Source organism: Corvus kubaryi, unplaced genomic scaffold (assembly GCF_017639235.1).
Source record: "Corvus kubaryi isolate FWS band 111438036 unplaced genomic scaffold, C.kubaryi_AGA036_p1.0 37308, whole genome shotgun sequence".
Taxonomy (NCBI): Eukaryota; Metazoa; Chordata; class Aves; order Passeriformes; family Corvidae; genus Corvus; species Corvus kubaryi.
Window position 1 is genome coordinate 3,244,179 of NW_024581096.1, and position 72,089 is coordinate 3,316,267.

A 72,089-nucleotide genomic window follows, 5' to 3' on the forward strand; every position below is an offset into this window, starting at 1 on the left:
CCATTTCCTCAGCAGGAGGAGGTGACATTTGTTTCTCCAGTCTGCACCTTGGACAGTCCCAAGAGCAGGTTTTATCAAACTGGTACACTATATATGGTTGAGGAACAAAGCATGTGGTACTACCTCTCATGTCATTCTGCCTTTCTGATTAATCACTAGCCACCAAAGGAAATGACAGAAGCAGTTTAAGCCACTAGAGACACCAGGGCAGATTATCATCTACTGCAAAGTGGCAATAGTTGTGCTGATTTTGAAAACTTGGCCTTAGGAAGAGTGCACTGCAGTGTTTGACACCAGCATTCACTGCCTGGGAGCAGAAACCTGCAGTGCTTTAAGCAGATCACAGCGATCACACCTAGCACAGCACAGACTCATACTGACTTGTAGTGTATTTTATGCAGTGTCTTGGGGTGACTTTATGATGTGTATCCCATATTGCTGCCCTATGCCCAGGAATTAATTTTGTGCCTTTCTGTGCCTTTAAACTGAGCCTAAGAGGGGGAAGGAAAAAACTGAGCAAAACTTCTTCAAAGAAGTTTGCAGCTTGTTGAAGGCCACACAGAGATAGAGACTTTTTTTTCAGCTGCGGCAGGAGAACGAGAGCACCCAGCTTGCTTTTCTTTCCAGCCAGTTGTTGGCCAGTTTTTCAGCTTCTTTTTCTCCAGAGGGAGACGGAGAATTGAACTTTTTTTCTGGAACTTCGGGGGTTTTTTTCCCTTTTCTGCTGGACTGCTTCAATATCAGAGCACATCGGGAGGACTTTCCACCGGGCACAGAGGGCCTGGCCTTGGGCCAAGTCCCAGCTCCAAGGAGACCAAAGGGAGGCTCTAATGCTTTCCCAGGCTTTTTCTCCACAGTGAGAGATCTCATTATTTAGCATTATTATCCTTTCCCCATGTATTTGTTAAATATTTTTATCGCTTTCACTTTCCTTCGAGGAAAAAGTTTCTTTTTCCCTGAACCTGGTGGGGGAGGGGTGGTTTGTCGCCTGCCTTCTCTCAGAGGATATATTTCTAAATTTGGCCAAACCGGCACAAGCAGTTAATCTTTTCCAAACCCACCATCCTTCTTTTTCTTCCCTGGAGCTGAGACAAGCAGTGCCATCAGGAACTACTTGAAGTTTAAAAGAGAAACATCACTACCTTAATTTTTCACATCACACTAAAGTATGCCTTTACACTGTTCTGATTTTAGCACCCTTGAAAGCCTAGGAGTTGTACAGCAAGATCGGTGATCAAAAAGACAGGAACAGAACTGCAGGTTCCAGTTGAATCCCAAAAGTGCAGTGGCACTGCTTGTCACTGATGACCAAATAAATATTTTTTAGGCAATCAGCTTTTTACTTTCTTATTTCCATGCCGACACAGAGGTCTAGGTAGCAGCAGTCTCTAACATGGATGGAAAACAGCAGCAAATGTAGAAGGAGATAATGCTAGTTAGTTGGGATTAGTTTTTCTCAAATAGGCATTCTAAACATCTTGATTTTTTTAATGTTCATTTTAGATACCTTTTAAATTGATTTTCTGTTGATTTCCAAGCAGAAGAAATTTCAGCACCCCATCTGCCCTTCTTTTTGCCTCAGCTTAACAGTTTTGGGGATCTTGAATCTGGCTCGGTTTTAGTATGTCTTCCACTGATACAAATGCTAGGACTTAGTTGACTCACAAGGAGAAGAGTTTTCTGAAATACACAGATCTGGTTGGTCAGCCTAGTGCTCTGCATACTCAGTAGCTATCAGCTGAGTGCAATCCTCAGGTAAAAAGTTGTCTGCACTAACCATCCAGAAAAAATTTTCCTGAATACATAGTTAATGTAATCCTGGGGTCAGTTTTCTACGAGTTATCTAAGATCACATCCTTTAACTTAAAAAAAAAAATCTACACATTGTCCTTCTGTAAATTCAATCCTGTACTGTTCAAAAATGCAATAAAACAATGTAATTGTTAACATTGATAAAATGGATAGCAAATATGATATATGAATCTGTAAAAAAAAAGCGTATGTCCTTCCTTCTTATTAGTGCTATGAAAAATTAGTAATTCATCTGACAACTTTGTAGCTTATCTGAAGATGCAAAGGCATATTTTTAAGATTTAATTAAAATTATAGTCTTGAAAAGAAAGGATTTCCCTTTTTAATATTGGTCTATGAGAAAACCATTTCAGGAAAAAAAAGATCAGACAAATGAGTTCTATTAGTCACGGTATAACTCTTATTTAAGAACATTTTAAAAAACTATTCTAGGAAAATTCTATCAATAAATGAAAACACTGTGATTTGGGAGGTAGCAATTTCCAGCACAGATAGAGAAGGAACAGAGAAAAGAAAGACAAAAAAAAGATGTGGATGTGATAGAGGAGAATGTTAGCTGGAATCAACATTATAATGGAGCTTTTATCTGTTGTAGGCTGTCCAGACTTCTGGGAACTTGGTATCTATCACCATGATTTTCCCTTTTATTCTTTTGTCTTTTCTGAGTTATCGTCCAATACAATCCACCAGATCTGTCAGAGAAAATTAGCAAAGACTGACTGTCTTGCACAATCTTTTATTAAAATCCCTGGAAGCTGAGTTCAGAGTCACTAGTTTAAATTCTATATCTTTCTTCTATTTCTTTCCTTAAGGGCTGTGTTTAGTTTCTCTATCCTCTCTGTAAATCCCCACAAACAAGAAACATTACCAGAAATACGTCCTTTTTAAGCCATAGAGCTTTGCTTTGCCTATCTCCATGATTTTAGCTTACAAATTACTTTTCAAGAGCAATTGCTTATGCCTTTATTTCATACTCTTCTGTAACACTGGACTCTAGATGGTGTCAAGTGGCACAATTTCTTCTGGTATCAGCACCAATTTACATCAGCTGAGGGCTTGGACCTTTCCATTTCTCAATTCTTGTGTTTATTCATCCCCCCTAACCCACAGGGATAACTCTTTTATTTTAAATACCATTCTGTTTTTACAGTCTATCCCTTTAATCATTCTCACTGGATTCATGAAATACAAATTATATTCATATTTTTTAAGTGAAAATATAGACAAAATTTGAGTTTAAATTGCAAACCTATTAAAAAGCATACGTAGATCTTGGATATTGCAGTGTTTTTACAGTGGAATTAGAATAAGCATCAGCCAGCATGTGTGTCTGGTTTTGGGGTTGTTTTTACATTGAAGAATTAAAGTTAGTTAAAAACTGTGTCTTTCACCTGTAAACAATCACCTTAACTTGGTAGCTCAGTTCTACTCCTGCAAGAATTACTCTGGAGATCCAAACTCTGACAAAGTCCAGTGACTCGTGCTTGGGCTGGAGGAATACAACTTGTTGAAAGAACCAATCTATGTAGCATCTTTGCAGAACTTATTAGTATCCCTCTCTGCAATATACACAGCTAGCTCTGACACCACACAGTCACAAAAGATTTTCTGGGAGAGGTTGTTTGGAACACAGAGAAAAACCAGAGGTGAACTTTATTCTTAAACTTGTTTGAAGTAAGACATCTGTAGAACCTTCTGTATTGTACCTGAAATTCTTACAGTTAGAGCAATCAAACCTACTTTTTCAATACTGTTATGCACAGGTAGATATAGAAATGATGTCTCTCTGCAGTAGTTTCCCCATCAGTGTCCTGGCTGCAGTCTGTGACACATGATTGCCCAAGCTCTTATATTGTATGTGACACAAGTCCTTTATGGGCTGGGGGGTGCAGCTGCTGTTCACTGCTGACCTCGTACAGTGAGAAGAGAGCAGTAAAGACAGAAAAATATCAAGTGTCAGTCTGTCATTCAAAAAAGCTGATTCAATCCAAAACAATAAAAGGGAGATTGAGATTATATAAATAATGGAAAAACTTCAAACAAAACTCGATGACTCCCAAGGTGGAAAGGGAGATCGTGGAATCTCTGTCCTCCGGGATTTTCACCATCTGAGTGGGCTAAGCTATGAAGAACCTGACCATTAATGTTACCCCTGCTAAGAGCAGGAAGCAGACCTGAATGACCTCAGAAATCCTTTTCTACCTAAATTGTAACAGGAAAATTGAGAATGATGATTTTAATGGGATTTTTAGTAAGTTTAAGGTTCGCCCTATGAGCAAATACAATCAGCAACATCCTTCATTAACCAGTTTGTCTGGTATTAAAAGCCTGCCCATAGTCAAGCTCTTCTCAGTATGATATCCTCTCTCTATTTCTTAAGCATTTTCAACAGAAAAACTAACAAAAGCAGTGTCCTGTACTCCTGCCCAAAACTTATGGCAGCAGATAACACATCTCATTACTTTCCTTTTACAAATTTTTGCAAGTCAGATTTTGCTGCATCAGTTATGGATCTGAGACTTCCTGTAGTGGTCATAATGGCTAATTTTTGTGTTTGTTTAATTTTAAATATCATTGCTGTTGCTGTTATTATGTCATTAGTGACATGAGATGAAATCTGGAACTCTTAGGAAAACCAGAATTTTTTCCACACACTTGTAACAATCATTTTGTATCTCTCTGAAAATAATAGTGTATTTAACAAAAGTATATAATTAAGAATAATAGTACATGAAAGAAATTGAAATCCATCAATTTATTTTTCTACTCTGAACATACATCCAAAAAAACTCCAAAGACAGAATCATTTTGAGGTAAAAAGGAGAAACATGCAAGAATGACACATATACTTTAGGTGGTTGTAGTACAGCCATAGAAGATGTCTACAAGCAAAAATCAGCAAGAATTGTAAGATCTTTAAGCAATACAGAAGGTAATAAATTATTAATTGCTAAGGGGAACACAGGCAAAAGAAACATAGCTGAACTTCCTGAGTTACGTAGTACAGGAATTATTATATTATGGTGGTGTTTATAGCACACACATAGCACTTCTGGAGGGAATGTTTTGTGTTTTACCCTTGATGACATTCATACGCTGTACAAATGTTTCATTCCTGACACTTTGGGCCATGATGTCTCCTACACCCAGAGCACTAATAAGCATCCAGAGACATTCCAATGTAGAGGAAAAAAGAAAAAAAAACCACAACAGTGGCTGATTAGAAAATTTGCAAAGTGACAGGGATGAAAACAAGAATTTATGCCAGAGGAAAAGACTTCCCAGAGGAGCAACTACTGCTCTGCAAGTCAGCAGCTAGAAAGAAGCAGGAGACTTTGGTCTTGCTGTCTATATAGTACTATGCAGAAGCACAAGGAAAGGCAATTGGCTGGAGGAAGGCAGAAAACATCTTTTTCTGTGTGTACCACTGGCATGTCATAATGTGCTTGTCATTACCCCCTCATAAACAACCACCACTACATCACAAAGTTACTACTGTGTTTCAGTAGGGATTACTATTTTGGGGATGTGGGGGGTGGTGGTGTTTGGTTTGTTTTTATTTCTAATGGTGAAATGTGTGAATATTGCCCAGCATTTCACTGAAAACAATTTGATTTACCCTATTAAAGACTGTTAAAGCAGAGGTAATGCAGAAGTGGAGTCACTCTCTGATCAATGAATTCTGAATTCCAAACCAAAACATATACAGATGCCTTAGTAAGTTACTTCTGTCCCTCCACTTTTTTTTTAATGAATGTTTCTTTCAATTTGCCTTGCATATTTATGACCATTGTTCGGGTTAAATATCCAATTTTCTTTTACAAAGATCTAAAACAAATCTAAAAACTTGACATAAGTTTTAGAACTTTTAGAAGTCACAGGAGGAAACTATTCTGTCTTCTTATAGGTAGTTTATAAGAAAAAGGCAAACGTGGAATAAGAACAAAGTCAGAACCAACAGAGGTTTGCTACGCTATTCCAATCAGTTGACTTTAAATTATTCAGAATTTAAAAATAAAAATGCAAAGGGAAGATATAAGGCTTATTAATCATATTAAGGAAGCTCATATTAATCACATTAAGGATTGTTCTCATAACTGTCATCTGTTTCCTCCTGCATGACTTTGAGAAATAAGTACTTAATGTCCATTTCCCCAGATGACGACTACACTGCATGTTTCCAAAGAGGCTGGAATGATCTGAGCATAGAGCAAGGATCCAAGTGCTCCAGGTGTCTCCTCTTTGCTTCTGGTTGCTGCCTACTTGATCTTGCAATACCTGGGTGAAAAAAGCCCCACTCAGGGAATTTTCTGCATTCAAGATGAAGTCCCCCAGTGACTCCTAGCACATAACTTCACTCCATTCCTTCCCACACTGATAAAATTCATATTTAAATGCTATTTATTTGAAGTAGAAGCCATTGTATGCCACAGCAAATAATTAATTGGGGCTTAGCTGTAACGTGGATCAGCCTTCAGGAATGTGCAGGTTGGGGGACTATCAGAAACCACTGCTACTTCTTTCTGCCCTACCATTTAAAACTGAAGAGGGGCAAATTCTCAAAAACAAATGGTTGCTAACAGTCAGGTGCTATAAATGCAGATTTACATCTCGGCTCAGAGAAACAGCCAACACACTCCAATAAGGAAGGGGAGGTCCAACACTTGTAGTACAGTGGAGATCAAAACATAGACACTCCACAGGGAAATGGGGATTGCACAGCCTCAGGGAACCTGCTTTTTTACTGCATGTGGCTAAAAACACATGGTTCATACAATTCAAGTCTTAGACTTAAAATTCATATAAATAATACATATATTTGACCTCCCTCAATTCTTTCTTTAATAAGGAAATTATTCATCATTAAAACAGCTTTACATAATGGAGGTTGGAACACGAATCTTCAAAGTTTGAAGCCCTCCACCATCTCCATGTCATGGATTATCACATCACAAGGTAGGACCCTTTCTCTCTGTGCTGGTTTTGGATGAAGTAGAGTTAATTTCCTTTGCAGCAGCTGGTAGGAGGCTGAGTTTTGGTTTTGTGCTGAACACGGAGTTCACAATACAGAGGCCTTTTCTGCTTTTCATACTGCTGCACTGGCAGGGAAGATGTGAGTGCTTGGGAGGCTGGGAGGAGACACAGCCAGGACAGGTGACCGCAACTGACCAAAGGAATATTGCAGACCACGTGACATCATGCTCAGTGTATAAAGTGGGGGGAAGAAGGAAAAAGGGAGGGGACATTTGGAGTGATGGTGTTGGTCTTCCCAAGTCACTGTTGTGTGTGATGAGATCCTGCTGTCCTGGAGATGGCTGAACACCTGCCTGCCCATGGGAAGCAGTGAATTCATTCCTTCTTTCATTTCACTCGTGTGCAGGGCTTTTACTTTCCCTATTAAACTGTGTTTATCTCAACCCATGAGTTTTTTTACCCTTCTGATCCCCAACTGCTGTTGGGGCAGTGAGCAAGCAGCTGCCTGGGGCTTGGTTGATGGCTTGGTTAAACCATGGCACTCTTCTGTGCAGAAATACTTTGCTTCAGACTCAGTGCATGCTCAGGGTGCTCTCTGCCCTTTGCAGGTCTGTTGCCTAAAATTGGAACAAAAGCTTTCCAAACAATATTGAAATTGATAGTATAAAGAGCAGTCTTTTAATGAAAGCTTTCAGGTGCACATGTTACGAGTACGCCCAGCATTGAAATTTCACAGTTTTTAGAAGTTTAACTAATTCGCATATCTAGCAAGTACATCCAATAGGGGAGAGTTTTCCTTGGTAACCCACCCTTGGATCTGCCTCATTAGAGTCCCTCCAAGGGTTCCTAGCCCTGTATCTCATGTCTATGAAGTATCTTGTTATTTCAGCCCTGGTGCTGGTGCAAAACAGGATGTCCTTGTTAGAAATTCTTTTCCTTGAAAGTAAGACCAAACAGAATTTTAAGAATACAGCATAATATGTGAGAAAAGTACTGTTCTAAAGTGTGAGAAGGTGCTAGAAACTATCCACCTAAGCTAAAAATCTTCAGGCATCAGATCAGTAATGATGTTTCCTTCCTATCATCCTAATACTCAAATAGTGTGACAGATTTGCTGTCATGGTCACCACAAAATATCATTGTATTCCGTATCTATCTGTGCCCCAAAATTGTTATTGTCTCTTTAAGACCCAGTGCAGTTGGAACTGGAATTGTGGGGCAGGCCGGAGGTGCTGGTGCCTTTAAAATGTTGGGGCACCCAAGCCTCCTCCTCTTTCACCTGGCAGCATTTGCTGAAGGCTCTGTTTTGGGAAGGTTTCTGGGCTTGCAACAGTAGCAATATTTCACCATTAATTAGAAGCGGTTTTCCAAGTAAAGCTGCAAACTCCATTGGCACTTAAGATTGAGCCAGTCCCTGAGCCCAGCTCACCCCACGCTTGTGCTGACAGACTAGCTGTTCGCTCCAATATCAGCACCAACACCAGCGGAATCCCGCGGGTGGCAGGAGGAAGTGTCAGGCAGCGGTACGTGCTGTGCCAGCAAGTCTTTGTCTGCCCCTAGAACTGCTCCATAAGCTCCTGCTTTCCCAGGAAGGTTCTTTTAATCCTCCATCTCTTTTTTTTGACCCACTTCATCTCCCAGACCATGTGGTCAGCTGGGGAGTGCCATCATGGGGTAGAGATCTGATTCATTTTCCCTTTGTCTTTCGAGGCATGCAGTCGCCCATGGCGGGATCCATTTGGGAAACCGTCTGTGCCATTTTCCCTTTCCTTCCACACGGTCGGGGTGGCCACCTCCGAAGGGAGTGGTACCCTGCCACCTTGTGTATCTCTTTGTACCCCTGGCATTGGTCAGATTTTGCAATTTTGTATCTTGTGATTATTTACCAGGGTTTTTTCCCCTGTTGCTGTTTCTCTTGTTAGTAAACTCTTATTTTTTCACTTATATCTACTCACATCTGTCTCTTATTGGTGGAAAGTGATTGGCTGAGGGGAGGTAACTCATTTTAAAGTGTCCACCTTTTTAAATTGTCTTAAAACAAGACAGCCCATGGGATGTGCCCGGTCTCATGACAGGATGTCACTGTACCTCAGAAGCAATAGCTTTTTCATAGACCCAAATTATAAGAAGAGATATGAAAATAATTATTTTGGTGAGTATATTTCTCATAAGTGGCAATCTTGGGGAGAAACACAAAGCTGAAAATACTTGCAAGTACAAATTGTGCTGGGGCAGAGTTGGGGAAGACATGTTTCCGTGCATAATAAGGAAAAAGTAAATTGTTCTTCCAATCTAGAAAGCTGGGAGAAAAATGACATTTGTATCCTTTGAGGTTTCTGAGTGCTTACATTATTATATTCTCATTTTTTCAGAGGCAGGAAGTAATAAAACTTGAATGTGCCACATCAGGAAAAAAGTATTGCAAATTTTCAGAATAATAAGAATGTGTTTGTGCCACATTTTTCAGGATTTTAGAAAATCATTCTTAATGAACGGGAAGTCATGGCAGTATCTTGGTCACTTGATTTGGGATGTTTGCAGTTTCTGTGTCCCCCAGGGATTTTGCCATGGTGCTTACCTGAAGAGGTAGAAAATAAAACAGTGCCTCCTCTTTTCTGTAGGTCTTTTGGTTTACTGGCTGCTAGTATATTAGGAATTAACTAATTATCAATTATTAGCAATTAACAAAAAAAAATCTGGTGAATGATTCTCAAGCTGTTTAAAAACAAACCCTGTATAATGCATAGAATCATAGGATCACAGACTATAGAATTGTAAAATGGTTTGGCTTGGAAGAGACCTTAATGACCATATAATTTTCCTGCCATGGGCAGGGACACCTTTCACTAGACCAGGTTTCTCAAAGCCTCATCCAGCCTGGCCTTGAACTCTACCAGGGACAGAGCATCCTCACCTTTCCTGGGCTACCTGTTCCGGTGCCTCCCCACTCTCACAGTAAGGAATTTTTTCTTAATGTCTAATCTAAACCTATTCTCAGTTTGTTTCCTGTATTAATGCGTAAAGTTTGTCTGTTCTTTCAGAGTGAAGGATACTTATGGATACTGCATGGATCAGTAATGTAGCTCTCTGTAAAGGCAGAGATCTGACAGAATACTAAAAATACAAAAAGTGGAACAAGAAAACACAGTTTCTCTTTTTGAAGCAGCCTCTTTCAGACCACATCACATATTTCTGACATACATGAAGGTAAATAAGCAAGGAAAAGGAGACAGGATAAAATCTTGACCACACCTTGCACTGAAGTCACCAACATTTTAAAACAAATTTACTTTGTCTTTTTGCATCTCTTTTCTGTCTTATTGCAGCTTGTCTTCATTCCTGCACCTCACTTCTTAATCACAGCTTTCAGCACACATTAAGGGTCCACAATGCTGCAGAGAGATTACTCTGTCCTTCTAGAGAGCAGGATGGTGTTATTATGATCTTCAGATTTCCTCACACTAGTTTCCATCTGGATTGAAATTATTGGTTTGAACCCCAGTTTTTCAGTCTTTTATGAACCTGCTTCATTCAGTGTTGGAACTTAAAACATTTAGTCCCTTTTCTGTTCATTTTATCCCTTCTGTTTTGATTTTCTCCTTTGATTCTTGAATTTTGACATGTTAATGATTCTTCCATAATTTTACCTATTCAGATATTTACACAATAAGATAATCCATGTTCTTAATTCCTGCCTGGCTCCTCCACATACCTTTTGTGTCTGAGCCAACTGAGCCAGAAGGAAAAAAGGAAGAAGTCAGTTCTCAGTTCCTAGTTCCTGGGTCAGCTGAGATGGCCTCAGGAATAATTTGGAACAGATCAAAATTGAAACAAGATAATAAGAGAGACATGTGAGCACATAAATCAAGGCTCTAATGGGTCACTGAAGTCACAACTTGATCTCTGGCACACAGCCTGTGAGTGTGATTTGAAATAGCTACAGGAAGAGGTGAAATTTTCAAATTAGCAGCACTAATGATGTGCAAATCTTGCTAATATTATAGCACCTAAGCTGAGAGATGAAGAAAAGAAAGTTATATATAACCAGTTCTTCAGCACTCAAACAGTTTTGATCTATCTGCATCCTCTGTGGCCAGTAGAAACATGAGTTTCAGCCAACCATGACTACATAACTATCTTTCTGATTAAAAAAAGCATCTGAGCACATGCTTCTGTCCTGAGCAAATGAACAGGAAAGAGATGGACCTGTGTGCCGAAAGCTCCGTCCTGTGAGTTTGCAAGTGTATCTATAGTTTTGAGAGTAGTGGGTGTATGGATGTTTTCCTGAATTAAGATTCAAAACCTGATGAAACATGAATTTGGGCACCACACAGTCTTCATATATTATCAGTGCAAAGGAACAGCAGCATTAGAAAAAGAATGTGTTCCAGTATGACTAATAATATATGCAACTATAGCTAGCAAATAAAAAAAAAGAAAAAAAAAATCCGTGAGTCAGATAACTGCTTCAGTTTGGAAAGAAACTTTTCTGAAAAGCAAGATGTTACATGACTATTTATGTTTAATGTTCTACAATATCTTCTAGTGCACCTGGTGCTGTTTATAGTAAGAAAAGCTTATTGGAAAACTCCTGTGTGTATTTCAATATAGCTTTTCTTATTTTGTCAATGTTTGGACATATGCCAATGTATATATCTGCTGCTTGAAATTAAACAAACATGCAGAAGACTGGCAAAACCATCATAATTCAGAATGAAGAAGGTAGTTCAGTTTGAAGGACTTTCAGATTAACATAAACTATGTAGAAACTTTGGCTGAGAATACTTATGACTGAAAACTTTGCAGACAGAGACAAGCAACAGGCACCAAAGAAAAAGTGCTTCTAGAAACCTATTGAAGGAATTACATGTAATGATTTTCATTTCACAAAAAGAAATTAACCTTACTCATAACCGGTATACCACTATGATTGCAGGTCTAATTCAGGTGCAACTTCATTTAAGTTTTTACATTAGCATCAAATCACTTATCAGCAGGAAATCTGAAAATCTGTGAAAAAAAGGAGTAAAATAAGCATGAAAAATACACCGTGAAAGACAGATGCAATTACATATCTCTCTATGTACATATATGCACATGGATCTTTTTGTGTTTGTGTATGCACAAACAACCAATGCTAAACACAGCGTGACAAATGTATGCATTTACTGATATTTTGCTAACAAAAGCAAACCAGAGTCATGGCAGGACCTCTAACACATTACCTCTGCAATCCCTGGTCCTCCCCTGAGGAGCCTCTGGGTCCCTCACCCCGCCAAAGGGGTCTGTGCCCTGGTGCAGCTGACGGCAGAGGCTGCATGCCTGCGGAGGGCTCAGTCCAGGGCCACGGGCCAGAGCCTGTCATGGCTGTGTGGGTGGGGAACATAGAGAGATCCTCCTGGAGCACAACTGCCCACTGCACAGGGAACCGCAGAGAAACTGCCTGAATGGGGAGGACTTCCCTTGCATGCTTTGATGCCATTTCTTTGGCTGTGGGATTCGTCTTCTGAGAGTGGCTGCTTGTTTTTTAGGTAAAATCTCCATGCATAAGCTCTCAGACTTCATTTCATTTGAACAACTGTTCCAAAATTCTGACTTTCTGCTGTCCAATTTGTAGTTGTGAAACTAAAATCACACTTTTTAAGCTTATACCAGCAGAAAAAACCCACATAAGAAGAAAATGCCAACTTTGAAGGGTGTGTGGATGTGCCTTTTCTGCAGTTAACTATGCTTTGTCTTTGAGAACCCCTAAGTATTTCTACTGTTCCAAGTCTCTCCAGCTAGCTAGGATCTACAGTAGTAGTTGGAATCTGTGCAAGTTTTCTTACCTTTCATGAAGCAATAACTGACAAAAAATGCATTATTCATGACTCTTTACAGAGATGCAGCTTCCTCTCTCCACAATGTTTTATATCATATTTCAGCTAAACTGAAAGAATGTTATCATAGTACAACTCTATTTAATATGTTGTATTTTTATTTACTTGTCAAAACTGAAGTTTGAAGAGAGATATTTTTCAAAGAGACATAAAAGCTGAGGATGATAGAAGCAGACTCATGGGCATGGAAACAATTACACCTGCAGCATGGAAAACATGAGCTAGATCTGTTGTCTTTTGTGGCAGAAGTCTGCCCTTGAAGTCAATTGGAAGCTCAATAACCGTATTACTTTAATCCCAAATTAACTTACTCTGCCTCTCATAGTAGTTATTAGCTTGTATGCTGTGTAAGTTCTCATGGTATGCATGGCTGCAGTGTTTCTGATGAAATCACAATAAGCATTCTCGTTCATAAAATACATTTTACTCATCTACAGGTGGTCCCTGAATGAGTAGAGGTATGTGGTTTATGTGTTACCCTCCTGAGATTAAACAGTGCCTCATTCTGTGCCTTGCTCTGGGGAACAGACCACTAAAGGTGAAGAAATGTTGATGTACTGGATTCCTCCTCTTTATTAGTGAATAATCAATTCAGCCAAGCAAAGGTTTTAAGTTTTCTGACCATATTTTCTTGTTCACAGTTTTTCCCTCATACATTCCATAGTTAGGAGTAGCAGCATCCTTCAATGGTTGCTCTAAAGTTTTGCAAAAACCAAAATGCCCAAAGTCTTCCCTAGACTAGATGGCAGTTTTCTCATTTTCCTATTACAGCACAAAACAATTTCCAGCTATTTACTACAAGTCTGGAAACAGAGCTAATAAACCACTCACAGCTGCAGGGTTTCTAGTGAACTTTGATGCACTAGGATCCCTTTATTAACTCAGATTGCTGTCAAACAGCAATGCTTTAAACTTTCCAGTGATGGACAGCAACATCAGGCAAATAAAATGGATTATGATTGCTAAAAATCCCAAAATGGGTAGATATTTGTGTTCATAATCCCATTGGTATGTCTCTCAGACACAGACAGTTTTGCACAACCTTCCAGTGGATTTTCCAGCCTGAGGCTGAACCCAATGCCCTCACCACATAGAGGTGGTGTGAGATATGGGATACACCAGTGTGTGTGCAGGAGGTTTTATTGTGGGTCCCAAGTGGAAGATCAGACAGCAGCAAGATTGGAAGGCTGCTGATGTTAGCAGTTCTCCCTTGAGGATACTCCTAGCTCTGCAACAGGCAGTAGCTCTTCCTCTTGATGGGATGAGGGTAGCCAAGGACTTTTCCACTGTCAGCAGGCCAGGAAAGGAATAAACTGTACTAACGGTATGACAGAAATCACTTTTCCTATCAAACTAAATGTGAATGTGTTAAGGCTATGTCAATTTTTTATCCTTCATTTTCAGTGTTTTGCCACATTATCAATGGCAGCTTATGGCAGGAGAAACAAGACAGTGAGCTCCCTAAATATCATCTGCTAACTAAGCAACAATGTAAAACCAGTTTTAGAGAAAAATGTAGATTTTGTATTTGCTGCATGACATCAGAGGTTGTTAAAATAGTCCTGGTGGATGGTGGATTACTTCATACTAAACTAGCCTCTAACTGATTTTTGAGTGTGGAGTCTGCAAAACTGACACAAAGAAATCAAAATACTGCTGCAAAATTTTTATTACAACCTCACCCTCGTTAACCTAACACATGTCTAGAATCTTTAGGTCTTCCAAATAAATTTGTTTTGAAGGTAATTTAAAGCAGTATGTGTTTTTGCACAAGAATTTTAGGGAAGCAATGGTGCAAGCATAGTTTTGAACCAGTTCCAGTCTGGAGATCATACTGTCTCCAGATCATACTGGGTTTGCTCTCAAGCTGTTAGTTACGCTTCCCTGCTTCTCTTTCCCCTTCCATGAAGTTATGCAGCCATGCAGTTATTCTGACAATTGGCAAAGATTTCCTTTGAAGGAAACCTGCCAGAACATGCTAGCCAGCACTAGGACACTCCCACTTACTTCTGTAGCAAAAAGGAAGCAGATTAAAGCAAGAAGGGGAGAATACAGGAGAGAAGAGTACTTAAAATTATTATTTATATGTTTAAAAATTGCAATGAGTGAGTTGGCATTAAGTGCTGCAAAGTTAAAGATCTACTTATTTTTATATGGCTAGTCTAATTTATGACACCAACGTGTTCAGGAGCACTTAGTGTTTGTCAAGCATAGTTCTCACCTTTCTTTGCAGCAGATCACTCCACCTATGCTGTCTCTGGTTTTGCTGTGCTGGGGTATCTCACAGCTCTGGTGTCCCCACTAGTGAGACATGGGTTCTTCATAGAATCACAGAATTATAGAATTATGGAATCATAGAATGTTAAGGAATTGGAATGGACCTTAAAGATCATTTAATCCCACCTGCTCCTACCATGGGCAGGGACACCTCCCACTACACCAGGTTGCTCAAAGCCCCATACAATCTGGCTTTGAACACTCCCAGGGTTGGGGCATCCACCACCTCCCTAGGCAACCTGTGTCAGTGTCTCACCACTCTCACAGTAAAGAATTTCCTCCTAACACCTAATCTAAATTTCCCCTCTTGCACTTTGTGCCCATTACTCCTTTTTCTAGCACTGCAGTTCCTGGTGAAGAGCCCTTCTCTGGCTTCCCTGTAGGCCCCTTCAGAAACTGGTTGCTATGAGCTCCCCACACAACCTTTTCTTCTCCAGGCTGAACAGACCCAACTTTCTGTGTCTGTCTTCAAAGGGAAGATCTGTCAGCCCTTTCATCAGCTTCATGGCCTCTTCTGGACTTGCTCCAGCAATTCCTTGTCCTTCTTATGTTGGAGGCAATAGAGCTGGATGCAGCACTCCAGGTGGGTTCTCCCCAGAGCAGAAGGGCAGAATCACCTCCTTTGCCCTGCTGCCCACACTGCTTTTAATGCAGCCCAGGATTTCCTTGGCTTTCTGGGCTGGTTAATGTTGAGTGTTTTACCTACCAGCACCCCAAGTCTTTCACCGCAGGGCTGCTCTCAATCTCTTCTCTGCCCATGCTGTTGGTGTGTCTGGGATTGCCATGACCCAGGTGTAGGACCTTGCACTTGGCTTTGTTGACCTCCATGAGGTTTGCACTGGCCCATCTCTCAAGCCTGTCCAGGTCCCTCTGGATGCCATCCCTTCCCTGCAGCGTGTCACTGCCCCACACAGCCTGGTGCTGTCAGTGAACTTGCTGAGGGTGCCCTTGATCCCTCTGTCCACATCCCTGACAAAGATGTTGACTATTTGAAAATGTGGTGTCTTTCTCTAGATCTGCATAATGCTATTTCTTTTCCATTTGAACCAGGTCAGAGAGAAACAGCAGATATGCATCTACTGCATCCAGAGCTGGGATGTAGCTGGGATAAACAGGAGTCCAGGGTATATTTTCAGGCGACCCTGCAAAAACACCACCTTGTGACATTAGACTCATCAGCCCACTACTGAGCTTTAAGAGTTCAGCTGTCCTGCCTGTACACAGCACCCCAGGGGTGTTCCTCCTATTTATATCCTAGCAGTATTTCTACTGTACAGCCTTGTCCAAAAACTGAGCAGCTTGCATTCAGCTAGTCCCCTGCCACTCTTCAGGTCTTATCTTGACCTCTCTGGCTATCTTAAAGACTGTGTTTCACTTTGACAGCTTGGATAATCTCCCTACTGATTTAAAAACCTCTGTAGCCTGCATCACTATAGCAACAGAAGGACCTACAGCACCTGATCCTTATTGCAGTTTCAGAGAGTTGTGGATGAAGAAAACTCATCCCATTTGCATGAAGATATCAGTTATTTACTGAACACTAACAACTTGGTAAGGGAACACAAAACCTAAATTTTTAACTACACTGAAACTTTTTCCCACTAGCAGCATACTCTGCTCCACAGACCTAATGGCATCAAAAAAGCTCCTTGTGGTGTTTAAGTTTTGCAGGATAGGTTCTACATTCATGTGCATGGGGTCTTTGGATACTGCTTCTCAAAGAAGCCTCAGGCTGAGACATGGGCTGGCCCTCAAGCACCGTGGCCCTTCCTTCATGTAAATGGTGGGCAGATACTTTTGGCTGATATGGCCAGGAGTCTCTAAATAAGACAATAAAGAAATCCACATGATTTTGAAAACTTTGGAAGCACCCTTTATTGACTTCATCTTATTTTTTCTCCATTGTTTTTTTCTAATCCCAAAATTTATTCTGTGGTATCCTTATATTTAATTGAAGGGCTTGGTTTCCCACATTGATAAGGCTCTTTCTTGCAAATAATCATGCTGGCAATCTATAGCATAATTCAAGACAGATAGAATATCTGTAGTAACTTTGTACTCTGTTCAACCCGAGTTTATAGCCCGCTCCTGTAAGTGTATTGTGATTTTGATGTAACACATCTCACAGGACAGAAAATATTGAGAAACAGGAAGAGCTTTCCTGCCAGTGAGGTTTGTTGATACATACCTCTTACAAAATATTTTGGTTTGAGATAAAAAAAAGCATTTGGAGTAGATATCTGATAAAATCAAGCTAATAAAGGATGTTTGCCCATCTGCTCATTTTTTTAATGCATACAACTTTATCGGACATTCACAATACCTCTACTACTTCCAGCTTCTGCAGCTAACTACACATCTGATCTTTCCTTCCTTCTCACTTAAAGAGAAAAATAATAATTGTCCATACACTGCAAGTCAGACAATATACTTTGGTACATGTTCTCTCAACACAGTGTTATATCAGGAAATTACCAAGTACATGCTCACTTTCAACATTTCTTTCCTGGTGTGACAACAAGGCTTTAAAGCATTGCTCACTAAACCCAGATGAATCCCTTTAAATCTGTTTTCTCAGTTATCATGAAAACAGGTGTTTTGTCTGCCCTTTAGTTGTTTTTCTGTCTACTTCATTCTCTCTCATATTGCTTCAAGCCTCCACACACCACAGGTTGTCAGAGGCAACTCCAGGGCTGAAGGGAAGATGCAGGCTCTGAGCAGGCTCTGCAGGACAGCCAGAGAAGAGTGTTAAGGAATCACAGGTTACCTGAAGGGCTGCAGGGGCTCAGGGGAGGCTGGGAACAGCCAGAGCGGGGTTCAGGACTGGCCAGAGAAGGATGAGTAATCCTTCCCCTTGTCTGATCCCCTCTATTCCCCAGAAATGTTGAACTTACCTTTACTGCTCCTTCACAAGAGAACAACATACCCTCTGCCCAGCACCTGCACTTTGATGCCTCTCTGCTGGGGTGTGGGAGTGGGGGCAATGGTAGATGAGAGCTAGGCTTTTCCTTCCTACTATTCTCCTCCCTCCTTATCTAATATTTAACAGGGGCTTATGCTCGCAAATAGCAAGACTAGACAAGAAAGGAAAATCCAGAAGTTTATCCTGAGTCTTTAGAGTATTTCTGTAGCTGGTAGAAGGAGCTGGGGAAATGAAGTCTGCATTTAAAATAGGCTGAGACTGCCAGAGAGGATGGCTGCAGCACAGCTTTCCTGTCTGCTGATTTTAATTTTTTGTTTGTTAAAGGCACAAAACCATTAACCATGCTTACACAAATCCCATGGGCCATCTTACAATGCACAGGTGTGGTGGGGACCTGCTGGCTGCTCCCCTGCTTCCACTGTACTGTAAGATATTTATGTGGTGGCTGAGTGAGGTGAATGCAGTGGCTCTGCTGAGTGTGCTCTCACAGCCTGCTTGCTTTTAGTGTTTTTGTGACATTGTGTCTGTTATTTATAATTCTTATTCATCTGGGATGGATTAAAATGAAATGAAATATCCATTCTCGGAAGTAACCAAACCTGCAGAAATACAGCATAAACAGCAAGGACAGAATAAAAGCTGTGGAATATCTATCCATATATTAGGTCAGGAAGCTATTAAACCTGCGTTTATCTGTACTTAGCAGAGTTGTGAGTATAGTATGTTTTCTTCTTTTTCCATTTGCATTTCCTTTTCTCCAGTTGGTTAATGAACATGTAATCAATGTCTCTTTAGCACATAAAGTAGAACATTACTTTAAAAAGGGAGGTGAAAGGATTGTACTGAAGCATCACCTTAATATAGATGCTGAATAAAGTGAGACAAAAGTCCTGTGATGGAAGGGGTGCCCTACATGTCAATTATAGTTGCAGGTCAACTTGATTGACAACAGTTCAATTCCATAGCAAAGTTAATCTTTACTAATGCAGTTGTCTCAACTGATTTTAAATTCTAATGCATCTCTGGATGGCATGTTTTCAGTTAACTGATTAACATTTCACTTACGAGCCTTCACATCTTTGCTATAATACTGAGAGAAGATTCCAGCGCCCCCCTGTAAAGCAAATTTATGTTACCATCATTTTTGGTACCTAGAAGTTTCACATTAAATATAACTGAGGGCTTATTAATTTAAGGATTGAATTATTCTTTTAACGTAGATTTCACCATTAGAGACATCCTAAGCCTTTCAGTCACTTTGGACTTACAACATAGCTCAGGCTTTAAATTCCACTGGAATATCAGCAGTACTGCAACTGGTCAAGCCTAATAAATAATAAAACATCACACTGATGCTGTCATGAATGTTTTCTGTGGACTTTGTAGCTGACCTTGAGCACAATAAAAATTGAATTCTCCTCCCACTGTAATTGTCAGTTGATAATGAAACACTGTGAAGGCATTCCTGTTTACAAACCAATCACATTACCAAATTAGCCAAGTGCACAGGATTTTTGATCATAGATAGAGTCTTATGTAGCCCTAAACACAGACAGTATCACACAAGACAATAGAGAACAACATTTGTCCATGGTCTGTCTGATCCTTAACTAGTTAAAATGGCAATTTAGCACAGCTAATAAAATGGACTTGTTAAACCCATGCTCATATATGTTGAGTTTCTTGAATGGACTATGCAAAGGGTTATCAGATATGAAGGTTGTTGTTTAATTATATTTATATGTAGACCTCACTAAAATTTTACACATTACTATATTTTGAATATATTCTTTTAATTTGTAAAATAGTTTGATTTTTGTTTAAAAAAATGAATATTCGATTGTTAAAGTGACTATTTGCATATATGCATGAGACAGAATTTTGTGCCTTTGATGCTGGAATCCTTATTGAAAACTATACAAGAATCTCATATATTTTCAATACTCTTATAAAAATTATTCAGGGTTCCTTCTATCATTTTTCCCTGAGAAAATCAGATACACAATTTTCACACAACTCATGTGATGTTACAGAAATATTTAGTCCCTTCAAGTTCCTTGGTGCATGTGATAGCGTGTTTGAAATGGAAGTAGTGCACAAAGATTGCTCTAGTGTTTACAAATCACGGTGAAGTTTAAGATGAGAGGTATTTTGCAAAATTGTCTCATCAGATTTTCTCCAAATATACTTCCAACAACCCCCACTAAACTAATAAACTCCAGACTTTTTCCCATTTTTCCAAAACTTGCATTCCAACTGGCAATACCCTCTGAAACTTTTTCCAGTTAAGAATTCATTTTCATTTTATGAAAGAAAATTAGGTGAGATGTGGCAAAAACTGGGACAAGAATTGCTTTATCAGATCATCTAGACCCTTCTGAGAAATGAATAAGCCGAAGACATTCAGACATTTAAATGGTTATGGATAGAAAATGGAAGAGTAAGAGACACTGCTAAAACTGGTCTGTAAAGAGGACCAGCAAGGTCTCCCACCAAATCCTCCCACTGCCCCTCCCTCTTGCCATGTGTGGAACCTGATATTTTCATTTTTCTTCCAGCTGAGCCCTGCCTGTGGGATGGCTTGCCCAGCTGCAGTGCTGACCTTGGGTGACCTTATCTGGCCTGACCAGATTTCACTTCTGGGCTAGAGATCCCATCAAGAGCTGTGAATGTTATGAATGGACTGAGACATCAGGAGGAGGTCTTTAAGCACAGTGTTAGAGCCACTAGAAAAGCTATTATACACAGCTCTGAACACAGCCTGTCATGCCATAAACTTATTATTTCATCCATGCATGATCTTTCCTCCTAATCCTCTGTCTCATAGTGGATGGCCTTCTTCAGACCTATGTTGATTTTTTTCCTTATTTGACTTTCCTCCATTGCCACAGAGTGATTAACCTGTCAGCTGGCATAGATCTTCTCAGTATTAAGGCTGAAGAAAACATTACTTAGATGAATTGCTGAGAGCTGGGGAGTGGGATAACTAAAACCACCAGTTTCACTTATGGCATATCTGTTAAAAGAAACTGGGACTGGACTTACTAACCACCCTCATAGCAACAGTTGATCTTAAATACTCAGTTGAGGCTGTGTACTATATTTAAGTAAAACTGGTTGCAGGTATTTCATATTGTCTTTCATGATTCCTCATCCTTTTGAGGGAAAACTGTTGCAAAAACATTGCCAAGAATCAAATTTGCAACACGTCTACAATTTTTTAAGTCTTTTTTGGCTCTCAGAAAATTCTTTTACATTCATACGAAGATAAGTTACAAATCTATTGCCATAGTTGCTGCTGTCATCCTCAAATAGCAAATACTTTGGCATTGTGATCCCAAATACCTAAGAGATGTCATATCTGATCTCCAGAATTACCAACAGTGAGGCCATCTCATGAATCATGGCCACAGGTTCACCTTCATGATAGCCTGTTCTGCGAGACAGGCTCTAACACACTTTTTTCAACAGTGTTAAAAGATGAATGCCCATGAGGAGGCTTGGTCCATAATCTATGTCACCTTGGCAAATACAGAATTAATGCCAAGCTTGATTTCCCTTTTACACATACACATGCTAAAAGGGATGTCTATATCCCATCCCAGTCAAAGCCCATAAGACAGCCTATATTCATTACATGTAAATTCCTTACTTGTTTTCCACAGGATTTTATATCCTACAGCATTCTCCCAAATGCCAGTAGCAATTCTTATATAGACTGTGTATTAACTTTTATGGAAGCTAATGTTAAGACTTTTATGGAAGTTAAGATTTTATGGAAGCTTCACTCATTAATGCTTTAGGAGATTCTTAGTGCTGCAGGATTTGCTGGACCATTGATTGGTAGACATAATAATCTATGTGTGAAAGATGTATAGAGAGCTATAGAAAAATATTTTTGATAGTGTTTAAATAAGACATGGAAATGGGCAGGCCTCCTGTGCACAGCTGCTAACCCAGCATTTTATTAAAACAGTGGATCATAGTCTCTGAAAGCTGCTGAGCACTGTGTAGGATCCAGTCCCTTGCCTCACTTGATGGTAATGTCAATGAACTTCAGATCAGCTCCTTGCTGAGTACTAGAAAAATGCAATGAGACTGACACAAGTTGCTTGTGTTTAGTGCCTGTCAAAACATGACCCAAAGAAAATAGAATGAGACAGACAACAAGAAATGAGTGAATGAAAGAAGGATATGAAGAAGCACAACCTACAGCTGAAAAACAAATATGTGAAGCAATGAAAATGAAGAAAAAATGTTTTCCTAACTTCTTCTGTTAATTCTACTGCAGTGAGTAAGGTGTTAGAAAGAGAATAGAAACTAATACTCTCTTTTGTGATCCATCTTGCGTTGCATTTTCACTGTCATTGCCCCGGTTACTTCACATCTGTTTCCACAGTTATTTACTTTTTGGTACTCACACAATGAGTCTGTCTTTTGGTCTTCTTTCTTCTTACTTCAGAATTGATTTTCTGCCAACTTTACTCAGACTGCTCCTCGTGATTACAGGAAAGATCCACCAAGATTATGCTTCTGAGGTGAAAGTGATCACATTACATGCTCTCCCTGATTTTTACAAAATGTCACTGTTTTTCAGTTGATTCTAACTTAGTGCTCATCAATCTAACAACACCACAGCAAAGTGAAAGAGGGATAAGTGAGTGTGACAATTTCAGCACGTGTGGCACTTAAATTCACCCATTCTGGGTCCACATATTTTAACTTCACTGCTTACTCATCTGATCCACAAAGCAGTATGGGGTCACAAAAAGCAGAGAGGATGAGGGAGAAGTGGTGAGACAGAGACCCAAGGTGACAAACAGGGCTGATACTCAGGCCTTAATCAGCTTCTTGAGAAAGGGTCTTTGCAACTCTCACCACCAAATCCACATTATTTCCTCTCCAGCTGACAGTGGCAGAAAAAGAGTTGTTCTTTTTTCTGGCACAATAGCGATAATGGGCAGTTTAAATTCCAAACAGGAGAGGGTGAAAAAAATAAAATGAGAAAAGTAATGTAAGGTATATGCAGGCTGTTGGCAACTAAAAAGCTATGCCAGCAACTGGCCTTGAAGTCTTCTCAAGCTCAGCCTTATTCATGTGATACGAGTAGCTTCTGTCTATGACTCATTTTAGATCTGTAGGTAGTCAAACTACTCTAATCCCCAATAGGTGTCAAGGCACAGCATGAGGTGATCCTGGCAGATCCTTTTATATCTCAGCATAAAAAGAAAAGGAACTTGTACCAGCTGATGGTGGGCCGTTATGGAGGTTAAAGGCTTCTCTTGCATGAACAGTGTTCAGGTTGCAAACAGACATTGAAACCACTTCTCAGCTACCAGTCAGTTTACCCTTTCAGACAGAGCTCTCATGTTTCTCACATGCACAAATTTTTCTGGTATCATAAACTGCATGCTGATTACTGTGAGGCTATGTTAATTAGTCCTCAGTAACAAAGTGAAGTTAGTTCCACCATTTCCACAGGCTTAATATCATTTTATGCAACATCTCTTTCGGTTTGTTTTTTCTCACAGTGTGCGGAACAATCCATCATGCCTTATTGTACTGTCACAGTACTACAGAGTCTTGGGGTGACTTTATGATGCTGTACCCCTTTTGCCTGCTTATTGACCAGACATGAATCCTGTACCTTTCTGTGCCTTTAAGGCAGATCCAAGAAGGGGGTCAGGAAAGGTGGTGGAATTCCTTCGGCGGCTGTGTTCAAAAATGCAGATAACTCTCTTGCTCTCCCCTCAGCTCTTGGCTCCGCAGCAGGGAAGACAGTTGCATTCCTTTGCTTTTTAGCTAGCTTGTCGTTCATTTAGCTGAGGGAAGAATTTTTCCTGGGGCTGTGGTTTCTTCTTCTTCTCCTGTTCAGCTTTGCTCTGGTCCAGAACACCATCACCAGGAGGCCCCACACTGTGGCCCAGAGGGGCCCACGCCACACCCCACCTCTGGAGAGAGCAGAGCCACACACATAAAGAGGTTTTATTTATTTAACATTATTCAACATTATTCATTCTCTAGTGCCTGCGTGCAGCCTGCTTGTTAAATAAACAGCTTTTTTTCACCTTCCTCCAAGAAATTTCTTTCCTAACCTGGTGAGGGAGGGGCTGCTGAAACCTGCCTTCTATTAGAGGATACGTTCATTTCAGCCGTTTCCTCCTATTTGTCTCAAACTGAGATAATAATAATAATTAATAATTAATAATAATAATAATATCTGAGTATCTGAAACCCAGAGTTTTTGCTGAATATGACATAATTACAGCAAGGATTATAGAAGGAGTTCATGCTTGTATTAAAAATTTAGCACACACAGTAATAAGAATTAGGATCTTTTAATTTTGTCATACACTGAACTTATAGTCATAACTGTTGATTTTGTGGATACAAATTTCAGAAAAGAGAGGTTATTATTTAGTCAGAGTTAATATTTGGTACAAATATGTAGTTTTCAATACAGTATTTCTACTGATTTTCTAGGAGAAGAGAACACCCATAACCTGTGCAGTGAATCCATCTATAATAGATATTCTAGAGCAATTATTTGCAGTGGTTTTCTAGCAGAATGCAGTGAATACATCTAGAGATTAAAACAAAAAATATCGTCAGATCATGTTGTTCTAAAATTTAACCATGTAAAATACATATATAGGTTTTAGACCAGCATTAATTTATTTTACTAACCCTCTTCTGTGGCAGTTGAAAAAGACAAAAAAATATATAAAACTAAGAATAGATGCTGACTTTACAGGGATAGATTTTACTTGCTGAGTAAAAACTTAATTTAATTTCTGTTAGATTGGTTCAGGTGGAAAAGACCTATAACAATCATCTAGTCCAACTGCATGATCACTTCTATATATATTATGGAAATACATGAAACACCCAAAAAGACAGAAACACCAGGTAACATCAACAGAATACTTTAAACTGAAATAAAGAAATCAAAAAAAGGGGTACCACCTTGAATTTCATTAAAAGAAACACAGATTAGACTTCTTGGAAAATCATTCTTTCCTGAAAATGAAAATTTTAGGATCATTTTCACCCTCCAGTATGTCTTGCAGGCCACCACACATATTTCACATGTATCCTAGAAAGAAAATTCAAGTGAAATTGTTTAGTTGGTCACTGGGTAGCAGCAGGCAGCTTTGTCCTACAGTCAATCCAGCTCCCAGACCACAGCTGGAGAAGAGGAACACTGTCACACCTTCAGCAGCCAGACAAGAAACAGTACCCAGCATCTGACTGGTATTTGACTCTTCAGTTACTGCTGGTATCAATTTGTGTGATAGCAACATTTTGGAGGTTTTAATTAATTAATCTGTGAATAAAAAAAAAAAAAGAAAAAAAAGAAAGCTCAGTTCCTCTGGCTCTTGACCCCAGCTATGAGTCATAGCAGGGTATTGATTATTTAAAGCAAAACCTGTGCTGTTATTGCAAATATCTCTCAGGTTTTTTTCCCACATCTTTATTTTTTGACAAATTAATAAAAATAGACTGCTGATTATTTAAAATATGAGCACGGAAATGCTGCTGCTTTGGTGAGTCAGCTACACATAAAGAAGCTAATACCATTTTGGCTAGAAAATGAAGAGGTAAGATTAGAGACCAAAATAGTATCTTTAATCTCATTTTTCACTGCAATAGTATATGTATTTGAAGTCTTAGATATGATCTTTTTCTTTAATCATTGCTCTAAAACACTTTAAAAGCTGAAAAGGGCATATGACTCTCATAAATATGCAGAATTGCAAGCAAATGAAAGTTTAAAATCTCCAAGACTTGAAAGCCTTTTTCACGGATTGGCAGAACAATACAAATGATAAGTATACTTTATAAAGTTAAAGATCACTTAGATTTGTCTTCCCTTTGAATGCCTATCCTGGAAAAGGTACAGCAATAATCTCTGATCTACAGGTGTATTTCTGGAAGATGGGAACCAGCAAAAGATTTTAGGGTCTAAAACAAAGCAGAAAAGAAGAAATGTTTACAAAATATGAACATGACAGTGAAAAACAAAACCAGGTAGCAATATTATCTTTCATAAAATACCCATGGATGATACTAAAATGTAAGTATCAATTTTATTTTTCCATATTAGTACCTTTCCAAGTCTATAAATACAGTGGACTATGCTTTTACATTTAAATTCTTATTCCACTGTAATCTATAAAGAAAACAAAGTTAGACGTTACAAGCATTTATAGTCAAATCAGGCATATCTACTTTTTCTTTTTACTAAAACTGGACCATCAACTTTAGAAAAAATAGTCTGGATTTTACATAACCCATCCAAAATGTTCTCCTTTTCCACTGCAAACCTCAACAATTCCTATTTGAGTAGGTAAGCGTTCAGTACAAAATGCAAGCAAGATCAGTAGACCACAAAATAGGTACAGAGTAATATACAAAGAGATATTTAAGTAATTATTAAATTTCTTGGGCCTGATTTAGAGCACCTTAACTCTATCTCTTGGATTTACAGAATATCTTAACAGATTTCCAACTTTATTTTCCCAGAATTCAAGCTTCTCAACTTAATATCCTGATATAATAAACACATCTATAGCAGTGTCTCAGCTGCAAATATAATCTAAGCATGAAAAAATGTATAACTGAATGGCATATAACTCTGAGTAGTGCAAACTGCCTCTAAAACTTTATTACTAGAGCAATTTAAAAGAAAAATTGCTGATTGAGTGTTTCAGACTTTAATGACCATTCAACATTTCTTTAATGACCTCTAATATGCTTCAAAGTGAGCATCTTTAAACCCTGGCCTAGATCACTGTACATCAGCTGTAAGGAACATTTCCTGTCAAGGTGGTTTATGAATTTGGTGACTGTTACAATAACATACATCTTAGCACTAGCTAATAGTAATGTGAAAAAAATAATTGAGATTCACCTTTAATGCATGAACATGATGGACAATTTTCAGTGGTTGTGCCAGATCGAAAATAGTGCACCAAATTAATTTGAGTGAAAAAGCACAGGTTTTGACTAAGCCTGCTTTAGGCAGTGGTGAACTATAGCTACCCCAGATTTATATTACCTTCTTTTCCACTGATGCAGTTATTGAGCCAGTGTAACCACTTACTTGACAGCAGAGGTGAATCTCAGAATCAGGAATTCTCTCTTTCTCCATGGTCCATGATGGAAGTGGATTATCTTCTACTGCAGCCCCAGCACCTGTATGTACAGCCTAGATTCTGACAACAGACCAAACAAAGCTGTCCTCATTTTTTTATAGCTCTCTATTCACCGTATGCTTAATTACAATAGCTTAACAACATCATTTCATACCCCAAGGACAACCAGCAATACCCTTGAATTTTTAATAGGCTTTGTCTTCAAACAGAGATGTTTCTCAACATGAGTTTCACCTCTTGTTGCAGTTCTTATACCTGGAGAATCAGCTTCCCACATTCTTACTGGATTTAAGGTAGATCTCGGCAGATTCTTCTAAGGGTCAAAAATCAGACACCATTAAAATTACTCCTTCCAACCCTAGTGGCTGGCTCTGATAATGAAAAGAGCCTCTGTCATGTAAAAATGATGCAGAAAGGATGTTAAAAGACAAGTTTATTTGCACTCTTGTGTTCTCTTCCTTTAAATGGGAATAACCCTATTAATTTTCAATGGTGATACCAAGATTAAATTTATTGAGGTGGATGACCAGGAGAATTTAATTAGAAGTCACATTGCAATAAAGCAAAACAATAGTTATCTTGGACTAGAGTTATGATTGCAATTAATCTCCAATGACTCTGCTCTGTAATAAGCACTGCATCCTTCAGCTGCTCCAAACATAATACCTTTGCAACTGAAATGCATTTTTTTTAAAGCACAAATTCCTGCTAGGGTAGCTCAAAACTTCATTTTGTGTAACATTTTTACATATTTCTTAAGAAGGTAAAGCAAACTTTGTGTTCTGCACAATTCTTAAGGACTTTGTTCTAGATGCAGTTAGTTCTAGGTACAGTGTGTAGATTAGCAAAACTAGGCAAGATCAATCCTACTGAAGCTGGCACTGAACCTGGCAAGGGATGCAAAGTGTCACAGGAAGGGCTTCTACAGATATTTAGTCAGAAAAGGAAGATGAAAGAAAATGTACCACCCAATAACGCTGTTAAATTGGTAAAGACAGAAGAAGACTGAGGCACTCAATAATTTTTTTTACCTCAGTCTTCAATGGCAGTCTCTCTTCCCATACCTCACGAATGGATGGACAGCAGGATGGGGACTGAAGGAGCAAAGTCCCTCTTAGTGTAAGTAAAGATCAGGTTCATGACCATCTGAGGAACTTGAGCATACATGAGTCTATGGGACCTGGTGAAATGCTTCCCAGTGTCCTCAGGAAATTGGATAATGTAGCTCCCAAGCCACTCTCCATGGTACTAGAAAATTTGTGGCAGTCAGGAGAACTCCCGATGACTGGATAAGGGGACACATTGTACCCATCCTTAAAAAGGTTGGAAAGGAGAATACAATGAACTACCAACCTGTCAGCCTCACCTCTGTGCCTGGGAAGATGATGGAACAGATCTTTGTAGAAGCTGTGCTAAGGCACATGGAGGACAGGGATGTGACAGCCAAGGATAAGTCTTGTCTGACCAACCCAGCGGCCTTCTATGATTGGGTGACTCCATCAGTGGACAAGGGAAGAGTTACAGACGTTATTTATCTGGACTCTCTAAAGCCTTTGACACAGTCCCCCACAACATCCTTCTCTCCAAATTGGAGAGATGGATTCAGTGGGCTGTTAGGTGAGAAAGAAAGTGGTCGTATGGTCACATGCAGAGGGTAGTGCTCAATGACTCAGGGTGGACATCAGTGACAAGCAGTTTCCCTTGGGACTCTATACTGGGACAACAGTTATTCAAGATCTTCATCAGTGACACAGACAAGGGGATCAAATGCATCCTCAGCAGATTTACAGTTGGCCCCAAGCTGAGTGGTGCAGCTGACATTCCTGAAGGATGGGATGTCATCCAGAGGGACCTGGACAAGCTGGAGAAGTGGCCCATGGGAACCTCATGAGGTTTAACAAACCAAGTGCTGGCGCTGTACCTGAGTCAGAGCAAACCCCAGTATCAATCCAGGCTGGGGATGGACAGGTCAGAGCAGCCCTGCCCAGAAGGACTTGGGGGTGCTGGTGGGTGAGAGGCTGGACATGACCCAGCCATGGGCACTCACAGCCCAGAGAGCCAAACGTGTCCTGGGCTGCATCCAAAGCAGCGCGGCCAGCAGGGCCAGGGAGGGGATTGTGCCCCTCTGCTCTGCTCTGCTGAGACCCCACCTGCAGTGCTGCATCCAGCTCTGGGGTCCCAGCACAGGAAGGACATGGAACTGCTGGAGTGGCTCCAGAGGAGGGCCAGAAAAATAATCAGAGGGGTGGAACCTCTCTCCTACGAGGAAAGGCTGAAAGAATTGGGATTGTTCAGCCTAGAAAAAGAAGTCTTTGGGGTGACCTATTTGTGGCCTAGCAGAAACTGAAGGGAACCTACAATGAAGATGGAGAGAGACTATTTACAAGACCATGTAGTGACAGAACAACAGGGAATCAATTTAAACTGAAAGAGCCTAGGTTTAGATTAGGTATTAGAAAAAAATTCTTGACTGTGAGGGTGCTGAGGCACTGGAACAGGTTGCCCAGAGAAGCTGTGGATGCCCCATCCTTGGAGGTGTTCAAGGCCAGGTTGGATGAGGCTCTGAGCGACCTGGTCTGGTTAAAGGTTTCCCTGCCCATGGCAGGAGGGTTGGAAGGAGATGATCTTTAAGGTCTTTTCCAACCCAAGCCATTCTATGATCCTACATTTTTATTTTCCTGGACATAGCAGAAATCTCATATGAGTCCTGAAAAACACTTTGTTGATTATCTCTTCTGATATGCCATCCACAGCTTTTGCCACACAAATGGGCAATTTAGCTTTAGTTTACAATGTGAGAGAAAAGAAATATTTCAGAATTGCAATAGTAGCCATAATCTGAAATCATCAGCTTTTAACAATATATACAACACAATTATATAGTGGCTTTAATCCAGTAATAATTACTGATACCACAAGAGGAAAATATCAGCATTAGAAAGAAAAATGGCATGACTTTACATGACTTGCAATTTTCTAAGGTACCAAACTCTCCACAGGCTGACCCTTAGCAACAGAGATGTGCCATGTTCTTGAAGAGATACAGATTTTTGTTAAAAAAAAAACAAAACAAAAGAAGAATGTCATCAGACAATCCTCAGAAAAAGAAGAACACTGATCTGGGCACAAAATGAGTCAGCACTCTCCAACATTAAAATATCAATTAACAAATATCAAGATGTCAGTAAATCCATTTCTATGCTACAAATAGATGTAGCCAAGCTTGCTCAAACCTGTCCTTCCTGAGAGAGAGTGGGGACTCTGGTAATTAGTTTTGAAATAAATTTTTATTTTTATTCACTGCATGTCAATAGGAATTCAAGTTAAGCCTCACACAATTAAAGCAATATAACACTGCACAAGTTATTGAATTTCTGCAGGGATACTTAATAGTCTATATATTACAGTGTAGAAAGGACGTAATGTATCATATCATTCCAAAGTACAGGCAAATTTTAAAGGGCATTATTTCTGCAAATAGAAAGTATAACTATTTTTTTAACTACTGAAAGAAAAATAATTCTCTCTGTGTGTATATGTGTTATAAAGTATATTTCTATGTTTACATAACTGTAATATTTTTGGGCACTATTTCTCATAAACTAGATCCAGACACAGAATTCTGTTCTAGGAAATCTCCATGGATTCCCCTGAATAGTTCTGGTCTTCTCTGTGCATACAAAATTCTGCAATGTGGAAACCTTCCCTCCTTCCTTTATAAGAGTAGGATCTGAAGCATTTATCTCAAATTTAAAGACAAGATTCATGAATATGATAGTGAAGTTTATTCAGGGTGGGGAGGGTGAGTAGATCAGTTAGAAGGATTTATGAAACTAATAATGTTCTGCCGCTCAGTTTAAATTCTATTGTGCTATGGGCTTACACAAAATTTCTGGTACATATTGAAATAAATTTCATAGATTAGAAGAAATTACGAAGCTGCTGCTGTGATGCAGACTTAAAAAATAAAAATAATAACTCAAGAAACAGTGTATAAAGATTTGACTAGAAAGTAAAATTGTAGGCAATAAAGATGTAGAGGTAGTAAATACTTTGCCTTATTTTCAGTCTGCTATTCTCCATGCAATGAAGAACAGTACAAGGGCAAGTGCTGAAGGGCTACAGAGTACTGAAGTAGGAATAGTTAAATATCACCCTGTAGTCACATCAATCACAACAAAGTTCCACAGATCAAGGAGAGCTATTTAGAAGATGTGGTATATTTACTTTTCAAGCCTAAACTAAATCAGTTTGCTGAATTGTAAGTGAAAATTTGAAATGATAGATTTTTGAAGTGCTCAACTTGATCTGACAAGAACATACAGACGTAGAAAAGTTTTAGAGATGTGTTATTGAGTCACTGGAGGTGCTCAGGGTGTGATATCCTTTTGCACATGAGACAGGATATGTGCTTATCCATAGAGACCTCCTGTGCTAGCATTAATATCCCTCTATCACTTGGTATGCAGGCTGGGGCCAAATCTTCACCTTCTCTTCCTCTCCACTGAAGACTCCAGGAGACAGTTTCTGCCTTCCTCATGGAAGGGAGAGTGGGAGAGCTGGGACTGTTTTGTAGGTGGTTTGTCCCACAGAGCCTCCAGATCAGGCTCTGGGCAGAACTCAAGGTTTCCTTCTAAACATCTCAGTCACAAGGGCGTGGGATTCTCTTAGGGATCTCAGTACTGAGCCCACAACCCTTTTGAGTCCGGTCTAAAGAAAAGTCTCTGTACGATGTCAGAGGTGGGAACTGACACACATGAACCATGGGAAGGAGTAAAACCGTCACAGGAGTGGATCCCAGGCTGATCAAGAAGTTCACACCGACAGAAACTGACTTTTGGTTGTAAGAGAGTAACTCTACACCAAGCCAGATGTGAGCCTCACATGTTCAGCAATTTATACCTCCTGTAGCTGCTGAGCAAGTATGAGAACACACCCTCTCCAGGCAAAGTTTTTGCCTTTGTGTGTATACACACTGCATAAAAAACAAGTGTGTTTTTCCTGAATTTCTTGCAGTTATTTAAAGAATTTAAAATATGAGTATGTTGTTTTGTTTGTTCTAGCTCATGAGAGAATGAGAATACCAAAAAGCTACTGCCTTATTTTACTTTTGACTGAAACTGTAGGAAACAAAGAAATGTCATAATCCAAAAAGCATATCTAAAAAGCATGGTGACCACAAACAGTCAGTAATGTGTCAATTAACTTTTTTTTAAAATTTAATATGCCTACTAGCTTTATATGCTATGTTCATTTTCATAAATGGACCTTTTTCTGTCTATATATATTTAAGATATCTTTCCTGAAGCTCTTGCAGTAATTTTAACAATTTTCAGTGCATTTTAATGGTTCTCCAACATAAACCAAATGTAAGCAGACAAATATTCATAAATATATTCATAAATAAGCCACTAATAATCTGAAAAATAAATATTCAATTTCTCATTTTAAACACAAACTGTGAAATTTTATAATTTTAGTAAATACTTGCTGAAGTAAATATATAATGATTCTGTATAACCTTGTGCTTACCAAAAATTACTGCAGTTATTATAAAGTATAAAATGATTCTGTATGAAATGATGGTTACCAAAAATTACTGCGGTTATTATAAAGGCAGTATTTAACTTGAAATCAATACATCTTTATAGCTATCAATCAAGTTTTGTAAGCAAACACTTTAATGACAAGATGCAAAGCAAGATTGAAATTGATGTTGCTGATGTAAATCAGTCAAAGACTGACAAAATCCTTTTGGCAGCGTTACACAGCAATCACTTGTGTAACTCCCTCTGAGTCTTTCTGCAAGATGAAGCATTTGGTGCTGATTTTCAGTGCTCAGTCATCTCTCCAGAAAGCACTTAAGAGCAGCAATTGGCTTTGCAGTTATTTCTGTCACTGTCTTTCAAAGCGATCTTAATGGACCATGTGTTCTCAGTAAAGGGCTTATTTCTCTTCAGAATTCCTCTGCATACTGAGGAAGGATTATCCTGTCACATCACTGGGAATTATAACAGAGTCTCATAAGCAATCAAAACCCAGGTGTCTCCAGCATTTTCTTCCACACCCAAGAGACAAGGTCGTATCTACCAGATTACACTAAAGGGACTTGCAGTGGAGCAGCATTGCTCATGGAGTCCCTTAGTCCCAGGTACAGAGCAGTACCACAGTTAGAGCTCTGCTATCTGCCAAAAATCACCCTGAAGGACATATTTGGCCAGTTCAGTGACAGCTGTCCCCACTTGAATATGAGAAGTAGCATGTTCCTCACCAAATACAAATTTATTTTTTCTTGACACAAAATGTATTGATTATTCACATAGTTTTCTGCAGCCTTTCTTGCTTGCCTTGGCCTTACATGCAGCTTGGCATCTTCCCTCTTCTCCAAAACTTCCCAACAAGAGACAAGAGCCTACCCTAACCAAAGCAAGCCCTGTAGGGATCCAGCTACAGAGATCACGTCTGCAAAATGCGGTATCATTTCTAGCGATTGTAGAACTTCTCAGTAAGAAACAGTGTGAGTGTGTAGAGGAAATCTTAACTACCATCTTGTTTTCTAACTTCAACTTATCAGCAACTTAACTCTTTTCCAGAGCTTAGAGAGCAAATGTATATATTTAATCACCATTTATGTATATTCAGTTGGTAATTTCCTGGTATATGATAATTTTGACTATGATAATGACAGCTGTAACTTGCATAATATGTCTGAATTAAGAAAATCTGTTTATTTATCTATATATGTACTTTCCATAAATTACACTCCCAAGAGTGGGGATACTGGTCTAATGCAAATATATCTCACAGGGGAGTTATCTGCATATTTGATTATGCTTTTGGTTTTTTTTGATTTTTTTCCTAAGACAGAGGCTTTTCTTAAGCAATCTGCCTAAATTATTACATTATTCTTAATGTGATAAAATTTGGTTACAAAACTCACGTGAAATCTATATCACTAGATGTGTTCAAGTTAGGGTCTTAATGTAAGTATTTCAGAAACCCTGGGGACCAGATTTACAGGTTGGTCCACTCAGCTCAGTGACACGTGAACTCCTGCCCTACTAATGCCAAAGAGCACTTTCCGTGCTGGGGAGACCCCAGTCCCTGCCATGCAATGGGAAGAGGGAAGCAGGAGCTGCAGCAAACCTGCTTGTGAGGAGCTGCACAAGCAAAGCTCAAAGGAGAGAAAAGCACTCAGGAATGGGAAGGGTGCACTGGATTTCAGGGGAGGAAGATAGAAGAGGAAGAATCTGCAGACAGATTCCAGAGCATGTGCATGGCCTGGGTTCAGATGCTTGCCTGCTGGGCATCCCAGCAGAATGCATCCTCTGGAGCAGTCAGAACCTGGAGCCATACAGGAACAGCCAAATCACCCTCCTGACTGTAGTTTTGCAGCCCTTGATAGTGTCTGAGCAAGAGAAAACACTTGGCTCTTTCATGAAGAATGAAAGAAAACTCCTGTTGGGCTTGACAAAACCTTTACTTTGCTGATTTTAAATTAAATATTTTGTTACCTGTTTCAGGATTTATAATCAAAGGGTTTATTTATTTTTTCCTTTTTTTCCCTCTTTTTTTCCTTTATTTTTTTTTTCCTTTCTTTTTTTACACAAATTTGAAAACATTTGTGGTATCCCACTACTTCTAATTTGGTACATAAAATGTTTAGAATCAATTGCCCAGCCCTAGCGGTAACAGGCAGGGAAAAAAATTCTTCAGCAATGGTAGGGATATTAACAGCAAGGCCCTAGAAAAAAAGTAAAAAAAAAAAAAAATCATGATGCTATGCTCCTTTGTGAGGATATTTGCAGACAGCAAAATGCAGATAAGGCTGCAGTGGCACCTGGCTTTAGTTAGGATAGGCACTGATGGCAGTGAAGACACTTGCACAGACTTTTGCTTCTACTGGCAGACACTCCTACCTTCTGTGTGTTTGCTCTCCTGTCACAGGTGTTGCATGGCTTTACTGGCTATTACTCATCCCACACTGCTGTTTCTTCAGGGATGTTCTTTTACCCAAATGAAGCACAAGCTAGCTATCATGATACAGATAGTTTTATGTGCCATTGACCCACCTATCCTGCCTCACTACTGGAATCACTTACCTGACTTACTTCTCCTGTCTCCCAAGGGTATTTTGACAATTAATTACTTTGAATTTGCAAACATTTTCACCCCCATTTTTTTATCATTTATGATGGAATTGCATATATATCTGAGAATGGTGCAGTGCCTGTAAAACCTGTCAATGCTCTGATTTCTGTGATTACTCAATAACATGCTTACACTACAGCTATCAAGACCTTAATTTTCTGAAGCAGAGGGCTTGCTGTTGTAAATCTGAAATAGGAATTTGAAAAACATTCACTTAAGTTGTCACAGTGTTTAGATAGCTGTTGATCAGGCTGTTCGCTACATATATTTTAACAGCAGTGTTCTTCAGCAAGCAAACTCAACAAGCCAGAGACCTTCACACTCTTCCCTTTGAGTAGCACTCTCATGTTGCAGCACCAGTAAGCTCAGTTTACATCCCCTTACCAAAGTATAAGATCCAGATCCAATAGCACTTACCTCTTTGGAGTACTATGTTGCATTCATCGAGTCTCCTGATTCGTGAACCCTCCAAATGCCATGATAGGCAAGGTGTGAGATGCAGAGCCCTTCTGCCAGCAGAGCCAGTTTTCTGGAAGAATAAAATAGCATATCTGAGCACCAGCTTCCAGATGAGGCAAAACAAATGATATTTACACTTAGAGAACTACTCCAGCTCCCTTCTGTTGTTTGCAAAAAACTTCCATAGGAAAGAATAAGAGAGAAGTATTGAAGAGGAATATAGAAAAATTAAATATTTTAGCTGCTTAACTTATATCATTATAATTAATCATTATTTAACATAGTTTTATATCATGTTAGCAGTCTGCAGCCTTTGTCACGAACAGCTGTTCATTATACTAATCACTCAAAGCAGGGCTAAAAGTAGTTGCCATTTGAATGAGATTTGGAGTGCTGATGGGGAAAAGGAGGCTGTAGTGGAAGAAGTGGAAAATGGTGGTACTATCAATGCTGGAGAAGTTACCACAGTCCATTTGGTACCTGATATCTGAAAAAGTGAATTATATGGAATATGCAGCCATATGCAAACAACATGTTCTGCGTTGCAACCAGCACATCCTAGCACAGTTCTCCTGGAATACTTCTGCAGCTGCCTTTTACCAGAAGCCACTGAAGGCAGCTTGAAAAAGGGATTTCAGCTGCTATTTTTCTTTCTTTTTTGTGTACTTATTTTTTTGTCTGTTCTGAAGAAAACCAGAATGCTTTCGTATTGAACAATGATATATATTTCTTCACATAAAATAAAAGCCTTTTTGGTATTTTCTACAGATTGCTTGGCTTCAAAGCCCAGCTTCAAGATTCCCAGTTGTTTCAGCTGGTGTAACAACCCTTTCTCATTTCCCTTAGCATGCTACTATTTTTCCTTGTCAGGGAATTCCTTTGAAAATAAGCAAAAATGAACAATTTTTTTTCTTCCCCCATTGAGTCATCTGAATGGCCAAGTCACAGCCCTCTGTCAACCCTATTGAATATTCGTCCTTCAGCATTTGCTCTCACTGAAGGCAAACATGATATTGCTAACTTCTTCTGGTAACAGCAATGTTTGATGCTTCACATAAAGGCACAAAAATCTCATTCCGGAGGACAGATCCTCAGCCAAAAACACTGGGTGTTCTTCCCAGCACTTATGGCATATATAAATAATTATAGAGAGCTGGTGTTTCCAACTTTATCCCGCATCCCTTAAGAGCCTGTAATTTTGTAGAAGGTAAAATGACAAGTGCCAAGACAGCATCATTCTTTTAGGCTTTCTCCAGCCACAAAGACTAATTTATGGAATAGAGGTGAGCTACTACAACTGTGCAAGGAATATTTCTTGGGAAGACTCTGTGGCATCTGAATTCCTATCAAAGACACACCTCCTAGATAATGAGGCCACAGAAACACAGTTCTTACGATTCTGGTAACTAGAAAAAGAAGCAGAATTTCAGTGTTCGGTATTTCTGACAATACAGAACTAAAAAGAATAACTCTAAAGTGCTAGTGTGTTTTCTTAGTGCCATGAATGTTATGATAATTGCATTACCCCAAAAGATCACTTTACTCAGACCATAATTTTCTATGCAATTTTGCATTTTGCTGATAATAGAGATTCATATATAATAGAGACTGTTATTAACTGCAGGGAAATGTCATGCCTTTCATTGCCACACGACATCAGAACAGAAAGGGAGAACAGCATTGTGACAGGGAATTTAAACATTCTGGGTACCAGGTTCACAAATCTGAGGCATATTGTGCAGAGTTTGTCAAATTATTTCAGATCTAGTGCCTTGCTTCTTTTCATAATGTCCTATAAAATTCTAGCCAATTTTAAAAGTATAAATTATTCCTCAACAATGAGGTAAGAATCACTTCAGAAGGGTAAAAATTGAGCTATTCAAGCTTAGATATATGGCCTATGGGAACCTTTTGGATCAAACATTTGATTGAAAATCACTATGACCAGCTCTTAACCACTTGAGACTGGTCTGTCCATGCTGTGGACAGACACCCACTACAGACATATCATGCAAACTGGAGCCAGGTATGTTACCATTGCAAGTACGGTACAAAAGCTGCCTTGCCTCCAGAGCCACCTCCCAAAATGCCACAAGAAGAGACACAATGGAGAAGGGGGCTCACAGGAAGGAATCAGGGAGGAGAACAGGGGGCCTTTGGTACAAGCCAGGCCAGACTCAGGTCCAAGGAGGAGCTTGGCTGATGGGCAAGTGAAGGGAGGGGTGATTGCCCACAGACTGGTGGAGAGGATGGCAGAGATCATCAGAACCAGTAGGAAAAGGACACCATAGAGGACATGAGCGCTGCAGAGAACAGCCCAAAACTTAAGCCAGCTAAAGGTTAAGACTTCATCCTGAGTTTTGGTGTAGTGACTGCTATAATGAAGTGCTAGGGATTTCAGACCATTTCCAGTGTAATTCTACATGACTGAATCCAAGGAGAGTTTACCTGACTTTTAAAAACAAAATAGCAAACGAAAAGTATTCCCTTATTAAGACAATAGTAATAAAGTGGAATCCCTGCAGAACACCTTGGTTAGATAAACCAAACAATAATCAAACAAACCACCCACCCCAGTGTGCACAGCCTTTAATTTAACCCATTGAGACTGACTGAATTTGTTCTTATGCCCTTGCCAAGAGACTGGAAACAGACTGCTGCAAGAAAAGCAATTAGTAAGATGACATAAAACCCAGCCTTTCATTTCCTGGAGAGTAATGTAGACTAATACAGAGTGGAAAAAAATCACAGGTGGAATAATTCTGTTGTCACCCACAGCAGAAGTAAAAAAGCAAAACAATAAAAAATGATGTTTAGAGGAAAATCAGAAGAAAATCCTGCACTTCCTCCCACACTAAAGTAAGCCAACAGAAATAAAAATAATACTTATAAATGCTTTATTGCATCTTTTGGATGCCACCCCTCTTTATCAATAACTGGTTTGACACTGGCACTCAGAATTTTCCATGAATCTGTCTACAGACAGGCAGTTCTTTTGTCCTCAACTCTGCAATCCTCCCTGCTTGTTCATTTGCACTGAGGGAATCCTATAGTCTTTTTTCCCATTCATTCTGCAGTGAGGTATTGTTTTTATTCTGGAAAGGAAAACCTGTCAGAATCAGTACAAAATGGAAAAATGTCAGGTGACAAAATCATAAGGAATATAGGGTAAGGGAAAGCTAAAATATTTTAAAGTGTGTTAAACACTTAGCAGCCCATTGGCAGCCGCTTAAAAAACAAACAAACAAACAAAGAAAACAATAAAACAACAGATTAGTCTGTTGCTTAGAAGATGTTTTAAACTGTAACATAAATTGAATATAACTTATTTTCCCCTTGTCTGAAGCAAACAAGTTTATGATCCCCAGGGTAGATCAGTTATAAATAAACCAGCTTCAACACTTGCTCACCAGAAACTGCAGAGATCATCACTTTGCGAGCAAAATCCCTCTAGGTATTATCAATTAAGCAGTGGAGCTCAGAAAAGTAAGAAGATCAGTGGGTCACAGAAGAAGTGGGGTTATTTTTGAAAAACTGAGATTTCTCAAGGATGTTTCACAGGAAGATTTTTTTAGACTGAGAGGGAAGTAATGCCAGAAGAGCTAATCATTCAGCAGTGTAGGATAGCAGGTAAGCTGGCTCCTTCTGTACAGAAAGCCTCCATTTACAGTCTGATGATGTGCCATAAAACAGTGTTCTTGTTTATCAGCCAACCTTTCTCCCAAAATAAGTACCAAGTTGGAGACATCAGGTTAACTTTTCTGAGTTACTGTTACTTTGAGATCAAGATCAGAGTGCCACTTGAAAGTATTTCTGAAGATTAAAGTAAAATTTAAAAATTCTGAGGGTGATCAGAGTGTCCTGACCAATTTGAATTATTTTATTGAAAAAGAGCCTGGAAATATGAACAGGACAAAAAGTGATTCCTTTCCTTCTATTTTAAAAATAGTATCAAAGGGATTTCAGACAAAACAATTACAGAAAAATAGATGTTCAACTTTGTAAATGTTCCACTTGTTTAATGTAAAAATTAACCACTACTTAGATGTTTCTAGGTGTATTTGAGCTACAGATCACAGCAACGGGCACAGTGCCTATTTTCAATAGGCAGAAAGGAAACAAAGATTTTTTTCATTTAATTCATCATTTATAGCTTGCTTCAGAGATTCCACAAAGAAATGTGTTCTGGCCATCCATGTTGATACTGAGAAGAGCAGCCCCTGCATGCCAGACTCTTACTGACTTTGCAACTCAGTATATCACAAGCTGCAACGACTTTTGCCCATAGCAGAAAATAAGAAATGGAGTCTTAGGTCTGGCTTGTTAGTTTCTCTATACTCACAAATTGTGGGTGTGTTTTATTCAACTTCACTACTGATGCCGCAAAAACTTTGTCCTTGCTCTCATCAGCTGTTGTGTGTACAAACCTGAACACCTCTGACACTGCTGCAGTGACCCAAACCCTAGCAAAGCTCAGCGTGTCAGAGCAGGAAAAAAAAGTAACAAGAAAATAAAATGGTCTCCTCCAGAACAGAAGAGACAGGACCTGATCTCTTCTGCAGTGTCCAGCCCAGGGACTTGGTAGCTGCTCAGGGACAGAGTGGTGGCAGAGCTGTTCAGTCCCAGGAGCTGAAGCTGAGACACTAAGCAATGACAGTCCCCTACATACCTCTTCTGTGGCATTTCCCATTGAGACACCAGTCATGGGACTTCCACTGGCTGATTCTTCTTTTCTGGTGTAAGTCTAAAAGCAGACGGGGCAGGGGGTAAAGGGCTGAACAGGAAGGCAGAGCAGGTTTCCAAACCCTCCTGTATTTCACAGGAAAGTGTCTAGTGTCACTGGTGTTCATGTGCTTTTTTTCAGGTCCCTTTTCAACATATTTTCGCCAAACCAGCCTGTCAGACCTCTAGTTTCTAACTTGTCTCAGATAAGTCACTTTTTGAAACAGGATGACAGAAAAGTAATAAAAATGCAGAGCCAGAAGGGACTTTAAGTCCTATCCTGTCCATCCTTCTGTAAGAGTAAATTGCAACCAAGCCACCTCAGAGCAATGCTTTTTTGCTGTGATTTCTCTGCATGGCTTGTTCTAGTGCACTGTTTCTTGGCAGCAGGAATCTTTTTCTTAACAATTCTTTTATTCCCCAGATAAGCTCAGTTTTGTCTTGTACTATCCCACCAGAATTAGTCTTTCTTTTCTTCTATAATAAACTTTGATAAATCAGAAAACAAAACAAGGTCTTGTAGGTTTGTTCATTCCGCTTTTCTCCAGAGACAGCTTTTCCTACCACGTGTTGTTTTTTCTCAGACTGTCTCTATTTGCCCATATTTTTCTTTGACTATACTCCTCAAAACTTAGGAAACTTTTTGAATAAGTCTTCTCTACTTCCAAGATTATGTTATGTGAGCTGCTCCATATATACTTCCCTGCTGAACTCCTGCCAATAACTCCAGTTATTCCCAGTTCTATACCTGAAAAGTAATTTTTTTGTCTGTCAGTTACAGTTGTCCTCTCTGAATTTCATCTTCTTCATGTCATCTCTCCAGATTATGAAGCTTATATGTCATCTAGCCCTGTTCCCTATTCTTCTTCAGAAAGGCTCTCACTTTGGTGTCAGCTTGCAAGTCACTCTCTGGACATAAATCAGGACATATAACCTGTGGTGCCCACTTGAATTCTCCTGTAGACAGCTTTCTTCAAGTACTTTCCCTGTTAACTTGTGAAGTCATTCATACTGAGTTACCTTTTGCACCTATTTTTCAAGTCTCTCTTTTTCACAATGTCATATGAGACAGTATGCAGAGCCTCTCCAGTGCCTGTTTCTGCCCATCTAGTACTGTAACACTGGTGGGCAGTGAACAACCTGTGCTGGCTTCCATCTTTAGTTTATTGGCACCAAAGTTCTCTTGAAATGATTGAAAGTACTGGAACAAATATTATACCGCATACTGAAAGCAGGCAGACTGACTGTCATCCTTCTGTTACTGCTAATCTTTGACACTTCATCCCTTGAAACTAACACAGCCGCAAAGACTTTCCTATGCATTTTTTTCTCCAAATCGTCAAAACAAAAAATTAGTATCCCAAGACGTGCCTTGCATGGAGAAAAATGGACTCTCAAACTCCAACAAACCCATAGCAAAAAATTGTATTACATTACTCTGTAATGTGACAGTTCAAAGGTGCTATGCAGAAACTATGACTCAGATTTGAGTTTATCAATTCTATGCCTAAACCAGCAATGCAATAATACACACAGTGTGTGTGCTGAAAAGAAGCTAGAGAACAAACAGAAAAGATCCTAATTTCTGTGAATCACCACAGCCAATGAAGCTTTCAGAGGAAACATACAGAGTTTGACAAAAAGGAACTTCCTTCAAGCAGAGTAAAAATCATTAGGAATTAGTGGTTTCATTAGAAAAAGAGGATTCAAAAAAATGGAGGAAGATGATTACTGAACAGGAAAACAATATTAGGGAAAAAGAAAACAAAAACAAAAACAAACCAGAGAAGAATTGGAAGAGAGTAGCACTGAAGGTATCTGAGAGAAGAGTGCCCACAGTTGCTCGGCATCAGTGACATTGTCTGGGCTCTGTGAAGTCCAAGCTGCAAAGTTAACACATACTTTAAAAAATATTAATGGCAATTAAATGTTCTGAACAAGGCAAAGATAGCAAGTTCATGGGGTTTTGTGTCATATAGAGCATTCAACCTTCTATCTCTTTTGAAACAACACTACATCAGCTCCATTTCTTCCCACTTTCTACAATGTGATAACATCTATCTAGCTCTTATAGCTTACTCTCCTCAGGCTCTCAGTTAAGGATGTACAGCAAATCAAACCTTCTCTGTTGGCCTTCAGTTCTTTTGTGTTTGACACACAGACATGCACGATTTTGGATAAAGAGTCAGACATCTTCCTCCTTACTGAATGCATAGTGAACACCTAAACTGTGGGTTAGGTGAATTACAATAAACTGAAACATCCAGTACCTAGTTGTTCTTTTTTTTAATGGTTCAGACAAATTCAGTGGTACTTGTTATCTGGTAACTATAAAATTCTGTATTTTCATTCTAAGAGATGGTGATGTACACCAGGTCACATTCAGTCTGCAGTTGCCCCACAATACAAGCAGTGTCTCTGGTATCTTCAAGTTCATCAAAGCAGCACTTTTAGAGCAAGAAACACTTCAGTACTATTACAGGATACTTGTACAAAAGTTGTGCCCAGAAGTTCAGGGACGTACATGAACCAAATCAGTTTTCTTCATGAAGACCTTGTGCCATGAGAGAAAGACAAACAACGTAGAAGAAAGGGATAAGGCAACAGAAGCAACTAATACAGGAATCCTCCTAGCTGAGCAAATGCAGGAAACTCCATGATTTTCTGTAGGTAGAATTAAGCTAAAGTAAATTATTATATTGGTATAAAAAGAGCTGGAGGATGGCAGAACAGCCATTTGTACAAGGTAATGGAACACAGGTGAAAATATATTCAATAATGTGAGAAGAGGCAGGATAGACAAGGAAATCATACAGCTATTTGCATGGTGCACATGCGGTTAACCCACAGATACATGACTGCAGAACATTTATATACATGTGTGTGTACATGTGTGTGTACATGTGTGTATTTGTGTTATATACATGTACATATGTGTACGTATTTGTACAACTCCATTTCCTTTAAAGAAATGATTCTCCATTTAAAATATTGCACACACAGCAGCAAGATAACAGCATGTGCATTATTCTGAAAGTGAAGTCATGTAAGATCTTCACTGTCCTTTCTTGGTTTGGAAGAGTATCTTTACTAGCGACCATGCTGGACCTGTGGCACACTGAGAAGGTGGTGCCTCTTCCTATGAAAATCCCCTACAGCCCCATGCACTTTCGAAGTCTGCCTGTTTCTCTTCTACTGAAATTTCGAATCTGCACAGCACCATAGTAACTACTCAATGACAGTTTAAGAAGTGCAAATGGTACTAGCTGCAGGGGTCAACAGGCTTCACACTTGGGACCAAGTGCTTACTGAAATCTGCAAGAAGGAAGTTAAATAAGTAAATTCGAGCTCTGACACTGCAGTGCACCTCAGCCCTGCTGCAAGGCTACAGGACAAATCCTGTGGTAAAGCCACACACAGAGATAGCAGCCTTTTAACTTAAGAGGGAAGTTTTGAGGGGCACCTTTCAGCTCCTGTTCTACAGATCTTACTCCCTGTCTCACCTTCCCTGCTGAAAGCCTGTGAGTGCTCAGGCAGCAAAAGCAGGAACCAAGGCATAGCCACCTCCTGCTGTTAAGCCAATCTCAAAAGACTTTTTTTCCCCTTCCCTTTGTCTCCAAAGCAATAGTTGAGCTTCAACAGATATTCCCAATGAGCAGGGATTTCTGAGGACAATAACTTGCAGTAAGTCAGGCTGCAGGGATTGTAGCTGTGCTACCCTAAAGCCTGTAAAGTGAGGGGCTCAGTGGGCAAGCCCTACTGTAACTTAGTGGAATCTACAGTGACTGAAAGCACAAGGAAAAACATCCTGCAAATCACAGGTCTGGAAAAGTGGATATAGAACACGAGCAAGAGACAAGAACCTGAAATGTTCACCCTTTTTCTCCATAGGTTTGGAAAGTAGAGCATATACTAACATGAGCAGACAGGTTCCCATACACCTGCATAATTCTTGAAGAATTTCACATAATTCCAGAGGAGGCTAAGGAGATCTGAGTGTGCTCTAACCACCCAGATCACCCCTGGAAGTTGAGTGCATTCAGCACCTGAAAGATTAGTTCTCCCTTCTTCTCCCTAGGGATGCAATCAGTCCTTGAGTTTGCAGTTTCTCAACTGGCGTTTTAATAAACAAAATAGAGAGGCACCTTCTTTTTTCTTAAACATAGTTGTGCTAGATAAATGATATTAAGCACTCATCTGTGTGAAGCTAGGAATAAATCTCCACAACTGGTTAGCCAGGAAAAAATAGTTCAAAATAGTGCATTACGAGACTATACAGAACACTCTGATTGCTTATCACTGTCATGGTGTAGTGGTTTGGTCCAAAATACTCATTACTGTTTACCTTCTGTGAGGTAAGAATTAGGAGAAACGCAAAGCAGGCACCAAACATGAAAGAATATAAAGAAGTTTATAGACCTAAAAGACCTAAAAGAAGAAAAAAAAATCATACCACACCTTCAGAACACGTGTCCTTCCCCCACCTTTCTCCCTTTCTCAGTGACAATGTAAAAAAGACAACCCTTGAGATGTTCAGTCTGTTTACCACTTCCATAACAACCTTGTTCAGTCCATTTAGGAAGAGGAGTCTCTCTTGCCAAAGCTATGAAAACATTATCACAACGAGACAGCTGCCCCGGGTTGGTTCTCTGCTCGCATGTGATTCCTTCCCACGACTTGCAGCTTTTCCCACAACTGCTTTCCAGGGTCCACTCTTGAATTACTGGGGTACAATTTTAAGGTTGAGCCATTCAGAAACAAAAGTTCTCTTCACCCATATCTGGGAGCATTTCATCTCTAGGAACAGAGGCCCTTCTCCTTCCCTGGGAGCAAAGGGTCCTCATCTTCATCTTTAGGACTATCTCTGGGAGCATCTCTAGGAACAGAGGTCTTCTCCTTTTCCATTTGGAGCAAAAGTCCTCATCGCTTCCATCTCTCCCTGTTCAAACTTCTCATGAAATTACAGCTGCTTCAGCATCTGCCTATCTCAGCGCAGGTGCTTTTGCTCACAAATACAAGTTGAATGCTCCACCCCCATGCCTTCATGAAATTACAATGGGTACTCGGATGCATCATAGCTTTACAACAGAATTTCAGCTTTAAGTATCTCCTCTTTCTTCTCCCTCAGGTTTTCAGCTCTTCACAGCACTAAAAGGGTTAATCTCACCTCGGCCTTGCAGCTGGAATGTTGCTTACTGCTGTTGGTCACATGATCTGTGCCGGGCAGCGGTGCAGCTTCAGCTGAATCTTGGCCACACATGGAGAGGGGGAGCTGAGCCGCTCCGGCTGCCCACAGCAGGGCTGTGGGGGGGTTCCGCGGGTGGAACAGGGCCCATCGGCTCCAGGATGGCCGTGGCCTGGCCCCCACACGGGCCCTGCAGCCACCTGTCCCAGCACCAGAAACAAGAGAGAGCTGTGGGGGGCGGTTTGTCTATTCTTAAATGTGGATCACAGAGGTTGTCACAATTTTAAGTGGCTTAAAGAATTGTCCATATTCAAACTGGCCAGCTGATAGGTTCTATCAGGTCACAGAGGAAGCTGTAAGCACCCCTTTGCAAGGACATCACTTCCGGGACTATGCTTGCTAACCCATGACAAATGGTGTAGCATAGTTTGGGTCAGCCGTGGCCAGGTTGGCCATGGCGTGGCTTGGCTGAGTTCTCAGCCGCTTCTGCTCGCTGGACACCTGGCACAGCCCCCTCAGTGCAAGCCGGGCTGGCCAGGAGACAGCCGCCCCGGAGCCCCCGCAGCCCTGTTCCATCCGCAGTCCCGCTCCGTGCAGGTGGCCCTGCAGCTCAACCAGCCCCTCCCACTGCAGCTGCTAAAATAAAATGCTACACCAAAATGAGCTGCAGCCGCCACCTGGCAGAAATTAGGTGACCAACAGCAAAAGACGAATTCCAGCTGCAAGGCCTGGGTGAGATTCACTCTCTTAGTCCCGAAAAGACGAAGCCTGTAGACATCAATCCTCTCCCAAGTCAGAGGAAGAGGAAAGGTGAAGGCACATGAAGAAAACTCCATAAAAACACCAAAGTCAGTGAAGCAGGAAGAGCTGAAATCCTGAGGGAGGAGAAAGAGGAGATGCTTCAAACCTGGAAGCTGAAATGCTGTTGTAAAGCTATGGTGAGGGACTACGATACATCAGAGTACCCGTTGTAATTTCATGAAAGCATAGGGTGGTTGGAGCGTTCAAATTGCAATTGTGAGCAAAAGTATCTGTGCTGAAACAAGCAAATGACTGTAACTGTGAACAAAAGTACCTGTGCTGAAATGAGCAAATGTTGAAGTAGCTGTGATTTGATGAGAAGCTTCAACAGAGAGAGATGAAAGTGATGAAGACCCTTGCTGCCAGGGAAGAAGAAGACCTCTCTTCCTAGAGATGAAGATGCTCCCAGAGATAGGTGAAGAGAACCTTTGCTTCTAAACAGCTCATCCTTAAAATGGTACCCCAGTAGCTCAGGACTGGACCCTCGAAAGCAGTTGTGAGGAAAGCTGTAAGTCAGGGGAAGGGACTCTCACATGCCAGCAGAGAACCAACCGGGGCGGCTGTCTCGCTGTGATACTGAAGCCATGAGAGAACTGTTTCTTGTGGAGATGTCTCCATAGCATGAGCAAGAGAGACTCCTCTCCCTACGTGAACTGAAAAAGATTATTATAGAGATGGTAAACTGACTGAAAATCTCAAGGGTTGTCTTTTTACATTGTCAGTGGGGGAAAGGAGAAAGGTGGGGGGAGGAGAAATGTTCTGAAGGTTTAGTCTGACTTTTTTTTTTCTTCCTTTTAGTTCTGTTAATAAAGTTCTTTATATTCTTTTAAGTTTTGTGCCTGCTTTGCTTTCTCCTAATTCTTATCTCACAGAAGCAAAGTAAGTAAATAATGGATTTTGAACCAAAACCACTACAATCACACATGAAGTTTCTTCTTCTCCAGAAAATTCAAGAACTAGTGCTTTGCCTGCCCTGCCAAAACAACTTCATCTCTTGAGGTGTATTTGTTACATTCCAGAGCTTATAACTGATGTAAAGATAGGTTAAGAGTTTTGAATAGACACAGTAGAGGTAAGAATGAATGACGATCAAAAAACCTAATTAAACTGTTTTGGGAAAAGTGACAACTTGAAAGGGAAAATGATAATTTTTCAGCAATTTAACATGCTATTGTGATGAAAATTGCATTCTACATAAGATGAGAAGTAATTTTCAAATAAAAAACATCACTGAAGTATCAAAGCTTTCAATATCTGAAATGTAATTTATTTTTTCCATCTGATAACAGAGCATATTTGATCTTGTTGTTTGGAATATGATTCTATCTCAGTTAAAAATATCCTTTTGTTGAGGATTTATTCTTGAAAGATTAAGAGGATTTCAATCAGTTTTGTGGCAAATATTAAGACTTCCTTTTTTCTTTTCTTATCAATATTGTAATGATCTGCCCTGGTCATATCTGCACACCGGAAGACACTGGGCTATCTGCAATGCTGTCCATTATCTACATTTAGACTTGAAAGAGAAAACCCAGCTGTTTTGTCTCCCATTTAGGCATGGAAAACACTGTTACAATCTACTAGACACCAGCAACACAGAGGAAAACATTAATTGATGGAACCCTGTTTTAGGCTAATGCTACTGCTTTGTTTCCACAAAAGATGTGGTTTCTGCCTGCCCATTCAGGAGGCTGCTATGCTTCAGGAGATTGAGCCACCACTGCCCTGAGCTACCTACTACAAGGCTGAATTTCACCCACCTTGGAACATGGCTTTGACTAGATCCCTTTTTTTTCTTAGACAAGTTAAAATGTCCTGCTTCCCCGTATGGACTTTTATGGGTTGGCAGTTCCCGTATCACCATACAAAGAAATACACTCTACCATGACATAGCCTGCCAAGACTTACCACCTGACATGACCTTCCAAAGGATCCTTGCTCTTCCCTAGAGCTGTGGCTGCTTTCTCTAGAGCAGCTTAGCGGATGACACACACTCCTGAAGGGCCAAGAGAGGCACTGTGACAGCAAACTGCTTGTTGATGTGAGCTACTGGAATCTCCTAGAGGAAGGGAGAGTTTGGTAAGAAAGCTAGGTACAGGCAATGAGTATGTGGATCTCTGCTATGGCAATGCAAACATAGCAGTCAAATATTCAACAAGAAAAATTCTTTTCTGTCATGAAATATCTAAAAAAACTTTATCTTTCATGACATTTTAATGAGCACTGTTTTGCAATTCCCTTCTAGTCCTAATCTCATAGAATCGTAGAATCATCAACATTGGAAGATACCTACAATATCATTAAGTCCAACCATCCACCCAGAACCACCACTGTAACCCCTAAACCATCACCCAGCACTGGATCCAGGTATGCCCTGAAACACCTCAAGGGATGGTGACTCCACCTTGTCCTCGGGAAACCTATTCCAATGCCTGACCACCCTAACAGTGGAAAAATGTTTTCTAATATCTAATCTGAATCTCCCCTGTCTCAGCTTAAGGCCATTTCCTCTAGACCTCTCACTGCAGGCACTGTAGGAGAGACCAGCCCCCACCTGGCTACACCCTCCTTTCAGGGGATTGTAGAGAGCGATGATGTCTCCTCAGAACCTCCTTTTCTCTCAGCTGTCCTTTATGAGACATATTTTCTAGACGCTTCATGAGCCTTACTGCCCTTTGCTGGACCCTCTCCAGGAATTCAATGACTTTCTTGTCATGAGGGACCCAGAACTGGACACAGGACTTGAGGTGCAGCCTCACCAGTATGAAGTACAGTGCCAAGATGATCACCTCCCTAGTCCTGCTGGCCCCACTAGAGGCCAAGATGTCACTGGCTGGGCACACCCTGGCTCATGTTCAGCCACTGTCAAGCACCACCCCCAAGTCCCTTTCTGTCCAACAGCTCTCAAGCCACTCCTCCCCCAGCCTGTGGAGCTGCCTGGGGTTGCTGTGACCCAATGGAGGACCCTGCACTGGGCCTTGTTGAACCTCCTGCAGCTGAGACCTCGTCCCACTGACAGAGTCTGTCCAGGTCTCTCTGCAGAGCCTTCCTACCCTCAAGCAGATCAACACTCCTACCCAAGTCGGTCTTGTCTGCAAATTTACTGAGGGTGCACTTAATTCCCACATCCAAATCATCCATAAAGATGTAAAACAGGAATGGCGCTGATGCCTTAGATTTTAGCTTTCATATTTTTCAAATCCTGTACTGCCTAGAGTGTAACTCTGAAGTTTCTTGTAGCCTGTTAACTTCTGCTCTCTCATACTAGGTAGACATAACAAAGCCTCTCCAGGCCTGCTCTCAAGGGACACTCAGTCCGTCCCAGGCCCAAAAAGTATAAACCAAAAGCCTCTAAAGGCGGGGCAAGCTTGGGGAAATTACATCATTCACTGAAGCTTTAATTGGAGAATTAACCCTGATATGCAAATGAACCAAACTTACAAAAGTGCAAAGAACGCATGTCCTGTCATCCATTTTGGGGTCCATCTTGGCAGTAGCCTCTGGCTCCCCAGGGTGTACCTTTGAAGGCCTTTCAAATAAATACCTACCTTTATTCCCTTATTCTTGTCTAGCCTCTGTTTTCAGGTGGCCTCTCAAGGCATCAGACCCAAAACTGAGCTTCCAGCTCCTCCTGTTTATTACCCTTACTGCATGCATTGGTGTAGATGCTTTTATTATGCATTTTTTTTCTGAAATGGTATTTCTGTCTTCTCTCTGGAAATTCCTACCCACATCTGGAACTGCTAATCCCACAAACCTCTGCTTGCTATTTGACTGGTTTAGAAAAATTTAGTGAAGGAGTGTCTTCCAACATGACACTGCCTAAAAGTCTTGTAAACATGATTAGTATTTATGAGATTATTGTCCCTCTGTAAATTAAAATATATTCCATATATATATGACATTTGAATCATAAATCAGCTCCTCTTTATCTGTATTGTCACATACAAAAGGAGAACATTAAAGACCATTTCCACATAAATAGCAAATTATGGGGCAAAAAAACCCTATGCCACTTCAAAATAAATGAACTCAAGCAGGATCTGTGTGCCAGTTTCATCAAATCTTTTAACTGTTGGACTCATTTCAGGAGATGCAGTAAAACAGCAAATGCCATACACACTCTTAGGTGACCTTCTAGATGCTGGAATGACATGTTTGAAGCCCTTCCTTTGACAGGTGGGGAACAACAAAGCCAGAACATACATCTTCCTCATCAGTGGGACTGTCTGTCCGTGGGGATATGCCAATTCAGAACTCCAGCTGCTTGGGAAGACAGACAGGGCTCTCATCCTTGGGCAGCGGTGGGTGTAAATGCACACAGCAAAAGCCATCAGCACTTTTTGATCATTCTTGCTATAGTTGCACAGGATCCTCATCAGAAACATGACACTGTCAAATAGTCTAGCAGCTTCCCTTGTACATCAGTGGGGCAGACAGAAGTTCCCCTGATACTAGACAGTTCTCTCTTTGATATTATTCATGCTGGCATCTGCTCTGGCCTTCATCCCTTGCTTCCCTGCAGTGATCTCTTTTTGGTCCATTTGTCTTGGGGCCTTGTGCCTTTGGGCAGTACATGGCAGAACTGCCTATCTCTGGGATGGTGCTGCCAGCCCCAGAGGAGCCATCGGCTCTGGATGAGACAGGCCTGTGCCCACAAATGCTAAGGGCAGCTGTCATGGTCTGCATGCAGACCATGACAATAGCTCCTTGGCTGTTGACTTCAGTAATATTTCGTCTCTCCTTATCTTTCTGCTTAAGGCCTCACCTATCAAGGTCCTGCTGCAAACGGTTCTGTAGGCATCCTCCACCTGGCTTGCACAAAGGGAGCCCATATGCCTTGGACAACTCTAAAGACAGTATCTTCCTATCACCACTGAAATCGTCTTCCCTGTTCCCTCCTATTCCCATGGTCAAAGTAAAACAAAAGGAGACTATTAAGGTGAGCTGTAATGGCTCTACTGGACACACCCTTGATTCCCACTCCCTTGGCATTACCATTGCTCAGCATCAGTACTAATGACTGTGTTACCAAATTGACCAGTTTCCCACTACCTGTAAATAAGCTTGAAGTCCCATCTGAAACATATATCAGGAACCCCTCTTTACAATGAAGAGAATCATGCAATATCTTTCACTCATTTTGTGAGCCTTCTGCGCTCTGCTGTGGTGATAGTTTTTCTGCAGGAAGTTTTCCCAAAAGCTGGGGCAGTCTCTCACCGTGTTTTTTGTTATGCCACCTGGGTGCTGTCTCAGGATGCTGGACTTACGCCAATGTCAGATGGTTTGCCCAGTCCAAGGTTCCTGGCACTCCCTAACCAGGAGAAGAAAAAAGGAGTGAGACCATTAGCATGAGCATTAGCATGAATGTGGCCAACTCTTACAACCTCACTCACCCTCTTTCATTCTCACAGGCACACCCAGACCCGTTGCCCTTTCCAACCACATACCAACATGCAGACACATGCACACACTCACTCCTGTTTCCTGGGTATTTGCTTAATGCATTCTATGACTTTCAAATGCCCCATAATGTGGCAAAGGCACAAATGTTCCACTATCTTCACCCAGAAAACCCTCGCCCTTCTCACATACAGGTTTTGAGAATACATTTTGGGTATGTTTTTAAATACTGTATTCAAACAGGTAACCTTTTCGCACCATACTTGATAAATGAACACTCATTATCATTTTGTCTCATCCATGAGAACAAATTTCTTACAGGGTTGCCACTTCCTTCTATTTCCTCAGTGCCTAAATATGATGGGAATTCAAATGTTATACAGGACCTTTTCCCATATTATTAACCTGCTCATTCCTGAGACTCCTCAAAATAGCAGGAGAAAAGGAATAAACACTGCTCATTCCTCAGACCCCCTGCAACAGAGCAGCAAGAGAAAAGGACTGAACACTTGTTTTGTAACACCTCATCCATTCAGCTAAGTCTTAAGTCATGGGAGCAGAAGAAATCCAGATGAAGTCTGGAGTACTGGATCACCAAAGGATGGGCAAAACAGCTTCATGACAAAATAAACTGTAGAAGAGCAGAAAGTTTTGAGATAGAGGAGGAAGAGGAACTGCAGTATTGGGGGATAGAGACCAGTTCAAAGGACATGACTGAAGTGGAACAGCAGTGCTTTTTTTTAACTTCTCAATAATCTTTTTCAGGATCATAAAAATCATAGAATACTTTGGGTTGGAAGGGACCTTAAAGATCATCTAGTTCTAATCCTCTTGTTGCCATGGGTGGGGGCACCTTCCACTAGACCTGGTTGCTCAAGTGACCCGGAAGAAATTCATATATTGTCATCCTTGTTCATCTCTTCAAATACTGTTAAGTATACTGTAATATGTGAGCCTATATGAAGGTCAGAAAATTTAGGCCTGGCTTAATATATTTTTGTTTTTCAAGTCCCTTCTTAGTGTCTCTGCTGCTAATGATGTTAGTATTGGAAAGAGATAGATCAACACAAGGAAAATATAGCATCCATCTAGGAGTTCTTTTAAGGATCTCACAAGGTCCCCCTGTGAAAACTGGAAAAGATACATTTAAGGATTAGATTTCCTTAGATGCACATTCTACAGCTTCTGATATAACTCCCAAGCTCGTGATGTTAATATAGTTTCATCAACAATATTATAAATGTCAGTGTAAAATCTTAAAATAAGAAAAAAAGCCACATCCCCCATTCGACAGACTGGTTTTTTTCCTGAATTTCTGAGTCAGGAAATTGAGCTTCCTTCCAATATTTTGCTTTCAGCCAAATACTTCTACCTAAGATAAGAGAAAGATGCTGAGTTTGTTTCTACAACTTTGTTACATTGTTCAGAAAAAACATATACAAACCCGATATGTTTTAAGGGTTGAAGGCTTTTTTTGTATTTATTATGGCAACAAATACCAAAGAGAGGGATATTTAAGTCTTTCTCTGGAGTGGATTTTCTCTGGAACACCCACTCCAGTTCACAGACTGTGCCTTGAACTTTTGCAGACTAGCAGTGAAAGTCAAAATTTCTAGAGTGAGCAGCAGGAATCCATTTACCATCAATAAACATTATAAATCTCTTGTGCACCTCTACCAGACTCCACTGAAATAACATAGCTGGATAGCTTGGAAAAAAAATCCTGCAAGTATTCATTACTGTATTTGCCTCTACACAAGCAGGAAAAATTCACAATAATATTTCCAGACCTGTTGATTAATTTTGACTAAACAATTACATGGTGTGGGTTTTATTAAACTTTGTCCATTTGGAAAATTAAATTGCTCTTCCCAATATAACGTCAAGTTTGCACCTGTAATCCACTTTTGAAATTCGTTGGACACAAGCCCTCTTTTAATGATAATACATTTAATGGGAATATTTCTCTTTTTCTTCAAAGACACACACATTAGACTAATTATTGCAATGACTATGAAAGAATAAATGCATTGCCAGCAATATGGAAAAATTGTGTTTCTACTAAAGAACATACTTAAAATATCTTAAAGTTTATTCACAAACATACTTCTAAATATTACTCTATATTTTTACATTTCAGAATGTATTTGGGGATAAGTCAGTGATGTTATTGTATATGCAAACTGTTGTGTTTTTGTTGTTTCTGAGTTACTGCAGGAAGAACACCACATGGAACTGTTTGAACTACTTGCTAAAAAGCAGTATTTTTCTGGTCTGTATTTTTTTTTTTTAGCTTATTGCAAAAATTAAAGAACTAGCAGAGATCTGACTGGAGCAAGCTGAGTTCAAGACTGTACAGCCAATAAACATGGTCCAGATCTATACAGTTTGCAGCAGGATGTCAGTACATATCTGTGCCTGAATTTCCCTGATAAGGACCCTGTGGGGAGAATCCTGACTGGATTGTTAAACCAGCAAAACAGAAAGAACTCAGTACAGAATTCAACAGCAGTATTCTGCATAACATGAAAGACTACTTCACTGGTCAGATGTCAGTGCAAAACAGAAGTTGAGAACTTGAACTATCTACTTCTGAAACTTCCTGCCCTCTTTGAAGTCATCCAGTGAAGATTATTCTGCAGCACTAATTATGTTCATGTTACAGGTGAAACTAGTAATTTAAAATTCTGAAGAAGTATTCTAAGAAACAAGGGGTGAATTTCTATCAAATCTCCACGATGTTATTAACCCATGCTCCCATTTTGCAGCTTTATAGGATGAACAGAATAATCCCCAGGCACACACACAAAATAATCTACAGCACATCTGCAGCAGGATAATATGCTATATTTCACTGATGTAATAGTAAGGAGTACTGAGCAACACCAATATATTCCATATTATTCAAGAAACATGCTGCTGCCAAACTAGGATATTGCATTTCAACCCAAATAGGGCCACAGCACATCAATCATGATGAATGCTAACTTTATTTATCTCTCTGTATTGCTGATGACTGTTCCTAAGGGTGTTTTGTCTCAAGTAATTTCTCTGAAATTCCCCAGGGCCTTACTAATTAGGTTTAGTGCATTTGATGGCAACTTCTTTTGATGGAGGAGCTACTTTTAGTGGTAGGATTCTTTCCTCTAAAGTCAGAAGTTCTCCTTCAAGATGGGTGAGATGGTGAAACAACAGGCAAAATTGTTATGGTAATAAATTAGGTTTGTTTGGGGCTTTTTTGCCACAAATATTTCAGCAATGAAGAACTTAATGTGAAAAATAGTCTACCCTCACCCTCAATAACTGAACAAAAAGTACAGGATATTAGGTTTGTAATGCATGGGATTCAGAGGTTTTCAGATAATCCCCATTATTAAAATGACAAGAAAAAGGTTTTGACCTTATATCAACACAGACAGTAAGTCGTGTTACAGTGGTATATTTTGTGATAACATAACATTTTGTACTTTATTATTATCTAATGTGTTTTATTTTAGTATAACTGTATGTTTCAGGAAGAGCTGTTGAGATTAATGGAAAAAAAGCTCACTGATGACAGCAGGAATTATATAATATAAAGCACAAAGCACTCATGCTATGTTACAAAAGAGGAGCCCACTCACAAATGGAAGTTTTTAGGAATGGAAGTAAAAATATATAAATATTTTTACTATCACACAACAGAAAAGGTACCAAAATGCGCAACATCTCCACGCCTGTGTTTGCTTTCTCACTGAAAAGCAGATTTCATGCAACTGAAGTTTGTCTCCCATTCCACTGATTACTCTCCAGTTGCCTTACAAACAAAACAAAATTGAGCCTGAATCAGGCAATGTCTTCTTCTTAAATGTGAAAGTTATGTCTATTTGTTTCCACTCTTTTTTTTCATTAATGGCTTTGCACTGCCTGAAGCTGACTGACAAGTACTCCTAGATACACCATTTTATCTCAGTGTTCCCTTCTGATTTGTATACGTGCAAAATAAACTATCCTGATACACATGTGAGAAGTGATGGTGAATTGGAGGAGAGGCACCAGGCTTTAATGCCACAGTTCCTCAGGGTACTGTCAGAAAATGTGCAACCGATCACACTCTGCCATCATGATTATGCTATGAGTATTTCAATTACAATTTAACTTTCATCTACAAATCAAAACATAATTTAAAGAGTAATTTCCAAACCATTTCAAGTCTCTCATTAAATGCTATTATCTCTCTCCTTTGTTCATTTACAGCTCAGTGCCTTCAGCTTCATTTCAACCAAAGCTCAAGTGGTATATTTCACTCCTATGAAACCTTCTACAGAATTCAATGGATTCATTCTGAAATGCCATCCCTCTGCATCTCTGTGCTCCATCTGAGTAATTCCTTGTTACAACTGCATAGCTCAAGCTACAGGATACAACTTTAGCCCTTCAGTATTAGATATGGCTGTGACTGTTACATACAACAACAGTTTAAAAAAAGCACCACAGAAACACTACATTTTCTTCTTCATCGCTGAAGAGATGACATATTGTATTGGGTTTGTGTGGCAAGACTTCAGTAGCAGAGGGATTCCAGAAGCTGATCTCATGTTGGATGGAGCAAGTTCTGACTGGCTCCTGTAGCTGGCCAAGCTGACCCCATCAGTGACAGTGACAGCGCCTCTAGGATAATGAATTTAAGAAAGGAAGGGAAAAAAATCTGCGCAACTGCAGCTGGGAGAGAGGAGTGAAAATACATGAAAGCAACAACTCCGCAGTCACCAAAGCCAGTGAAGAAAGAGGGGGAGGAGCTACACCAGTCACCAGAGCTGAGTTTCTTCTGCAGCTCATGTGAAGACCATGGCAAAGAAGGTTGTCCTTGTGCAGGCAATAGAGAACCAGAGAGGAGCAGAGATGTACCTGCAGCCTATAAAGGACCCCATCCTGGAGCAGATGTGACCCTGTGGGAACTCCATGTTGGAGCAGGATCCTGGCAAGGCCCATGGTCCTGTGGAGAGAGGAACCCATGCTGGAGTGGGTTTGCTGACAGGACTTGTGACCCCATGGGGAATCCGTGCTGGGGCAGTTAATGAAGAACTGCAGCCAATGAAAATGTCTCACATTGGAGAAGTTCATGGAGGACTGTCTCCCATGAGAAGGATCCCATACTGAAGCAAGGAAAGAGTGTCGGGAGGAAGAAGCAGCAGAGTAAACATGGGATGAACTGATCACAGCCTCCATTGCCCATCTCCTTGTACCTCTGTGAAGGAGAAGATAGACAAATTGGAAGTGAAGTTGAGCCTAGAAAGAAAGAAGGGGTAGAGAGGAGATATTTTAAGGTTTTGTTTCAATTTTTTTCTCATTATCTTACTCTGATTTGGTTGGTAATAAATTAATTTACCGAGTTTGAATCTGTGTTGCCCATGACAGTAGCTGCTGAATGATCTCTCTCTGTCCTTATTTTAACCGACAAGCTTTTATTGTTTTTCTCTCCCTTGTCCAGTTGAGGAGGGGCATGATAGAATAGTTTTGCTGGACCCTGGCTTCCAACAAAGGTGAACTCTCCATGGTTATGTATACTGAAATATGGTTTGTATTTACTGGAAGCACCTGTATTGCCTCCCCTAAGTTACTTATTTTGTCAAAACCAAGGGCAATGGTCAGCTTTTTAAGGCCACAGAATCAGACACCAAGGAGTTAAATTCTTTTTACTTTCTTCCTACTCCTCACTTTCAAACATACAAATAAAAAATCCATTGATACACAAGTTACTTTTCACCATCTACCAATTCAAACAGTATCTCTTTCCTAGCCTCCTAGCTCAGCCTGGGTCTAAGATGTGTTTACCAGGGCTCTAGTCCTACTGTAATTAAAAGTTCATGCTCTCTTCTTACCTTTGTTGAATTATGATCTCATTTCTTAATATGTAATTATAGAGCTTTGGTCAAGACTTCTGTATATTCCACATGAACATATGTATTTCCAGTAAAGCTTCAAATGATGGCTTGCTGACAGTCATATAAAAGTATGCAGATTGGTTATTGACAGTCTGCCTAATACTTCATCTCTGCCCTGAAGAAATGAAAAGGTTGTTTATTTTAGTATTTGTATGGAGTGGAGCTCTCTCATCATACTTTGTGATAGGATTTGCCAGATGATCTAGCACACTCTTCAGCATCATGTCTGTGGGGCCTGCAGTGAGACTCAAACCTGTGTCTGCAGCAGAAGAGCACAATCAGTCCTTCACAGAGCTGTGGGTGATCTCAGCTGAGTACTAAGGGCCAGATTTTATTAAATGAATGATAACATTTTCTCTTGGGTTCAAGAAACAAATATTTCAGACCAGCTGCTGCCATGAATGTGGGCAGCAGCAATGAATTACTAAAGGTGAAAAGAAAGCAAAACTGATTTGTGTAAGTATTGCTAATGTGTTCAACATGTTTTCATAGAACACTGGGTACGTTTAATCAGCATTAAAAGGCACAGAAAAGAAAATGTAAAGCTCATGGGATTTCAGTCACCAGATTTTTGCAGTATGTGCAACTGATTTAATACTAGGTACTATGTGCATGCCAAATAAAATTAATAGCAAGTAAAACAAATCATAGAACATAAAACACAGCCTTAACCTTCTCTGTCTTTACATGCATTAAGTGCTAAATTAGGAGATTTGAAATGGTTTTGCTTGGAACACAAATTAACTAGCAGTCAACAACTATCTTAACACTTGTATCTAATAGCAAACAGTTTGCCAAGGAGCAACCTAGCAGTTACTCTGCTACAAAACCAAAATTTGACTGTGATATATTTTAACAGAAAAGTACCAGGAAATGTGTAATTTATGGACAATTTCAAGAGGTTTTTATTTTTCTCATAAAATTTAAAAGCGTAAAAATCAGGAAGATGAAATGGTAACATGAAGTAACATGAAAGTAAAAAATAAGAAGCAATTAAAAGTGCATTTTTACAGAGTCAACAAGGCATGCTAATTCCTAAAATAAATATTTCTCAAGTTCAGAAACATGCCTAAAGAAATGCAATGCAAATGGATTTTGTTCCTCTCATGCAGAGAAGGAATAAAATCCCAAGAAGAATTCTAACCAAATGAAAAATATTCTGAAACGCATACTGTCATGATCTAAGTTGCAAACATGAGTAGCAACTGCACTCCAATATTTAAGACACACTAGAAACTGAATGACTGGATAAAGAAGCCATTTTTTATTTCATATATTTTGGATGCCAGAGAGAAATGAAACAACTGCAAAATGAAAATGACCATAAATACAAGTGAGTAGGAGAAGTGGGGTTGTAGCCCTCCTACGGAATTTTGAAAAATATATTTTAGCTAGAGAGTATGAAAGATGGCTAAAAATTCAAATCTGGAGTCACATTTCTGGGTTGTTTATATACAGGATTTTTATCAATTGTATTACAGAGATGAGCTACTCCCTAAAATTTACCTCTGCATAGACATGCTTCATCAAGGTTACTAAATAAGTTTTGTTTGCCCTTTTCCTGCTTCAAATTCACTGCTTTTTCAGGCCAGTTTCTTCATATCCATTTCTGCACCAGTCACAGAAGAAATTTACATTCTGTTTCATTTCTATTTTCTTCACATACCTCTGCCTAATGCAGTTATGAGATCCCTAATGAGGTGGAAATGTTCATGCCAACGAAGGAGGAAACAAGACATTAGGCCATGTATGAATAATGTGTGAAGAATCAGATACAAAAAACATTATGCTAGAGCGGAAAAATAAAGATGCGTTCTCAAACAATTTACTATTCACTTTTCTGGTCAGCTAACAGCAACACCAGAAAGGCTCCAGGGAAACATGATGGTCACCATTATCAAAATCACCTAAGTGATGCATGGGCTGAAATACCATTTAGACATAAAAGGTACTTCAGTGTCCTTAAGACGCGGGAGCTTAATTGCGCCAATATGCCGACATGTGCATCTGATTGATTTCAACCACTTTCAAGAACACAGACCTTAAACTCTTCTGAAGCATGACTTGGACTCCTAAACAACTTCATGCAACAGTGCCATGTAAAAGCTACTGGTTTCAAGAGGATTTTGTATAAGACATATAAGACACATAAGGCGTTTAAGAGATATGGGATAAGATTTTGAGCATACTGCACAGAAAGGAAATGGAATACAGGATACAAGGCCAAGTCATAACTTCTCAAGTATAAGGATGCCAAGGATTGTTAACTTACCAGGGTCTTAAAATGCAGAAATGGACAGAAATACAGCAAAATACACTCCAAAAGTTTTAGAAACTCCTACAAAAGGCTCTATCTTCTCTAGTGGTACCTGGTATTTGTTCCAGCTTGGCCAAATTTAGAAATATATCCTCTGAGAGAAGGCACAACCACCCCTCCCCCACCAGGTTCGGGAAAAAATAATAAACCCCAAGACAGTATTCCAAGTGGTAAGGAAAGTTTTGTTCATGAACAGAGGCAGTTAGTGAATTGCCACATTAATTAGCACAGAAATGTGGGGTAGGCTTTGCCTGGAACAGGAGAAATAATTTTCTGGTTGGTGAGAAAACTCAAATGAGAAGAACCTCAGATTTCCAGCAATTATAACAATGGCACATGATGAATTAAAGCCCCAATCCAACCCACAGTTAAATTCTAGATGCCTAGCCACTGAAGTCATTAAAAAAATCTTAGAAAAGCCTCAAAACAGGTAAAGTAGTCTTTGATAATAATAAAAATTCTTGACTGCCAATACCTTACTATAATGATAGGTCCAAAAATTCCCTAAGAATCAAAGAAAAAGCTGTGCCATGGTCACAGCTATTAGCATCAAACAAAGATGGTACACCAGCTGCAAATTTTAAGACAAGCCCCTCAGATGCTGCAATTTTGTCCAAGTACATAAAATAAATGTCAGATAATGTAACAAAAATATTTTCTTACCACAAGTCTTGACTGTGGTTTTTTTTCAATAGTTCTTTAGTCGCAACTAGCCCCTTGTCAGTAGGTTACTGCATCGAAGAGAGATATTGACTTCATGAATAATTTAGTTGAAATACATTACTTTTTATCACGCCACAGCTTTGCAAGGAAGTGAAGAAATCACGCCAAGATTCTTGATAATTCTTATCCTTCAAATAAAAAATCAGACCTCAAACTGAGTTTGTGAAAATCAATGTGCCTTTGTACAACTGAAATTATAGAGTTAATATTTAATTCCTGAAAATCTAGTTTACCTAATATCAAAATCTGAATTGGAAAGAATAAGGGGTACCTAAAGAGCTAAAGGTAAATATCCCTTGGTAATGCTGGTATCTATTAAATCCTTTCACAGTTTTTTGCCCTTTTAATTCTACAGCAAATGTGTATCACTCTGTAAAATTTTCAGGTATACTCTTTTTTTTTTCCAAATCATAATCAACAGGAACAAATATACCCCGCAGTTCTGAATTCTCAGATCATCTGCAAGTTCAAGTAAATTGAACTGCACCTACCAGCTTTCACTGGAGGTACTGAATAATTCTAAAAATCAGACCCAAGAACAGAGGAAAACAAAGAGTAGATGCTTTTAACATGCAACTGTTTCAACAATTTCTTCACTGCCCCTATTTCGAGACATTTGAGGAATCATTATTTCCAAGAAGACTAGGTTCTCAGGAACCTGCAATTCTACAGAATGTAGTATTTTTTCTCTTTCTTCCTATTTTTATATTTTTAGTTAAATATGACTGTTTCATAATACTTTCTTTTTTCTGCATTTTTGAGGTACACTTGAATATTGCAACTAAACATTTGATAGATGCTATCAAGATTATTTAATCTAGAAATGCATGAAAATGCATCTTAGAATTGAATACCAATTCTAATAATCTAAGTCTAGGTAAATGTATGTTTTTATTAGAAAGTTTATATAGGACATATTTCTGAGTTTTTCAAAAGGATATTTTTCCATAAAGATGCGATACATTTTTTGTAGTGGGTTCAGTTCATAAACCAGGCAGAAATACCAGTTAAGTGTAGTGGTTTTGATGAGCAGAAAAGACTCCACTACTAGAATAAGTAGTAAAGTAGGTATGTTTATTCCAGCGCTGGGACACATGGGGGATTAGTTCCTCCAAAGCCATGCATGCCGACAGCTGCATTGAGCTTGGTGTATATCGGGTTACAAGTTCCATATTCATTAAGTTTCCCAATACATCTATACATATTCATTACCTAGCCCCACCTAGCCTCGCCTCATATTACAATGAGCACAAAAGTCATTCACATCCGCGTTGCGGTTGCGCAGTGCTGTCTGGTGGTCGTGGGCAGGGGTCTCCAAGATGAAATAAGAGTCTTCCTCAGATGAAGTAAGGAGTCGTCCTCATCCTGAACTTTTCACCTTTCCTCCCTGCACATGCTCTTTATGCCCCTGGCCTAAGTCCAAACTTCGAGACTGGTTTGAGCCAGTTTTAGGTTAAAAACCGGATCTTTGGTCAGGATTCCTTCACCTTATCAGTAGTCTCTTATCTTCTCATCCTGCTTTGGTATGCACCGTAAGTGCTGGGCAAGCTGTATGCATTGCTTCTAACAAACCAATTCTTAGTAACTCATTTAACCTCTGCTTCCCCATCCCCCTGATTCAGTTTAGTTCAAAATATCTATTACTTACCTATTTTTTTCTGTGAGATAAGAATTAGGAGAAAGCAAAGCAGGCACAAAACTTGAACGGTTGCAGTATAAAAAAAGAGTTTTATTACTAATAGAATTAAAATTAGGAGAAATAACAAGAAATTAAAGCAAACCCCCTCCCCCCCCAGCACTTTTCTCCTTTTACTCAACTCGCACAAAGATAACAGAACATGGGATTTTAGTCAGTGTTACAGTTCTTGAAAAGTCTCTCTCTTATTCTTAAGGGAAAAAGGGTTTTCTTCTGCATCACATGGTTCCCAAACTGCCACCAACAGCAGACCTACCCGGAAAAAAACAATCTGCTGTGGTGTAAAACATGTCTTCCATGAAAAATCTCACAGTTCCTTCACACTGCCAAACACAGGCTATCACATGTGGTTATTAATCTTTTTAAGGATGAGTTATTTTGGCCGGAACAGAAAGGCTTTTTTTTCCACAAGTTTCTAAAAGCCTCTCGCTACTTCTGTATAGCCTGGCATAGGCACTCTTCATAATCTTCACGGGCCACACATGAATTCTCCATCCCCCCATGTACTTCAAATGGATTAAAGAGACAAACAATTTGTGATATTACAGTTTCTTACCATGGCATGCAAGAAGGTTTTTTAAGCTACGCTCAAGAATCGCGGCACCGCCCTCTTTTCTCCCGTCGCCATGCTCAGCTCCGTCTCACGGGACTCACTTCTCTTTCTCTCTGGCTCTGAAGCCGCCATGTTGAAGAGTGTTCTTGTTTGGGCTTTATGGTGGGAAAGCCTCGCTCCCTTTGTGCTGCTGGCTGCGTGGTGTCATCTTCAGTTCAGCACGAAGTGTGCTGGCAGCAGACAGGAGGCTCTGCTGGCTCCTGTTGGCTCCGCGTGGAGAGGAGAGGATAAGGACCCGGGGGTCCCAGGAAACCGCGCCGGATGGGTTTAGCTGTGTGGCAGTCCATGGCTGGTTTGAGCTGCCTGCGGCTCTGGGACAGTTCCCCCTGCCCCAGCGACCCAGGGTCTGTGCTGTGGCGTTGGGAAAAGGGGAGGGTGGTAGGGGCTCTGGCCCGGCCCGGTGGAGCCTGGAGGCTCGGAGGTCCCTCCCACCTTCCAGCAGGCAAGTAGGGACAAAAGGCAATTCCCGCCTTTCCATGCGGTTTAAATATGTAAATTGTGAGAAGCATCATTAGCCTGTCTATCAGACTCAGGTTGACTGTCCATCAACTCAGGTTAAACCCACTGCAACTTTTCTTGCAAAAATACTGATCTCTGAGTCATTGAAGAACTCTTTTTCTTCCTCAATATTTTTTTTCAGGTGCCATTAAAAAGTTTAGATTTTTAGAGTTCTTGTTAATTTAATGATTTTCTGCTTCTTAGTGCTTCAATTCCATTAGCTTTAAATTTGCTTTGTAATAGCACTTCCACACTTCCATTAACGTCTGAATCAGTTAGTTGTATGAATGTTTTCAGTTTTAGTTCTGAGCATCTGAAACCAGAGGGGCTGGCTTATCTGGCTGAACTGATTTTGCCTGGGATAGAGTTATTTTTCTTCATAGTAGTTTTTATGGTGTTCTATTTTGGATTTTCACTGGGAAGCGTTGATAATACAGGGATGTTTTAGCTGTTGCTGAGCAGAGCTCACACAAGGTCAAAGCCTTTTCTGCTCCTCATCCCACCCCATGAGTTAGGAGCTGGGGTGGCACAAGGACCCACAGTGATATCCCATCCCCTATGACATCATGCTCAGCATAAAAAGCTGGAGGAGAGGAAAAAATTTGCATTCCCAAGTAACCATTATGCATGGTTGAACAAAATGCTCAGATTGTTTATTGCTATGTAGTGCTGCCCAGCACAGAAAAACAGGTTTATTCAGAACTTTGTACAACTGTGATTGGCTGATTTTGGGGATTTGGGTATTTTAGATTGTGTTCATGCATTGCAGACCTGTGATTTTGACTGCAAAAGCAAGTTGTGATCAAAAGTTCAACTGAATCATAATAATAATAGCTCTGGGGTTTTTAATGTACAGAAAACTCCACCTCTTGCTCCCACTTGCCTCCCATAATTTTAGAAAGTGTCACCATCATGGGTCAATTGTATTTCCAAGCACTCCAGATAGTGGCGTAATGCACATCAATGAAAAAACTATTCTTCAAACTAGCATAGACAAAGTACTAAAAACCACCCACAGGGTTTTCCCTCTCCCTTCCTATTTAGCTCAGGTTAACACACATAGGTGGTTCAATCTCCTGCATCTTACCTGGTGGAGCAGTGTCCTTCTACATTCCCAGATGTTTTTTTCTCCACAAAAATGAAAATGTTTACTTAGTTAGAAAATTATTTTCCTCAGCTACAGAGTCTTCAGACTCCAGTCTCTTGTCATCTGGTATGTCTCAAAGCAACTGGGAAAGAAAGTGAGACAGTCCAAACTACACCACTACAATTTAACACATGATTTAGCTGGTGTATCAGGAGCAGCTGGCTGATTCTGGACACAGGCAAAAGAGATGTACTGCTGTCAGAAGGAGGTAGAAAAGGGCAAACTCATCCAATTTCCTCTCATTCATCTGTTAAGTTTAATGGAAAATATGTCACAGAGTTTGAAGGGAGAATTAATATTAAAACAAGTAAATAAACACCATAAAACAGAGCAGGGAAAGAGAGAGAGAGAGAGAAGGAAAAACCTTTTTTTGACACCAGGGTAATTCATTCAGGCAGATTACTCTAGAGATATCATATGTCTGTCCAAACCTTAAATGACTAAATATCCTTACAGGTTCCACTATGTGCTCTCACATTAAGTCAGTCTATTCAACTGTGAAATAATAAAGTTTATGTTGGAGAAAAAAATTACAGATTTATATATTGCAGTGTATAGTGGATTGTGTGTACAAGGAAGCCTTGTTCTACCCATCCTCTGAGCAGGATGATGGACGAGTGCCTGGAAACCACAGTCGAGCTACAGCATGGTACCCTCCGCCTCACAACACCTCCAGCAACTACATAAAGCTTAAAAGACTGTTCAGTGATACAGAGAGAGTACTATGTTACAACCCACTGACATCTCTGAAAGTATCAGTTCTTACTGCTCTAAGACCACAGGCCATATGGCAACAGATCACAGTTTTGATTTTCAATCTGAAAAACTCTAACTCCCAGGGAAAGTAGTTGTTTCTCTTGACAAAAACTCTGGCAGAATAAACCTCCAGCTATTTAACACAGTTAACCACTAATATCCAATTATTCAATGTCGTTTTTGTTCTCTCTCTGAACTCTCACTCCAGAAACCTGCCACGAAAAAGAAAGATGTTGCATTACAGTATTTCCATGGTAACCACCACAGCCAAGCAGGATGAGGTCTGTATTTGGAAGCAAAGGCACAGGCTTTGGCTTGGTCTGCCACCAGTGAAGCTCCTCAAACTAAGCAAAGTGATTGATTTCACAAGCTGCTCAGATTAAAAAAATACCAACCAACCAACCAACAACAACAAGAAGAAGCAGCTAGAAAGAAGTAATTTCTTTTTCTAATGTTAAATGTTTGGGAGAAAGATCCTGAGATTTGATGGCAGCTTGGAAATGGAGACAACATGCCCCTTAGTCCTGGTAGCTTTGAAGGAGAGGATTAAAAATCATTATTCAGGCAATAGGTTATGGTAATATCTCTCTTTGATCTTCTCTCTGTGTCATTCTTTTAGTTCTCCATGTTACAATGATGTTTTGGCAGAGTTAACATTCATTTATGAAATCCTCTATTTCTTTACTTTATTAAAAATGATTTGCAATGTAAAGTAGAAATTTGTTCATCTGCCTTCTCAAATAGAGTTCATATGCAAATTTCCTATTCATCTCTTCTTTATTCAGTGTTGAATCAGCAGTGTTTTTCCAGCATTAGAGGATTTTCTTTCTCTTGTTAAGGCAACTGGCTGTAATCCTTATTTCCTTTGAAATGTATATTATTTTTATAATTCATTCTTTCCTGCTATGGGAACTGCTTAATACTTTATAGACAAAAGAAAAACGGCTAACTTCATCCATAGAAATAATAGGAAGTGCAAAACCATTCTCTCCTATGTTGTTAAAGACTTATATCCAGAGAAGACAGGGCAAGTGGATGTTGTTTTATCTCTACTTGCCCTCGGAAGTCCAATAAAAACAGTTTCTTTTTTCCCAGAGGGTTATAGGAATTTATTTAGTTGATACTAGAGATGTACAGAGACAAACATGTACCTGTATATCCAGGGCTCTTAAAAGGTTCTTGCAAAGCTTTTCCTATGTTCTGTCAGTGTTAACTATTTTAAATACAGGAAATTACCTTAAATCCCACAAAATGTATGTTAAGTGTTGGAAACACTTTAAGCAACTGCAGTCTGGACTTGGAGTTGTTTAGTTTGCATGACCAAAAATATGCAGAATACAAGGTGAAAGGAAAATAGACCAAAAACTGCTTGACTGACTGTGAGGGTGATAGGAGTGGCCAATGATACATTATGTTAGAGGTTAAATTGAGAGCTTGGTTTCTCTCTCATTTTGGTTCCTTCAGGTACCTTCCCCTGCTCTGAGCCACAGAAAGCCTGTAAACAGAGGCAACTGCAGCACAGAAGAAGTATTACATTTCTCTGGTTTCTACTGGAATACATCTGAACATAAGAACCTTCCTAGCAGAAACTTTGTGGGGAAACAAGGAGGACATAGTGCAATGATATCAACTGCTCTTTTCTAGGAAGGTTCTGGATGCATTTGGCTTAGATTCTTGGATGTACATAGTGGTTTACACTTACTTTTCTGCCCAGAATTTCTTGATCACAGAGTCACTGGAAACACAGCAGTCCTACCCTTTCTTTACAAGCTGTTGAAACAACAACAAATGGCTCACAAATAAAAGATAATCACCTTTCTATTTCTCTATAAAAACCATGCAGTATAGGCCTCAGGAACCTAGGCATCTTGATAAAACACTGCTATATTTACAATCCATGGTTTCCTTATGGTCTGCTTTTGATGTTTTTTGGTGTGTTTTTTGGGTTTTTTTGGTTTTTTTTTTTTTTTTTTTTTTGGTTTTTTTTTTTTTTAGTTTTGTTGGATTTTTGAAGTTATTATGGTTAATAGATAAGCACCCAGCCTGGACAGAGACATTTTTATAATCAAAAGTTCAGGAATTTCAGAAGAACTTACAGCTCTTTCTAGAGGTTAAACAAAGCCACTGCCTAAACAAACTTTGTCATTTGAGGCTGGCACTGTTAGCAGTTACCCCAACAGTACAGAGCTGACGTGCTGAACACTGTTATAAATCCTCTTCATATCTTAAAATTATCATCTACTAGGCACGGGCTCCCACTTAGTTGACAAAGTCAACATTTCCTATGGAAGAAAGTGCAGCCACACACTTAGAGTGTTATTTAGAGCAGTGGCTCCTAGAAATGCTCTTCTTTCTCAAGAAACTCAGCTTTTTCTCACTAACAATTTCCTTCTGGATTGTGGTATCTGTTAAAGAGTGCAGAGACTTCCAATTAGACTCTTAAACTGACAATTCCTTTTTCATGTCAATAGGATTTGAATATTCAAATCCCCCAATTCTCTTTAAACAGACTGCCATGGATGTGAGAATAACAGAAGTGCTGCAAAAACATTTCTTACATTTTTTTCTGCTACAGAAATGACAGTTGTAGTTGCTTTAAATAAATTACCACCCACAAGCTTTTAATTGTTTTGTTGTTGATGTTTCTGTAATTCAGTGTTGTTCAAATATATCTGCCTACTACAGCGTTGCTTATCCAGGCCAGGCTAACGATTTCAGGCTCCAAGCACAACGTTTGCATCAATTCTAACACTCCTGTGTGCCTTTTACAAGATACAAACCCGGTTTCCTCTCTATAATGAGAACAAATGGACAACTCAAGTTCAGAATAGCTTCGTTCTCTTTTTAACTTTTGAATCCCCCCCAAGTAGAAAAAAAAGCCTTTTATTTAAAAAAACCCCAAAGTCTTTTGTCTAAAACAAACAGAAAAAAAATGAAAGGAAGAGCTACAGATGAAGTAAATTGCAATTTAGATGCAGGTCTTTCAAAAGGATTACCAATATTTCACTGTAATAGATCAGACACCTATTTTAAGCTCCAGGTCATTTAAATTTCATTAAAAATACAATGCTCATCCATAAAATAAACTGTAAACCAACTTATGCCTGTCTCACACACGCATTATGAAAATTTTTCTCTTTCTCTCAGCTTTTCAGATTCTCAAATGCCTGTTAGTACGTGGTAGCATTTCAATGTGTCTTGAGGATCAAAAATAAATCTAGGAGGAGGATAAATCAAAGCAAGGGCTAGAGCACATCCCAAAGGCACAGCTGCACTTCTAGATGAGTGACGGAACTATTCCTGCCTTGCACAGGAGAAGAGCCTTTACGAAATAATTCCTGAGGTTTTACAGCAAGTTCCTATTTTAAACAGCCCTGATGCTTCCTTCTAAAACGTAGTGGAACAGAGACTACTACACACTTTCTATTCTTAGAATAGAAAGAAAAAAAATCAGTGAAATTGTAACACTAAGCACTGACATAAAATTACAAACTGAAGATTGAGCTTCAAACCTAAATAATTTAGAGATAAATAAAAATTGATCTCTACTGCCTTCTCCTCTTGCCTTTTTTGCAGTAAAGATGCAAGTAACTATGGCTGCCCTTCCCTCAGCTGGAGCAGTCCACATCACTACTATGTTATCAAAGGTGTTTTCATATTCATAAATCTAAGGTAAAAGAGAACAATTATTCTCCGGTGCTTCTGGCAGAAACAGCATCTAAAAGCTATGGCAGCTGAATTTCTGATTCTCTCTCCAATGCTTCCCTAAACAGTTACCAAAACTGAAGCACAGTATAAGATCCCTCTGGAGTTCCATATTTGTGGAATTGCCCAAGCATTTTAATTTTCTTCCATAAACAATTTATTCACTGAAACTCAGGCTCCTGAGGACCACAAACATTTCAAATTAGTTAAACAGCTGAGACCTTTTTCTATCAAATATTTTTTTCATTACAAAATGGCATTTATTTAGAAAATTGCCAACCTTCAGTTTTAATTAAATTCCAACATTATTATTATACTTATTACCACAGAATCATTGAGGTTTGATGGCAGCCCAGAATCCTAACACCTCACTGACCAAAATGGGAAATCCTATAGCAGCCATTTGGGCAATTTTCAGTGTAGTGTTCATTGCTATTGTTCCATAAAAAAAGTTATTTGCTGCAGAACTCTAACAGCCTAAAACCATATCCCAGAGTTACCGTGCTGAATCTGCAAGGCAGAGCATCTGTTTCATTGAAACAGAACAACGGAGACATCCAATGGACCCTCATGTTTATTACAGCTGATTATCTCTTCTTCTTACTATTACTTATGCCACTTCCACATCATATATCACTGCATCTCCTGCTCACACCCACGTGGTATGTCTTCAGTCACCATGCACCCTACCTGAGCTGCTCTCCACAGCTGAAAGGATTGGAGTCCCTGACACGCTGCCACACATTTTCTCTGTTTTAGTGCACTTTGGAGTTTTCACACTTCATTGAATACTGTAAGGTCCATCCATAGTAGAAAAAAAAAAAAAAGGTCTTTCTTTCCAATTTATAACCTAGTATTCCTTTGGATGTGATTGAACATTAGGATTTGGTTACATCATGGCTTATTAGTTTCTTTCCTCCTCTAAGTGTTATTTGGTACTGTCCCTTTCCAAACTGCTACAATTTTTTAATAGAACAATTTTTTCATCTATTAGTATGTTTTCTACAGAAATATACAGGTCAAACATTTCCTCAATATACTGGAACCTCATACATTTACTTTCTCTATGTGAATCCTTAATCGCAATCAAAAGTGAAGGCAAAAGCACAGGGCTGGGACGGCTGCGACAGTGAACCTCACCCTGCAGAAGAGGGCTCTCTGTGCCTTTTCCCATGCCAAGCTGTTGCTAGCATCAGTACCAATTCCACAAAGGAATTGCTATGGACAATTTTGGACATGATGGAGCCACAAGATCAGCAATCTGATTATGTTAGTTTTCTTTCCACCTTATAACTAGAGTTGCTTCTACAAGTATTTTCCAGGCAAATAATGGTATTCTGACTGTAAGTATTGCATAAATGCAGACCAACAGAGATAAGGAATATTGCTTTTTCATTTGTAAATTCCTTAGGAGAAGCACAAAAGAAGAGCAAAAGAAACATTTTTACATCCTTGCTCAAGTAATACTCTCAAGCATTTCATTAAATATAAAAACAAATGAAAATTTGGATTCAGGATTGTTGTTGTATATCTTAACTATAACTAGATAATTTACTCTCAAGTGGTTCTCTAGCTGTTATGGGAACCTCCCCTGCTGAAGCACAGATAAATATTGCAGAATTTGATCTCTTGTAAAATCTTTGCTTCGTATTGGGTTTCTTATATCTTTTGTTCTGGATTAATGTACTGATGCCTGAAAATTGTGCAGAGGCACTTACATGAGACTCAACTACTGTGGAAGGAAACAGCTGGTGTGCAGAGCAGAGGCAGGGGTACACAGAGTTAGTGCTCAAGGTACTTGTACATTTCAGCACACTAGTGATTTCTGCTCTTGTGATGCTGTGTTTTGACTTGCAAGGCTTGCACTTATGTTAACGTCATGGAAAATAAATGTTGACTGAAACAAACAAATAAAGGCATTTGTCATGTTGTTTATGACCCCAAAGAACTGTTCCATTTCTTTGTGAATGCAATTGCTCAGTTTCTGCTCAGTGTAAACTTGGGCAAAATTTCATGGCAACTGAAGGGAAAATATTCACCTTTGTGGACCTGAGTAGAGAACTGATGTCCAGGTGTGGCTTTTAAACCTTGTTTCTTCATCACTCTTTTACACTAAGTAGGCATCAGAAGGCAAATTTTTCTCATAATTTTTTCAAAGTTACATACACTGATTCAAAGAACTTCTGAAAATATACAAGCAGAGCATGCAAAAATCCAAAGGGCATAAATACATTAAAAATACTGAAGTTCCAGAAGAGGAAATGTGTTTTCAGTAGGTTGCATCTCCAAGTGAACTACCGTGCTTTCCTATTCCTGATAAATAGTTCTGTCAAAGATTTGCACAGGCTGCTGGACACAGACTCAAAAAAAAACCCAAAAACCCCACATCTAATATTCTTCTGCAATAGGGTCAGTGTGTTTGTTAAGCATTATTAGACCTTGTTACAGTGTTGACATAATGACTGTGAAAAAGGAGATTCACACTGCCATATAAAATCCTCTGCCAATGTGGCATTTAAGTTACATGTTATAAAATGAAGGCCTTGTTGCCTTTGTGAAATTATGGCCTGTTACTTCAGCTAGAGAAGGACTGTGAAACAAGTCCGTGAGAAGAAAAACAATTAGTTTTTACCTATGAGAATGTAGTATCAACAGAAGCATGAAAGTTAAACAGTAGAAGGAGAAAACAGCAACATATCTGCACCTGTTATTCTTCTGAATGCTTGAATGCTTATGCTATAGGTAGCCAATGGTAGTATGTTGTAGTTAGTACTAGTCAATGAGTCTACTGTAGTAGTTTAGCAGCCAATGAATCTGTAACATAAATGATAACATACAAAAGGTGTATAAAAGAGGCTGCTTTGTTTAATAAACAGCTTTTTGCCCTTTGTCCAAGGCACTGTCTGTGTGTGTCGTGACTGCCCCAACAACGACATGCCACTAGAACTGTGGAGGCCCTATGGCTA

At 39.6% G+C, this 72,089-nt stretch overlaps 1 long non-coding RNA gene across 2 annotated transcripts; it reads right to left on the reverse strand.

The window, feature by feature from the left end:
* Positions 1 to 24,553: 24,553 nt before the first annotated feature.
* On the reverse strand, positions 24,554 to 51,649 carry LOC121665043. Of its 2 annotated transcripts, none has more exons than XR_006016203.1 (4): positions 51,562 to 51,649; positions 35,592 to 35,703; positions 26,972 to 27,063; positions 24,554 to 25,830 (listed from the first exon to the last, which is right to left on the reverse strand). It is a non-coding gene; the product is annotated as an uncharacterized LOC121665043 (long non-coding RNA). The 2 variants fall into 2 exon arrangements; XR_006016202.1 differs by having other exon boundaries at positions 26,972 to 27,083.
* Between the last annotated feature and the right edge of the window lie 20,440 nt (positions 51,650 to 72,089).